Here is a 72,089-nt window from a genome sequence, read left to right as displayed (position 1 = left end):
ATTTGAAAACATGAAACAGGTGCCATCGAAAGCAACCTTGCAAGAAACAGGTGCAATCAAGGAGAAATAGCGCAAGGGCTAGAAACAGCTTTGCAGCAATAATCTATCCAAACGGGAAGTCTCCTCTAAATTCTTTCCTTCATTTTTACTCATTTTCTTAAAAACAAAAAAAAAGAATAAGATAAGAAGAAAATTCAAAAAACAAATGGTAGCTTAGGACCCCCAATCTCTACTTTTACGCTTTTCCAACATAGGGTCTCCACTCCCTAGTTGAGTTTTTTTTTGGACATAGGGTCTCCACTCCCTAGTCGCCTTTTGCCAACATAGGATCTCCACTCCCTAGTTGAGATTACTTTAGTCATAGGGTCTCCACTCCCTAGTCGCCTTTTGCCAACATAGGGTCTCCACTCCCTAGTTGAGTTTGTTTTAGACATATGGTCTCCACTCCCTAGTCGCCTTTAGCCAACATAGGGTCTCCACTCCCTAGCTGAGTTTATTTTTACATGTAGGGTCTCCACTCCCTAGTCGCCTTTTGCCAACATAGGATCTCCACTTCCTAGTTGAGATTATTTTAGACATAGGGTCTCCACTCCCTAGTCGCCTTTTGCCAACATAGGGTATCAACTTCCTAGTTGAGATTTTAGACTTAGGGTCTCCACTCCATAGTCACCTTTTGCCAACATAGGGTTTTCACTCCCTAGTTGAGATTATTTTAGACATAGGGTCTCCACTCCCTAGTTGAGATCATTTTAGACATAGAGTCTCCACTCCCTAGTCGCCTTTTGCCAACATAGGGTCTCCATTCCCTAGTTAAGATCATTTTAGACATAGGGTCTCCACACCCTAGTCGCCTTTCGTCAACATAGGGTCACCACTCCCTAGTTGAGATTACTTTAGACATAGGGTCTCCACTCCCTAGTTGCCTTTTGCCAACATAGGGCCTCCATGCCAACATAGGGGCTCCACTCCCTAGTTGAGATTTTAGACATAGGGTCTCCACTCCCTAGTTGCCTTTTGCCAACATAGGGTCTCCACTCTCTAGTTGAGATTATTTTAGACATAGAGTCTCCACTCCCTAGTCCCCTTTTTGCCAACATAGGGTCTCCACTCCCTAGTTGAGTTTGTTTTAGACATAGGGTTTCTACTCCTTAGTTGCCTTTTGCCAACATAGGGTCTCCAATCCCTAGTTAACTTTTAGTATAGATATAGGGCTCCACTCCCCAATCCCTTTTTCTCAAGGATACACAATCTTGATTTTATTGCTTTCAATAAAGAAGTAGTTTAGAATTTTGTTACAATAACTCACGAAGTTTTTCTAGTGAAAACTAGGACAGAAAAATTTTGTTCGTTTATTTGTTTTGGTGTCTGATCAGGTTTTACCTCGAGGCACAAGGTTCGAGACAACCAAAGAATGAGTCTCAATCCAGAATAAAGAAAAAGAAGAAAAAGGAAAAGAAGTGAACTCAAAGTGCAGAAGCAGAGAAAAATGTGGACTGCTCAAGATATGATTGAAGTCATAAGCTTCGCATATCCCGCCTTGATCCAAAAGCTGAAAAATGAATCAGCGTTTGCAGCTAATGAGCATCAAGATTCAGATCGGAGTCTGCAGGAAATACCAGTCAAGACTCAAGATCGAGCTTTAGCAGATTTATAGATAGGAATCTTGTAACTCGTAGTTGATAGGATTAGCTAGTTGAGCTTTTTATTTTTTTCATTTTGGTATAATAAGGAGCTCAACAAGCATAAACAGCAGTGAAATCACAGCTTCCCGATAGTCCCAGCTATCAGAACTTCCAGAACTACACTGACATGATTCCTTTATAGCCAGGGATATGTAGGCTATCTCCGAAGCAAGGTTCGGTCAGATTTTTTCAAAAGATGCTTCTCATGGAGTTTCCCAAAACGGGCAAAAATTACTCGTAATTGCTCATTTTATCTTTGCCCAAAAATCCTTCGTGTTTCCGAGCAAAGAGGGGCATCTGTGAGCACGTGATTTTTTTCCTATATGAAATATTCCTATAAAATCCCAAGAAAATAGATTTTTCTTAATTATTTGCCATTTTTAGGAATTTTGAATTTTTATTAATTGTTTGCATTTATGTGCACGTTTGATGTTATTAAGAAAAAAATGCCAAAAAATACCATGCATTGCATTTAGATTTATTTATACATTTTAGGATTAATTAATTAATTATTTGCTTTATTAAAAATAAAAATTACAAAAATGGCCCATTTCTACATTTTCCCTTTTTTTTAAAGTTATTGATTTTTCTCTTTTAATTTAGGATTAAGTAGCTTTTATAATTTTGGTAATTAGATAATTATTTTAATTTCACACTTTTGGATAATTTAGGATTTAATTATAGGATTTATTAATTAAAAGAAAAGGAGAAAATTTGAAATAAAAGGAATAATTGGAAAAGAATTAAAATTGGGTCATCTTTAAACACCCAATTCGGCCCAAAATTTCCCCATATACACAATTAATTCCCCTCAGCCCAAACACTCCCCTCTCTACAGCCCCAGCCCAAAACCGGATCAAACCCAACAAACTAACCTACCCGACCCGGATCCCCTCTGATTAAAACAGGCATAAGCTAGACCTAAAGGAGGAGACCCCTATACAGACACAAGAACGGCGCATCCCCTAGAGCTTCTTCTTCTCCATCTTCATTTCAAAACCCACAGAGAGGCTTGGACAAAATTAGAAGACCTTCCCCCACCTCAAGAACAGAGGGCGTCGTTCCTAGCATCTTCTTCCTCATTCTAGCGAAAACCAGAGGCCCCTCCTTCTTCTTCTTCTTTTTTTCGCTCACTCACACCAGAGATGAAAAAACATCTCCTTTTGTAGAAACCCCAGCTTTCTTCCTCCTCACCTCTCACGCACGGCTTACACACGAAAATAGCTAACCATAGAGCTGTTGAAAGCTTTGAAGCCGCTGATTTTTGTTGTTTTAGTAGCTGAGCTCCACCTTCTAATTTCCAGACCTTTATTTGGTCATTTCTTTTGTTTCTTTGCTTTAGATATGTAAATCCTATGCTTATTCTCTTATTTTGAATCATGGGTGAATTTTTTGTTGAATATATGCTGGTTCTCACACTGATTAAGTGTTGTTTGCTAAAGTTTAAGTTCTGTTGCTCTTCTCTTGTTCTTGGTTGGTGTTTTGATGTTGAATATGTTTTTCTCCGCTGCGATTTTGAGTTGGTTGATAGGCTATTGATGAATTTGAATAATTTAAGAAAGTCTTTCTTTATTTATGAATCTAGGATGGTGGATTAAATGTCATCTAGATTTGCTTGTGTTGAAAGTCCTGAATGAAATACTTTAAGCACCACTGAAGCCATTGAGTCAATCATCATTTTATAATGACATGAGAATTAATTAATTACACTGCTATAGCCTTATTTCTGATATCAGTAGCTTGAATCAAATCTGACAGTGCCATTTATTTTGTTTCATTATCATAATAGTAGACTTGAAATAGTGTTGACTTAAGTGCATAGTTTTAATAGTAATAGATTATGAGTGCTAAAACTAATAGAAGCTCATCGCTCGATTATTTACTCCTATGTGTTGAGCTATAACATTGTCGTCCAGTTATTGAACAATATAGTTGATTTTTTTGTAAAAAATATAAGGCATGTGAGTTGGTAAAGATTCCATAAAGCATTTGAATAACTAAGTCAGGGTACGGTCTTCTAGATTTGCAATCCTCAAATGTAAACGTATTAACTGGCACTAGTAATTCTCTTATCGATTGGCTTTGGATCCATCTCAGATATTATATGAGTCATACATACTTATTTGTCATAACCAAATGACTTTACATGACTAAGGAACATGAACAATTTTGAACAATGTAGCTTGTTTTAGACGCGATTAATAAATAAACCATTGTGACTATGGGTACGGTTACCGTGACATAGTTACGACGCCTAATTCCAAAATTCGAGTGCATTTCATGTGACCCGATCATAACAACTTCGAATAATAAAACCCTCTGAAATAAACTGAGGCGTGTCATGCCAAACAAAATTTATAATCCATGGCCCTCATAAGATTAGATTCAAGAACTAACATTTATAAAAAATGTTTGAGGTATGCCATAAATAAATTAAATCCTCCATGGCCCTCACAAATGTTGTTGTTAAAAATTTAATCTTCGTAGTTGCTTTAGGCACGTTCTTTAAATTGACTTTCTTTTAATTATCAAATCCGGGTGTGCATTTCATGTGACCCGATTCTAATTTCCAACAATGTTAAATAGAGTGTATCGCGAACCGCGGGTGCATTTCATGTGACCCGATTCTAATTTTCAACAATGTTAAATAGAGTGTATCGCGAACCGCGGGTGCATTTCATGTGGCGTGGTTCAAGGCATGTTTTAAATAACGTTGGATCTTCCTAAAAGCGTTTTAAAATAATCAAAAACGATAGATAAACTAAAAATGCACAATAGGTTAAAAATGTAATAAATCGGATAGTAGCCCAATTTTAATAGTTTAAGTGACCGTGCTAGAATCATGGAACCCGGGAATGCCTAACACTTTCTTCCGGGCTAAAAGAATTCCTTATCAAGAATTTCTGGTTCACAGACTTTAAAAACTAAAATTTTCTCGATATGGGATTTTAAAATAAACCGGTGACTTGGGACACTAAATAAATTATCCCAAGTGGCAACTCTGATTAAATAAAATAATCTCATATCGAATAATATCACTTTAATTAGAAAAACTCCCTTATATCCCCTCTCGGGTGGTAAAAAGGAGGTGTGACACCAAACAACACGCAAGTCCAAAAATATCATACGGACTTGCTCGTGTGATCAAACCATCAAAATAACATCAATAACCATGAATTTAGCACCAAAATCAAAGAAAAATCTGATGAACTCTTAAGTTCCATTTTTAACAACCGATGTTCCGATTCACGTCATATCAAGTCCGTTTCTTTTCAAATTTTACAGGCTCAACTTAAATACCATATAAGACCTGTACCGGGCTCCAGAACCAAAATACGGGCCTGATACAATCAAATTCCAATACATTCAAGTTTCCAAAAACTCTTAAAATTTCAATTAAACAATTTTCTTCAAAAATTCATTTCTCGGGCTTGGGACATCGGAATTCGATTCCGGGCATACGCCCAAGTCCTATATTTTCCTAGGGACCCTCCGGAACCATCAAATCACGGGTCCGGGTCCATTTACCCAAAATATTGATCGAAATCAACTTAAATTCATTTTAAAAGCATAATTTATCATTTTTCACAGATTTTCACATAATGGCTTTCCGGATACACGCATGGGCTGCCCACGCAAATCGAGGTAAGACAAAAAGGAGGTTATAAGGCCTCGGATCACAGAATTTACTAATAAAACAAGTGGTGACCTTTTGGGTCATCACACTCTCCCACTCGCTCAAGAATCTCAAAAGGTCCGATATACCTAGGGCTCAACTTGCCTTTCTTTTCGAACCTCATCACACCCTTCATGGGTGATACCCAGAGCAACACTCTCTCTCCGACCATGAATGCAACATCACGAACTCTACGATCAGCATAGCTCTTCTTCCTGGACTGAGCTGTGCGAAGTTGATCCTGGATAATCTTTTCCTTATTTGATCCTGGATAATCTTTACCTTATCTAAGGCATCCTGTACCAAATCTGTACCCAATAACCGAGCCTCCCCCGGCTCGAACCATCCAATTGGCGATCGACACCGTCTACCGTATAATGCCTCATAAGGAGCCATCTAAATGCTCGACTGCTAATTGTTGTTGTAGGAAAACTCCGCAAGTAGCAGAACTTATCCCAAGAACCTTCGAAGTCTATAACACAAGCGCGGAGCATATCCTCCAATATCTGAATAGTGCGCTCGGACTGTCTGTGCATCTGAGGATGAAATGTTATGCTCAGCTCAACCTGCGTGCCTAACTCATTCTGTATTGCCCTCTAGAAGTGCGAGGTGAATTGCGTACCTCGATCAGAAATGATAAACACGGACACACTGTGAAGACGAACGATCTCGCGGATATAAATCTCTACCAACCGCTCTGAAGAATAAGTAATTGCAATAAGAATGAAATGCGCTGACTTAGTCAGCCTGTCTACAACGACCTAAAGTGCATCGAACTTCCTCTGAGTTTGTGGGAGTCTAACAATGAAATCCATATTAATACGCTCCCACTTCCTCTCAGGAATCTCTAACTTCTGAAGAAAACCACCAGGTCTCTGATGCTCACACTTTACCTGCTGACAATTTAGACACCGAGCTACATGTGCAACTATATCTTTCTTCATCCACCTCCACCAATAATGATGTCGCAGGTCCTGATACATCTTGGTGGCGCCTGGATGAATAGATACCGGGAACTATGGGCCTTCTCAAGAATCAACTCACGAAGTCCATCCAAATTAGGCACACAAACATGACCCTGCATCCTCAAAACTTCATCATCTCCAACAGTAACCTGCTTGGCACCACCGTGTCACACTGTGTCCCTAAGGACAAGCAAATGAGGGTCATTATACTGCCGATCTCTGATGTGCTCAAACAAGGAATACTGAATGACTGTACAAGCTAGAACACGGCTGGGCTCAGAAACATCCAACCTCACAAACTGATTGGCCAAGGCCTGAACATCTAATTCAAGCAGTCTCTCATCGACTGGAATGTATGCAAGGCTGCCTATACTCGCTGACTTTGTACTCAAAGCATCGTCCACCATATTGTCCTTCCCGAGATGATACAGGATGGTGATATCATAGTCTTTCAACAGCTCCAACCACCTCTTCTGCCTCAAATTGAGCTCCTTTTTGTTGAACAAATACTGCAAGAGCCGATGATCTGTGAATACCTCGCATGGCATGCCGCAAAAGATAGTGCCTCCAAATCTTCAGCAGATGAACGATTGTTGCCAGCTCAAGGTCATGAACAGGGTAATTCTTCTCGTGAACCTTCAGGTGCCGTGAAGCATAAGCAATTACCTTGCCATCTTGCATCAATACTGTACCCAGTCCAATACGAGATGCATCACAATATACCGTATAAGATCCTGAACCTGTGGGCAACACCAACAACGATCAACCTGGTCAACGGGGCTGCCATAGATGAGAACCCCTCTACAAACCGACGGTAATAACCCGCTAAACCCAAGAAACTCCGAATCTCCATGGCTGAAGTGGGCCTAGGCCAGTTCTGAACTGCCTCAGTCTTCTTAGGGTCTACTAGAATGCCCTCTGCTGATACAACATGACCCAATAAAGCGACTGAATCCAACCAAAACTCGCACTTTGAAAACTTAGCGTATAACTGGTTGTCTCTCAGAGTCTGAAGTACGATCCGAAGATGTTTCTCTTTCTCCTCTCGATTGCGTGAGTAGATCAAGATATCATCAATAAACACAATCACAAAAGAATCCAAATAAGGCTTGAACACCAGTTCATCAAATCCATAAATGTCGCTGGAGCATTTATCACAAATGACATCACCAGAAACTCATAATGCCCATATCGAGTCCGAAAAGCTGTCTTAGGGACATCGGATGCCTAATCCTCAACTGATGGTAGTCAGACCTCAAATCGATCTTTGAAAATACCTTGGCACCTTGAAGTTGATCAAATAAGCCATCAATCCTCGGTAATGGATACGTGTTCTTGATGGTGACTTTGTTCAACTGTCGGTAGTCTATGCACATTCTCATTGATCTATCTTTCTTCTTCACAAACAACATGGGCGCACCCCAGGGAGAGACACTAGGTCTAATGAAGCCCTTATCAAGCAAATCTTGCAACTACTCCTTCAATTCTTTCAACTCTAGCGGGGCCATATGGTATGGCGGAATAGAAATGGGCTGAGTGCTCGGAACTAAGTCAATACAAAAGTCAATGTCCCTATCAGGTGGCATCCCCGGCAGGTCTACAGGAAATACCTTTGGAAGCTCTAGGACAACTGGTACAGAATCCATGGAAGGAACCTCCGCACTAGAATTGCGGACATAAGCCAAATAAGCTAGATACCTCTTCTCGACCATACGTCGAGCCTTCATATAAGAGATAACCCTGCTGGTAGAATGGCTAAGAGTCCCTCTGCACTCTAATCGAGGCAACCCTGGCAAAGCTAAGGTCACTGTCTTGGCGTGACAATCCAATATAGCGTGATAAGGTGACAGCCAATCCATGCCCAAGATAACATCAAAAACTACCATATCGAGAAGTAGGAGGTCTACACTAGTCTCATGACTCCCAATGGTAACAACACATGAACGATAAACGCGATCTACCACAATAGCATCCCCTACAGTTGTGGACACATACATAGGAGCACTCAAAGAATCACAAGGCACAACCAAATATGAAGACTAATAAGATGACACATAAGAATAAGTAGAACCCTTATCAAATATAACTGAAACATCTCTACTGCAAACTGAAATCGTACATGTGATGACGGCATCAGAAGACTCAGCCTCATGCCTAGTTGGAAAAGCATAGCATCAGGGCTAGGCCCCACCACTTTGAACTACATCTCTAGGATGGCCCCTAGCTGGCTAGCCTCCACCTCTAACGGCCTGACCACCACCTCTGGCTGCCTGACCCCTACCTCTAGCTGGCTGAGCAGGCAGTTAAGCACCCGGTGCCGGGACCATGGCATGAGAACCCTGATGCTGAGAACTGCTCGATGCATGAGGGTAAAATCTAGCAATGTGCCTCAGATCACCACAAGTATAATAGTATCTCGATTGTTGTGACCGTTGCCCTTGAAACTGACCCTGTCGACTGGAATAGCCACCCTGAAAACTCTAGAGCGGAGGTGCACTAATAGGAGCTGGTGGTGCACTGTAGGCTAGCTGGTCGGAGTCATGCATATGAGGGCCATGACCACCTGAGGCATCGTCGGATGCCTGGAGTGCTGAATGAAATGGCCTGGGAGGATGGCCTCTACCAAAAGTACCCCGTCCTCCAGATGAGGCTCCACTACATCCACCGGAGTGATGAGACCTCTTGTCTGACCCCTGACCACTCCCCTGAGCTAGAACCATCCCGATTCGCCTGGCAAAATTGGCAGCCGTCTGAAAAAGAAATCTCACTCCCAGTCTCTTTGGCCAAATGCAACCTGATAGGCTGCGCAAGATCCTCAATAAACCTCCTCACCCTATCTCTCTCTCTCTCTCTCTCTCTCTCTCTATTTATATAAAGCAGAAGGATAGCATGTCGGTCTAGGTCTACAAAACGAGTCTCATACTGAGTGATGATGATACTGCCCTACTGAAGACGCTTGGACTACTTGCGATAATCCTCTCTCAGTGTGACGTGAAGGAACTTCTCAAGAAATATCTGAGAGAACATGTCTCAAGTAAAAGCAAGTGACACAGCTAGTATGGTCAATATAAAATCATTCAACCATCTCTTAGCGGAACCCGTTATCTGAAACACAACAAAATCGACCCCATTGGCCTCCACTATCCCCATGTTCCGCAGCACCTCATGGCAGCGGTCAAGATAATCCTGTGGGTCCTCAGAAGGTGCACCACTGTAGTGAACTGGAAAGAGCTTGGTGCACTTGTCCAGCCTCAATAAGCTCTCAAAAGACATAGTTGATCCACCATCGGCCTATGCCGCAACAACCGGTTGTACCACCCCAACTGGCTGAGCTACTGGAGTCTGATACTGGGGAGCCATCTACTTCGGGGTGTGAGTAGTAGGAGTCTGTGCTCCTCCTCCATCCTGAGAGACGGTTGGTGTCATGGGAAAAGTGTCAGCCTGGGCGACACTCTCCATAAGGCCCACCAAACGAACCAAAGCATCCTGAGGCACTAGGGTGGCGATGAACCCCTCCGAGACCTAAGTTGGTCCTACTGGAATAGTCTTGGCTGGAACCTCCTCATCAAACTCCACCTGAGGCTCCATTACTGGTGCTATTGCTCGAGCTCTGGGCTAAGTCCTGCCCCTGCCTCGGTCTCTGGCACGGCCTCGGCCTCCACCTCAACCTCTGCCCCTCATAGGACCTCCCACTGGGGGGCTCTGGCTGATTCTCAGCTAAAGATGCAGTACGTATTCTCGCCATCTGCGAGAGAACAAGAGTAGAAGAGTTCAATTAGCAATAAGAGAACAAAATCGCATGATAGAGAAGAATAGAAGTGAAATTTGTTCCTAAACTTCGTAGCCTATGGAAGATAAATACATACGTCTCTGTACCTATCCTCCAGACTCTACTAAGCATACTCATGAATTTTTAGACCTAGGAAACCTAGTACTTTGATACCAACTTGTCACGACCCGAAATTCCCACCGTCAGGACAGTGATGGCGCCTAACATTTCACTTGCTAGGTAAGCCAATGTTAGAGGATTCTTAATGCCATCTTTAGCCAATTTCAATAACAAGAACAATTAAGCTAAACAAAATCTAAAACTGGTTTGCATAATAAAAATAAAAACCATAATATCTGATACATTTAGGATCTGGAGTCACAACTCACGAGCTATTATGATTTACTACAAGCAAAGTTTGAAAGGAAATATATTGTTCTGAAGGAAAAGAAACAGTAAAATAACTAGACTAGGAAGAGACTCCAGGGTCTGCGGACGTCAGCAGATCTACCTTGGGTCTCCTGTCAAGCAGTCCAGTTTCTAACCTCACGATCAGCTAAAGTCGGTACCAAAATCTGCACAAGACGTTTAGAGTGTAGTATGAGTACAACCGATCCCACGTACTCGTAAGTGTCGAGCCTAACCTCGACGAAGTAGTGATGAGGCTATGACAAGATATCTACATAATAAACTTGTGCAGATAACAATATATGTACAAAGTAACAACAAATAAGAGCTCGACAAGTAATATCGAGAGGGGGGCATGCTGAGTGAGATACAAGACAAGAGAATCACAGTAGAAATGATAACCAAACTATCAATATGCCTTGAACCAGTGAAAACAATTAAACACAATAAAGGAAAGTGCACGGCATCACCCTTCGTGCTTTTACTCTCAAACTCACAGTATAAATCAATAGAAACGGCACGGCATCACCCTTCGTGCATTCTCATAATATGGCACGGCATCACCCTTTGTGCATTCTCATAACACCCTTCGTTCATTAACACTCACAATATGACACAGCATTACCCTTCGTTCATTAACACTCACAATACGACACAGCATCACCCTTCGTCCATTAACACTCACAATATGGCATGGCATCACCCTTCGTGTATTAACACTCTCTCTTACCTTATAGCAATGAACAATTAACAACGGGGAAATAGAATATCAAGAACAAGTCTTACTTCAACATTGATTCCACAATACCAACCTCAACTTTGAAATCAATACTCAATTATCACCAAAAATCCGTAAACATGATAAAAACGATCAATTTAACATTATCTAGTCTAAACATGGATGATATGATCAAAGAAAACAATAATTACGAGAAATCAAACCCCAGTCGCACGCTTTAACCCGACAACAACGCATAAGTACTCGTCACCTCACATATATGTTGTACCCAACATCTAAACACGTAATAAATAGACAAAAAGTCCTATTCCCTCAAGTCAAGGTTAACCATGACACTTACCTCGCTCCAACGACCAAACTCAAAGCTCAACCACGGATTTTCCTTTCAAACAAGCCTCCGAACTAATAAAATCTAGGAAATTACCAACCAAACGATTCAAATTGAGCCTTAGGAACTCCTCACAATTGCAAAGGATTCAATGTAGGTCATTATTGAAAAATTCAACAAAAGTCAACACCCGGGCACGCTTGGTCCTAACCCGAAATTCGGCCCAAAATCCGATTACCCATTCACCCCCGAGCCAGGTTATATAATTTTTTTTGGAATATGACCTCAATTTGAGGTCTAAATTTACAATTTACAAAAATCCCTAATTCTACCCAAAACCCCCCAATTTCCACCATGAAAACACAAGATTTTTGGTTGAAATCTAAGGAAATATAGTAGAAGATTGAAAGAAACTAGTTTAGAATCACTTATCAATGATTTGGGGAAGAAAAATTCTTTGGGAAATCGCCTCTAGGGTTCTTGAGTTTAAACATTTGAAGAATGAACCGAAAATTCTGGTCTAAGTCAAGTTTTGATCAGTTGCAGGTGTTGCATTTGCGACCTGGGATTCACAAATGCGAAGAACCTATCGCAAATGTGATGGTCTTTGCATCCTTGCTTTCATCGCATTTGCAATGAATAGTTCACAAATGCGAACTCTGATCCTTCTGCAAATGCGACTCATTGATCGCTTTTGCAATCACAGCTTGCCTAGCCCCACTTCGCAAATGCGAAGATTTGTTCGCAATTGCGAACTCTGGTCTCCCTAGTTACTCTTCGCAAATGCGATGAGTAGATCGCAAATGCGAGTCCATCAGTGGCTGCAAATGCGAAGATTGACCTTGCAATTGCGAGGTCTGAGGCCTATAACAAAATCTGAACACACCAGAAGTTTTCTAAGTCCAAATTTCACTCCGTAGCCTATCCGAAACTCACCTGAGCCCTCGGGGCTCTAAACCAAAAGTGCACACACATCTAAAAATATCATACGAACTTGTTCGCACGATCAAATCGCCGAAATAACACCTAGGACTACAAATTGAACACCAAATCAAATGAAATTTTTAAGGAAACTTTAAAACTTCTATTTTCACAACCAGATGTCTGAATCACGTCAAACCAACTCCGTTTCTCACCAAATTTCACAGACAAGTCATAAATATGGTATTGGACCTATACCGAGTTCCGAAACCAAAATACGGACCCGATATCCAAAAAGTCAAACATTGGTCAAACATTTGAAAATCATTAAGCTTTTAACTTTTAAAATTCGATAAAGTTCGATAACTCGGTCTAGGGACTTCCGAATTCGATTTCGGGCATAATACGCCCAAGTCCCAAATCACGATACGGACCCGCCGGGACTGTCAAAATACGAATCTGGATCCATTTACTCAAAATATTGATCGAAGTCAACTCAAAAGGACTTCTAGGCAAATTTTTCATATTTTTATCGATTTTATACATAAAAGCTTTTCGGAAATACGTCCGGACTGCACAGGCAAATCGAGGATGGATAAAATGAGGTGTTTAAAGCTTCGAAGAGCAAAATTGAGTTCTAAAATATAAGATAACCTATCAGGTCATCACATAAATATTAAAATTTCATAAGTAATCAAGATATATTCAATAATTATTCATATAAAAAATATTACAAACTTAATAGTAAATAATATTGAATTTATTTCATTCGTAACAATTTGTTTGTTAACTTCCATATTTTGCCTAAATTTCCCGGCATCGTCTCTTTTGTAACGTCAACTGATTATTTTATGATTCATATCTAATATTTGATAATTAACTACTAATGCATTAAATCCATAATTGAGTACTCTATCCGAGTTTGTTAAGGAGAGCACATAGTTTTTATTCTATACAGCGGAATCTTAAAGAGCACTAAAGTAACACTACTCTAAATGGCCATAAACAAAGTCAACTACCATAAGCTAAAATTTATTATCGGTTTTACTACGCTAAAGAGCACTACATAACAGTTAGGGCATAACATAATATTAAAGGGTACTAAACAACAATAAAGTCACATATTAATATATGTACAACAATAAAATCACATATAACAATAATTATTCATAAATTAACAATATATATATTTACTAATTTTTTAGCACATAAATAAACTATTCCGGATAAAAAATAAAAACATTAATTAAATCACAAAACGATCACAACAAAAACATACAACACAGTAAATAACAAATAATAAGCATTTTATATAGAAAGAATTACAAGAAAATACACATGACTTCACACCATAACAAAAAATGACCCATATTTTTAAGTTTTACCCAACCTAGCCCATATTGTACATATTTTGAAAGGACTAGCAAATTCAGAATCTGTGTTTTTATAGCAGTTGCTTCTAAAAGCTATGGAGTTAAATATGTGTTCTCACAATCATTGCTTTCACTTTTTCTCTTCTTCTCACATCTTCTACATACACTTCAAGGGGTCGTCCGCTATTGCTGCTTCTTACCCTGTGTCACATGGTTGCAATGTAAGAAAATTAAATTGTAGAAGTCCACCATTGAAGGTCATCCAAATCTTTGTTTTCGAAAATAGAATTTTTTTAGTTTGTTAGTTGTTTGAATTATGTATTGTTCCAATTGATTGAAAATATCAAAAGGAGTTCAATATTTAAATTTGAAGTAATTTGGAGTAGATTTGAGCAAGATTTGAGTTAAATTTTAGAAAAGACGCAAGGAAGAAGACGATGTCAGTTTTTTGTATAATTATGTATAATCTTGTATAATAGTATATATGAGTGTATAAACATGTCTTATATACTTTTATACACCTTTATACAAACGTCTGTAGACAAACTTCTTTCACGATTTTCAGTTGCAATTCTTGTTCAAAACGAGGCCAAATCTCTATTAAATGACTTCAAATTTTATATACAACCTCCTTATACTATTTCTAACAAGTTTAAATAACACCCACTCTAAATTTCTCACAAAATTAAATTCGAATTTTAAACCCACATATTTAAGAATATTAAAAATCTAATTTTTACTATCCAAATAGATTTGGTTTGTTGAACTAATATTTGAGTGATAGTTACTTATTCGAAAATTAACTTAAAAGTTTGAGCAATCTTTTTAAAAAATTAAATAGTAATTTCTAGAATCTATTAGAGTTGGATATTGAATCTTAGCCTATTATTTTTGGGCTAGTTGGTTGTAAATTGAAATATTGGCTATAAAATTAAAAATTAGGGAGACCACTTGTTCTTATGTGAAATTTTTTCTTTTATATATATGAGTTCTACCAAAAAGTAAGTCGGAATACCTCGATTTAAAGTTTTTTGAAATATGAAAATTTGATGATTTGGAAGCCGAAACGAGCAATAGATGAGATCCACTATACGATAACGCTTTGGATACGGTGCTAGCATGCTAAAATACGGAGAAGACACAATTTTCGGGGGACGGATGGACTCTTATAGAGTTTTTGGTTACAAAATGGGGGAAGGGTGGGGGACCCTTTTTTGACCTTCTGCTTCTGTGTGGTCGAGGAAGGAGACGAGACTGATATTTTATATAGGTATAGTGCATATATTGGATGCGCTATACCTACCTGTCTTTTCAACTTCTGGTATAGCGCATCCTGCATATGCGCTATATGTATATTTTGCCTGCAATTAAAAATTCAAATTTAGCGCATGTAAAACATGCCTATACCTTAATGGACAAACGTGTCGTTAAAGTATAGCGCATTAAAAATATACATTACATATAAAATGGTTCTCAATTATTTTTCGCCTATTTTTGTAGTTTGAGTCCAAACAGATAATAATTTCGTTCCGGACTCCATACCAACCTCCCTCAATTTTTTTTAACTACTCACCTATATTTTGGGGAGGTATATTATCTCATTGAACTATTTTTAATCCTTTATAGAATTACTATATCCTTTTTGTTGAGTTGGGGAAGCAACAAAAACATTCAATTTTCATCTATTTTCTCTCTCTCCTCACCTTTTCACTTTTAATGGCAAAATATAAAAATGGTCGTCGTCTGAGCTGAATCTAATTGCATTCGCTAGTCAAAAAAATATATTTTTATATAATACACATATATACAAAAAATATATATATTGTCCGCTATTATATTTGGAAGCGACTAAAAATATACATTTCTCACTTTTTAATCGGCCGCACTTGGCAAAGAAAACACCATTTTCGACCAAGTTTCAAGCCCAAATCAACATACTTTCTCTTTCAATTCCTCACTTTTTTCTTTTCTTTTTCTTTCATCCTCTTTTCAGCCCACCCTTTTCATCCATTCCAATAGTGAGAAGTTCCAGCAAAAACTTACATAACCCGCCTCTAAACTTTATAACCATTTTTTAGATGGAGGAACAAAAAAGGTGAAAATAAAAAATCAAACAAATTAACACGTGTAGTCCAGAAAACATGACAAGTTGAGGGGATCAATATCATCCCTTATCAAAATGTAAGCTGCCCTTTCGTCCTTTTCTTTCCATCAATATTTTAACAAGACGAAATGACCTCCTGGCTACTTAAACTTGTATCGATTTGTAAAGCCGAGATATGAATTTATATTTTTCTCATTTGAATACTTTAACTTGACAGAATGAATATTAATAAACACTTTCTGTTGAATGTGTTCATCAATCCCTCTGACATGAATGTCATGTCACATGTTTGGTATTTATTATATGACATGTGGATTTGTGGGTCCTATACTATTAGAAGAAAAAAAATAGTCTTTAAAATTTTTAATTTTTTTTTGTAACGACCCGACCGGTTGTTTTGAGCTTTGGCCCATTCTTCGGAGGTTTGAGGCCATGAACAACTTCACTTCAGGTATTATGACATGTATGCATCATCGGAATTGGACTTCGGGAAGTTCAGAGTTGATTTGGAAAGAAAATTCTCATTTTAGAAGCCTTAAATTGAAAGAATTAGATAAGATCAGATTTGTGAGTAAACGACCTCGGAATCAGGATTCGAAGGTTCCAGGAGGTTTTTATGATGATTTCGGACTTGGGCGTATGTTCGGGTCGGATTTTGGATAACCCGGGAATATTTTGGCGCCTATTGTGGAAGTTAGCATTTTGGAAGAAATTTCATAAGTTTGGGTCGAAGCGCATTTCAGTGTTATCGATGTCCGTTTGGGATTCCGAATCTGGGAATAGCTTCGTATGGTGATTCTGGAGTTGGGAGCGCGATCGGAAGTTAATTCGGAGGTCCGTAGGTCATTTTGAAGTCATTTGGCTACAGACAGAAATTTGAAGGTTTTTGAGAAGTTTGACCGGAAGTGAACTTTTTGATATCGGGGTCAGATTCCGATTCTGGAAGTTGGATTAGGTCTGTAGTATCAAATATGACTTTTGTACAAACTTTGGGGTCAATCGGACGTAATTTGATAGGTTTAAACATCAAAAATTGAAGTTTGAAATTCTAAAGTTCATAAAGCTTGGATTGGAGGTCGATTCATGATTTTAGCATTGTTTGATATGATTTGAGGCCTCGAGCAAGTCTGTAATGTGTTTTGGGACTGGTTTGTATGATTGGTTGGGTTATCGAGGGCCTCGAGTGGATTCCGGGTGGTTAACGGATCGAAAATGGAATTTTTGGAAGGCTGAACTTGCTAGTTGTTGTCATAACCGCACCTGCAAAGAATTGGGCCGCAGGTGCAGAGCCGCAGAAGCGGCCAGAAGAGCCGCAGATGCGGTTTTGGATTGGAAGTGAAGGGACCGCGGATGCGGTCGTTTTTCCGCAGATGCGGGACCGTACCTGCGATGGAGAAGACGCAGAAGCAGAAAAGGGGCAGCCTGGGAAGGACCGCAGATGCGGTAGTGGGGCCGCACCTACAGAACCGCAGAAACGGTCGAGGGACCACAAGTGCGGAAAGTGCTGGAGGCAGAGAGGTATTTTAAAAATCGGGATTTGGCCATTTTCTCTCATATTTTCTTGTCTTGGGTGATTTTTGGGAGTGCTTCAAGCGGGATTTTTCATCATCAACGGTAAGGTAAGCTAATCCCATCCATCTTGAGTTAAATACATTGATTATGTATGGATTTTAGCATGTAAATTGGTAGAAATTTGGGGTTTTGGTAGAAAGACCTAGAAATTTATATTCTTGGAATTTGACCATGATTTTGGGTATGGAATTGAGAGTAAATTATATATTTGAGTTCGTTGAATTATGGGTAAGCTTAATCTTCGAAAATTTTCGGAATTCGGGCACATGGGCTCGAGGGCAATTTTGTCAACTTTTCGATCGGGGTTAGGAATAGTTATAAATTAGATTGTAATGATTAATTGAGCGTATATTAATGGATTTGCATAATTATTGACTAGTTTTGGAGCGTTGTGCATCAATTTGAGTCATCGGAAGAGTGTGGAATGTCGGTTATGGATCTTCGGAGCGAGGTGAGTCTCCTTTCTAACCTTGTAAGAGGGAATTATCCCCATAGGTGAGTTAATTGGTTATGTGCTCCTATTTGTGGGGGGTACGTACGCACGAGGTGACGAGAGTCCGTGCGTAGCTACTATTATGCTATTGTCTGGGTAGTTTAAGACCCAAGAGCATGTTATAATTGGATTATTTGTGAACTTATTGACATCTTGAATTGCTTAAATCACATTGGATTAGTAAATTAATTTCTAAACTGATTAAACTTCATTTTTCTTAAATGGTTAAAAGAGGATTGGCTTTCTTTGGAAAATTTCTCCGTGTGGACTTCTTGGTTGTCAGTCTGGATGTGTTTATTTTGGAGCGGGCCGAACGCCTCGCCAGATTAAATAGATGCATCTATGGTTCGCGCCATTCGACCCTCGGTAGTGCACAGTTTAAATATTATTGGATCGGGCTGTTCGACCTCGGCATGATTTGCGCATGCTTGTATTGCTTGCCTTGAAACTCATTGAAGTCGTTGTTGCCTTCTCCCCGGCTTACAAAATTATGTTTAAATGATGAAGAGAAATTTGGAAATTTTCTATAAAAGAAAGAATTGCTTACTTGCTTCATTCCATTGAATTATAATCATGTTTATAAAAATCCTAGATTTACTATATTATCGATATAACATTATTGGACCACTAGTAAGTGTCGAAGTCGACCTCTCGTCTCTACTTCTTCGAGATTAGACAGGATACTCATTGGGTACATGTTGTTTTCGTACCGATACTACACTTGCTGTGCATTTTTGTTGCATAGGTTTATACGTGGCTAGTGGCTTAGTGGCATAGCGGCTTTGGTTGTTACGGAGACTTAGGCGAGCTGCTTCCTCGAGGCGTCCCGAAGCCAGTACATTCTCTTTCAGTGTATTGTAATTACTTTCTGTCCAATTTGCATTACGGATAGTTGTTGTGCTTTATTCGATTCCTTAGTAATTGCGCATGCACTTGTGATACTGGGTTCTGGGATGATCACGGGATTTTATTTTAGTAGTTAAATTTTGTAAAGACATCCACATTTATTTAGTGGAGATTATTAATTATTATTTATTTGTTTAAAGGAAATTATTTCAAAATAATTAGATAAAATGAGAATTTATTAATACTTCCGCGGTGGCTTGCCTGACAGTGGTGTCCGGCGCCATCACGACCCTTAGTGGATTTTGGGTCGTGACAACATGGTATCAGAGCACTAGGTTCCCTTAGGTGTCACGAGTCATGAGCAAGTCTAGTAGAGTCTCGCGGATCGGTACGGAGACGTCTGTACTTATCCTCGGGAGGCTACAAGGCTGTTAGGAGTACTTCCCTTCTTGATTCCTTATCGTGCGATTTGATTCCTTGAGGCTTAGGCCTTTGTTTCCTTCCTACTCAATCTTACGCGACGCGAATCGCTTGTTGTAAATCGAGAATTTAAGAATCATAATGGTACTACGAATGTGGTGCGGGTGTTTCTCCCTGCGTGGTTATTTGAGTTATTATCGTCGTCTGGTGGAAGGATATTCTATTGTTCCTGCTCAGTAGCGGTACTTCTGAGAGCTCTGAGGATAGGCACAAGTTGCCATGATGCTTATGAACGATTATTCTGCCGTATTGATATGATGGTAGGATGTTTGCCTACGTGTCGAGGCAGTGAATGACTTGAAGGGAGGTTTACTCAGTGCATGATCTAGAGATTCGGTATTTTATTCTCGAAAAGGGAAAGGCAATCGGGCTGAGAATGTCCAGGTTTGGGTTGATGGGGTAACAAGGTTTGGTAATTGCGGGCGTGGTGGAGTTTTCTTCTATAATAAGGTGTCGTTGTCCTTATTGAATGTACTAAATTCGCCAGTGTTATGATCTTCTACATTCACCTTTGGAGCAGGATATTGCGAGACAATATTGAAGAATCGACGGTCAGAGATCACGGGGTGCGGTGTTTTAGGATTGAATCGGTGTTTCTGATGTTGATGGCTCAAGAAAGATGATCTTCGGAAAGGTTTAGAGTTAGTAGTGACTTGTGGGTTCAAGTTCTACGAAGGTAGATTTTATTTGAGGCAACAATTGAGTAGCAAAGTATGAGGAAGGACATGTGGGAAGTGTCAGGCGGCGGCTAAAATTTCTGGAAGGCCAGGTATAAGAAGCGCGGGTTGAGTAGTTGATTAAAGAAGCGAGTTTTCCCAAAGTGGGAGAGTGGCAAAGTTGCATATGGGCTTGGTGGTAGGATGACTACGCACTGTACGGAGAGTTCAGAACGACTTGGGGATTTTAGTGATTGGTGATTGGGGTCAATGGAGTTAATCTGAAGTATGGGATATTATGCGGAAGAAGATTTGATATAACGGGAAGGAGCTGCTTGAAATGAAGAAGGATACCGCATAACTTCGAATCAGAAGGTTGTTACCGCACATTTAAGTGATGTCCACAAGGGATGAATGGACTTGTGCAGCTAGAGAGTGAGCTCAGACTCAGGATGGGTTATTGACGTCTTAGTGGTTGTACTCCGTGCTACATCGTTGGAAGATGTCGGGAAGTGATTTCCACAGGTGGGCTATTCCCTATGAGCAGGCTAGCGGTCGCATGGTTGACGAAGTTTCTACAAAGAATTATATGGGTTATTCAGCATAGAGATCGGTCGTGCAAATGTGGTTGATGATTCATAGTATAAAAAGGGGGTTTTTACAGAAAGATTCCGAGAATTTTGGCGGTTGATTGCGTAAGGTTATGTCAACAAGAGATAAAGAATTCTGGTGAGTTCTAGAGTTGTGTAATAGTGGCTTCAAGCTAAGTGGAAGAGTCCCACCGCCTAAGATTGGGTTGCATGGTTAACTACTTGCGAGGTTTCCAGTTATTAGCACATCGATGGGTTATTTCAGCTACGGGAAAAGACCATAAGTGGTGATTTGAGCAAGGAATGGTTAAAGGTGTACTATGGTTGGCCTTATTGGCTTATGTTTAGACTTGGGGAAGGATTCAGGATTTATGCCTTGTATAAATACGGGTTTCAAGGGAAGTGATTATGCCGGGTGCTTCGTCGAGAGGGTCTTCGTGTGTTATTAGATTCATGGAGTTGATTATATTTGGGGCCAAGTCAGAGCGAGCGGCTATCAGCAACGGTCCTAGTGAATTCAAAGGTTAAAGTGTGATGCCTAATGATTTCGAGCCTATAGGTACGGCTAAGAATCAAGCTTGGTAACAGCTTACGAGAAGAGGCCCAGAATGATCTATGATGTGTTGGCTTGCAGTGTAGCACTTGGAAGGTATGAAATGGTTCGTGGAATTTGAGACAGCATGGTCTCGTGATTCAAGGTCACTCGGGACGAGTGTGGATGGAGTGTGTTATGTGTTGAATGGAGTTATTATTATTACTAAGGCAATCAGGGTAAATCGAAGGAAGATAGATTGGTTAGCTACAGTTGAGTTGGCATATTGGTGGTAGAGATCAGTTCCTTCGGTGTGATCAAGTTATGCATGTGAATTGTGGCGGTACGTGTGAGGCTTGTCGGCCGCCTTAATTGATGTTATTCAGAAGCATTCTACGGTTATGGCCTGTTATGTGTAGGCGAATCCCGGAAGGGCTATGGTGGCTTAGACTACTACTTAGAGATTTGCATATTCTACGGCTATGAGAGTTCGCCTGTATGCTACTATGGTTCTTCTGAAGTGAGTTAACTGAAAAAGTTTTTATATGAGGAGGTGTTAACCTATTAGTGGTTCCGGAGTTATGATAAAAAGCGTGTTCTATTGTATAGTGGCATGTTAGGTGCGGCGAGTAGTATGGAATTTGAAGTGAGGATCAAAGTTGCAGTTCGGTGTTGACAAGGATGTCACGAGCTCGGATGAGCAGGAAAGGAGTTTCGATGTTTAAGGTAAGTTGGTATTGTCTTCAGCATCACCTGAGCTTGGTGTTTCGCGGAAAAGGCCTTGCATCCTGGTTAAGGATTCTTGATCGCTTTTCAGCGTTGGTGCGGCCGGTGTTTTGGATGTATGGACCTGTTGTTTGCTATGGTAGGTTGTGGGAGCGTGTCCCATAGGAAGATTGTATAAGTGTGGCATGTAGTCACTTGATTGATTAAAGATTTAAACCAAGTATGAAGATTTTGGTGGTATCATTAATTTGAGAACTTATGCCTGGAGGGCACTCGGTTTATTGAGTTGTGGACTATAGAGGGTTTCTCCAGTTATGACGGTTGATCGTGTGTGTTACAAAAAAAAGGGTTATTATGGACCCATGAAAGGTCATTAGCCTAGTTGGTGCAATCAGAAATTGACTTGAGGCCTGTGGATGGATTTAATGTGAATATGGGCTCTATATCAGGTCAGATGTCTTCAATTCAGCAATGTGCTGCTTATGGGAGAGTAGTCAGGGTGTTATTTCATCGTCAACTATTCCATGCAATGATGCATTGCACCGTGTGAGTTGAGAGACGGCTTGGTAAATTGATTATGTGTCAAATTTCCGCATTGAGATGATGTTATTCGAGCAAAATGGCTCTTGAGATTCAAATCGTATATCGCACCTCAGTTGTGCTTGAGTTTTGTAGCTTATAGCGCGATATGTCCCCTCAGGGATGGTATTAGGCACTTAGCATGCCCGTGACCGAATTTCGGTATTTTATTGTAATGAGCAATTTAGCTCGATGTGCACCTCCTTATGTGAGTTCTACGTGTGGATCGGGTGGCACACCGCCATGGTTGTGTTGTGTGGATCGGGTGGCACGCCGCCATGGTTACGCTGTTTGGATCGGGTTGCGCACCGCAAAAGTGTGATGTTCAGTAAAGTTCCCCATATCTGTTTTTATGTGTTTTGTTTCCTATTTTTGGAGGAAAGCTCGTATTAGCTGTGATCCCGCATCGCATGTATGATTCATGAGCGGGGTGACTGTTTAGTATGTTTCGCGCGTCGCATGTATGATTCGCGAGTGAGGTAATCAGATTTCCTTTTCGGAGTTCGTTTTTCTTTCGTACCGCATTCGAATTAGTAGCCTATTGGCACATTGTGGCATCATATGAGACTTTGGATCATGTCCGGTGTGTCTTGTAGCCGGAGCAGTTTGTACTGGGTGAGACAAAATCATTGGATTTAGGATCAGTGCAATCTGATTATGTAAAGTACATTAAGAAGTTAAGACCAGTATTCGGTTCAGAATGAGGTGAGGGTTCTTGTCAGAAGTATAAACCCGATAATTTGTTGATTCGGTAGTTGGTTATGAATTTCTATGCCTATATTCCGTCGTGGCGGTATTGTAAGAGTTAGAGTAAGAACTGTGTATATCCTGAGGTGCGTTGTGAGCATCAGATTCGTGGAATTTCGACTACTATGCCCAGAGACTGTTATTATGGTCCTGTGAGTAAAATGGTACAAGGGGTGAATTTAGCTAAGGTATGCAGTCATGTTCTGGTACATCGTGTAGTGATTTATACAGTGTTCTTGTATTAGGAGCAGGCCTGGTAAAGAATTTCGAGTGTTGAAACTGGGCTCTAAGGCTCATTTGTTTGAATAAAAGAGAATATCTTTAGATTTGCTCGAGCCAATGTGCTTAACTGAGTTGTGGTGGCACGGGTAGGTGCACAAGGTGCTTAACTGCGATTTCAGACGACTCTGGCATGGTTCTTAGCACGTTCGAGGACGAACGTATGTTTAAGTGGGAGAGAATGTAATGACCCGACCGGTCGTTTTGAGCTTTGGCCTATTATTCGGCGATTTGAGGCCATGAACAGCTTTACTTCAGGTATTATGACTTGTACGCATCGTCGGAATTGGACTTCGGGAAGTTCAGAGTTGATTTGGAAAGAAAATTCTCATTTTAGAAGCCTTAAATTGAAAGAATTAGCTAAGATCAAATTTGTGAGTAAACGACCTCGGAATCAGGATTCGAAGGTTCCAGTAGGTTCGTATAATGATTTCGGACTTGGGCGTATGTCCGGGTCGGGTTTTGGATAACCCGGGAACATTTTGGCGCCTATTGTGGAAGTTAGCATTTTGGAAAAAATTTCATAAGTTTGGGTCGAAGCGCATTTCAGTGTTATCGATGTCTGTTTGGGATTCCAAGTCTGGGAATAACTCCGTATGGTGATTCTGGAGTTGGAAGCACGATCGGAAGTGAATTCGGAGGTTCGTAGGTCATTTTGAAGTCATTTGGCTAAAGACAGAAATTTGAAGGTTTTTGAGAAGTTTGACCGGAAGTGAACTTTTTGATATCGGGGTCAGATTCCGATTCTGGAAGTTGGAGTAGGTCTGTAGTATCAAATATGACTTTTGTACAAAATTTGGGATCAATCGGACGTAATTTGATAGGTTTAAAAATCGAAAGTTGAAGTTTGAAATTCTAAAGTTCATAAAGCTTGGATTGGAGGTCGATTCATGATTTTACCGTTGTTTGATATGATTTGAGGCCTCGAGCAAGTCCGCAATGTGTTTTGGGATTGGTTGGTATGATTGGTTGGGGTCTCGAGGGCCTCGGGTGGATTCTGGGTGGTTAACGGATCGAAAATGGAATTTCTTGAAGGCTGAACTTGCTGGTTGCTGCCATAACCGCACCTGCGAGAATTGGGCCGCAGGTGCGGAGCTGCAAAAGCGGCCAGAAGAGCCACAGATGCAGTTTTGGATTGGAAGTGAAGGGACCGCAGATGCAGTCGTTTTTCCGCAGATGCGGGACCGCACCTGCGGTAGAGAAGACGCAGAAGCGGAAAAGGGGTAGCCTGGGAAGGATAGATGCAGTAGTGGGGCCGCACCTGCAGAACCGCAGAAGCGGTCGAGGAACCGCAGGTGCGGAAAGTGCTGGAGGCAGAGAGGTGTTTTAAAAATCGGGATTTGGGCGATTTTTGGGAGAGCTTCAAGCGGTATTTTTCATCATCAACGATAAGGTAAGCTAATCCCATCCATCTTGAGTTAAATACATCGATTATGTAAGGATTTTAGCATATAAATTGGTAGAAATTTGGGGGTTTGGTAGAAAAACCTAGAAATTTATATTCTTGGAATTTGACCACTATTTTGGGTATGGAATTGAGAGTAAATTATATATTTGAGTTCGTGAAATTATGGGTAAGCTTAATCTTTGAAAATTTTCGGAATCCGGGCACGTGGGCCCGAGGGCAATTTTGTCTACTTTTCGATCGGGGTTAGGAATTGTTATAAATTGGATTGTAATGATTAATTGAGCGTATATTAATGGATTTGCATAATTATTGACTAGTTTTGGAGCATTGTGCATCAATTTGAGTCTTCGGAAGAGTGTGGAATGTCGGTTATGGATCTTCAGAGCAAGGTGAGTCTCCTTTCTAACCTTGTAAGAGGGAATTGTCTCCATAGGTGAGTTAAATTGTTATGTGCTCCTATTTGTGGGGCTACGTACGCACGAGGTGACGAGAGTCTGTGCGTAGCTACTATTATGCTATTGTCCGGGTAGTTTAGGACCAAAGAGCATGTTATACTTGGATTATTTGTGAACTTATTGACAGCTTGAATTGCTTAAATTACATTGAATTAGTAAGTGAATTTCTAAACTGATTAAACTTCATTTTTCTTAAATGGTTAAAAGAGGATTGGCTTTCTTTAGAAAATTTCTCCGTGTGGACTTCTTGGTTGTCAGTCTGGATGTGTTTATTTTGGAGCGGGCCGAATGCCTCGGCAGATTAAATAGATGGATCTATGGTTCGCGTCGTTCGACCCTCGACAATGCACAGTTTAAATATTGTTGGATCGGGCCGTTCGACCTCGGCATGATTTGAGCATGCTTGTATTGCTTGCCTTGAAACTCATTGAAGTCGTTGTTGCCTTCTCCCCGACTTATAAAATTATGTTTAAATGATGAAGAGAAATTTGGAAATTTTCTATAAAAGAAAGAATTGCTTACTTGCTTCATTCTATTGAATCATGTTTATAAAAATCCCAGATTTACTATATTATCGATATAACATTATTGGATCACTAGTACGTGTCGAAGTCGACCTCTCGTCTCTACTTCTTCGAGATTAGACGGGATACTCATTGGGTACATGTTGTTTTCGTACTCATACTACACTTGCTATGCATTTTTGTTGCATAGGTTCATATGTAGCTAGTGGCTTAGTGGCATAGCGGCTTTGGTTGATACAGAGACTTAGGCGAGCTGTATTCCTCGAGGCGACCTGCAACTAGTACAGTCTCTCTCAGTGTATTGTAATTACTTTCTGTCCCATTTGCATTCCGGACAGTTGTTGTGCTTTATTCAATTCCTTAGTAATTGCTTATGCACTTGTGACACCTAGTTCTGGGATGATCACGGGATTTTATTTCAGTAGTTTAATTTTGTAAAGACATCCTTATTTATTCAGTGGAGATTATTAATTATTATTTATTTGTTTAAAGGAAATTATTTCAAAATAATTAGATAAAATGAGAATTTATTAATACTTCCGTGGTGGCTTGCCTGACAGTGGTGTCTGGCGCCATCAAGACCCTTAGTGGATTTTGGGTCGTGACACTTTTTCTTTCTCTTTTTTCTCCACCATACACAGTCAATAGTCCACCAACAACTCCAAACCTCAACCATTTTCAACCACCATCATCTTCTTCCTCCTATATGAAAGCTTCATCCAAACAACAATATAGCCTACTGCTCTTTTCTGCTTTGATAGCATGTGTATATAGCATGTGTTATATACACACTATTCACAAGGTAGCAATGGATGACAACTTTAGAGTACGGGCGGACAAGGTTGTCAGCTCGCTGATTTTGGCGGCGACAGCGACGACGCCATACTCCAATTTGAGTTCTCTCTGGTGTTTAACCGATGACGAGATTCATAAAAAGGTAATGGGACAGGGATAGTCCTTCCCGGGAACTACTCGACTTTGATTCTAAATCCTGCCCTCCTCATATTGACGGCTTTTTCGCTAAGCCCCACATGCAAACCCTAGATTTCCCCAAAATAGCTCCAGTCCGATCTAGAAGAGCTCAGTGATGGCCTAGAAAAACCAGATGATGATGATACCGATGAATGGGATATCTGGTCTTGCATTTCTTTTTCCAGTAAATCAACGCATAACAATTTGGACTATTTTTAGATTTGTGCTTGCCATCCTTGTGCAGGAGCCATTTAGTGAATGAGGAAGAGGAAGGGAAAAAGAAACGGGGAAGAAGAGGGAAAGCAGGATAGAAAATGAAAAAAAATTACAGGATGGAGGAGTTACTTGGGAAGATGAGAGAGGTGGGAGGGGAGGGGAAAAGAGAAGGGGAGAGAGAAAGTTCTTTTTTTCTTTTTTTTTTTATTTTTTTTACTTTCTTATTTATATTTTATTCGATTTCTAATATTGTTTTAATAAAAATAAAACTATTCATGCGCCTTGGCAGCGTGATTTGCACACAATTTAGCCATGTCAGCTGTGTCACTTCCACATAGGCGTGGTCAATGGTCAAATGTGTTTATTAGTATTCATTTGTCAAGTTGAAGTGTTCAAATGGGAAAAATATAAGTTTATGTATCGGCTTTACAAACCGATACAAGTTTAAGTGGTCAGAAAGTCATTACGCCTTTTAACAACGATAGTTGAAAGTTATCTATGCTTAAGAAATTTAGGATTGACTTTAATTACTAGAGTTAAAGCCCGTTTAGACATAAGAATTTTTGCCACTTTTTTTCAAAACATTTTCACTTTTTTTTCAAAATCGGTGTTTGGTCATAAAACTTCCAATTTTCACTTGAAGATGAATTTTGAAATTTAAAAAACTCCAAAAAGTAGTTTTTCAAAATTTTCACTCATAAAACTTCAAAAACAACCCAAAATTATATTCATGTCTAAACACAACTCTAATTTTCAAATACCATTTTCACTTTTTGTTTTGGAATTTTACAATTCTTATGTCGAAACGGCCACTAATCTAAGGTCATACACTTATTTTTGTTATTGTGCATTAGTCATCCAGTTAAATCATTTTGAATGATATCGCTTATTCAGTTCGTATAAGAACACTAGCGGACCAAAACTTTCCTAGTATGTGTATGTGAATTAGTTAAAATTTTGAGAAATATGGAAAAAGAGGAAGCTGAAACAGCAGCCCAACACATAACACCCAAACCACCAGACATCACTACCACAACCACAAACACTAACACCACAACTACAAGCATTCAAACTTCTTTCAAAGAAAAACTACTGGCAGCAGAATACATGATGCATATCGATATGCTAGAAAATGAACATGCAAGATAAGAACAAAATAGAACAGAGGATCCCATGCTCTTATCATCAAATGAATTGCATGAAGGCATAAGAACAATCCAACTATCAGAGGAGGACAAAAATAGAATGTATCTACCATGGAAACACTCCCTGATCATTAAGCTGCTAGGTAAACTAATACACCACCAATATCTAAAAAAGAAAATACAAGAAATGTGGAAACCATCAGAAAATTTTCCACTGATAGATCTAGGCTCCGACTACTTCATTGTCAAATTTAGCAAGGAAGAAAATATGACCAGTGCCCTCCAAAATTGCCCATGGTTTATCAATGGGCTTCTTTATATCCATCAAAAAATGGGACCAAACTTTATAGCAAGCAATGCCACCTAGGAAAGGTCAGTCATTTGGATACGACTTCCCTAATTGCCTGTTGAGTTCTACGATGCCATTATACTAAGGAAAATAGGTAACACCATAGGGAAACTTCTGAAGATTGATGCTTGTACAAGTGCAACACTTCGAGGAAGATATGCACGCCTCTGAATTGAGATGCAATTGAAGAACCAGTTCAACCTTGCATACAGATAGGCAGCACATCCTCTACAAAGCCTGTGGAAGACTAGGACATACAACCCAGCACTGTTCTCACACCACACTTATACCAACATCTCCAAATGTAGAGCACAACATGGCAACTCCCATCACCTCCACAAACCAGTGGCAAACGGTGGCGTTTCACAAGAAGAGCAAAACACAGCCAAGCATACCACGACCAAGAGCAACAAGGAGCAGTAAAGCACAGCCAGTACCACATCATCTAGACAACCAAAGCGGATACAAAGGTATTAACGTCAAAAGTTTTGAAGCGGATACAGATAAGTACCTCAACACTCAAAAGCTCTCCTATAGATCTAAAGAAACTGATGAATCCCAACCCCCTAATAACACCCCAATATACTCTCCCAAAAAACGAACAATCACGAACTCAACTAGGAAAATGAACCCTACTATTTCTAACCAACCCAGGATTCTCAGTAATAAATTTGAAACCCTTCAGGAATTAGAGGAATACGAAGGGATGGACATCACCACAGACATTCCTATGAAACTACAAAACTCTTCCTCTTCCTCACACAAAGACCCTTCGATATAAACAAGAAACAAGGCCACAGCTTAAATGCCACGTGTCCAAAATGTAGCTTCCACCAATAACCATGCTCAACACTTGCATGGAAAGTTGCTGCCAAATCTAGAAGCAAATGACAGCTACAACTTAGACGCTAATCACTCCCTGCATGCACTCAACACTCAATCTCCAAGTGACAAGTCAGATTCCATGCAATACACATGCAAACACTTGTCAGTAGACATTGTCCAAATGGACACACCTATGGACACGTCTAACCAAACAAACATTATATACTCTCACACGCCTAATCCAACCAATCACACTCAACTTGAATCTACAACAAAAGATACACAATCATTCCCCCTATCTTTATAGTAGCCATTCGAAAAATTAAAAATAAATACTTCATAACAACAAATGCCAAATCTACTATTACCCTTAAACAAAAGTTCACGTCTGGCACTAATAACTCACAAAGTGCCTAGGAACTCATTTCAAGCTCCCACAATGATATTCAACAATCCAAACAACCCCATGCACATTCCAAACCTAGTCTATGCAACCCAACCACAGCACCCGGACCACCAACCTACCTCATGGATCGAACAGGGTCTCCAAGGCCAAGCTCTCTTCTTCTCCATGTTGATAGAGGGACAGGAAGTCATAGTGATTATCCAAAATCCAAACTTCCTAGCACAAGTAGTGGTGGAGGGGATGATAATGGCCATGGACAATTATATGAACCATATGTGGATGGCAAACATTCTTGACCCCCTAGCCCCAACAGTAGCCCCTGCTCTTTACCACACAATGCACAACCATTGGAACCTTCCATAGTACTTCAACCCCCTCCTGAACATGAACCAAATGTTCGAACTACCCTTTTTTCCATCACATGAGGTGACAGAAATGAACCCTATATTTTTCCCTTGGACACCTCAACAAGCCCAGCCCCATTCCTATGTGGCCCCTCCGATGGAACAAGATCCAAATCTGGACCAGGAAGTGCAAGAAGCAGAAGAAGTTGTGACCCCCACCCTCTGAGAAGAAGCTCATTCATAGAAATCTCAACCATAAGAGATATAGCCCTTATGTTATTCCCGGAGATGGAGACAAGAAATACATACTACAATGTCCAGTGTCACTTCAAAGGTGCTCAATAGAGATAACTCCATCGATCAACACTACAACAGTAAAGTATGCAATGCTACTGAACCCCACTTTAAGGGGCAGCCTCTTCATGAAGGGAAATAACCATGCACCTATTCTCCAAAATCACTCTCCTATCATGAATACACCTACCAGTATAATCATTTGGAACGTAAGAGGCGCAAACAATGCAGACTTCAGACGCAACTTTAGGGAACTCATTAATAACCACAACCCATGCATGGTGGCCTTACTGGAAACAAAAATGGACAACCATGTAACTCTTAGGGCATATTTCAATTTCTCGGACTCAATAGAAATACCAGTTGTTGGCAGAGCTAGTGGTATGGTCATTATGTGGGTAGACACAATGGTAGCAGTGGAGCGCATTAGACAGACTGATCAGGAACTTCATGCTCTAATCCAGGTATTACCAGATCATAACCCTTGGCTCTTTAGTTCAATTTATGCTAGTAACTATTTATCAAATAGGTTAGAGGTATGGAATAGCCAAAAGAATATTTTTGATAATTTCAAAGGACCTTGGCTAATAGGTGGTGACTTTAACGATGTCTTAAATCAAAATGAGAAATGGGGAGGCATGAATATTAATAAGAATAGATCCTCTAGATTTGGGTCTTGTATAAACTACTGCAACTTAATTGACCTAGGATTCAAAGGTTGCCGGTACACGTGGTCTAACCACAGAAATAGGAGGCAAGGTCTTATACTAGAAAGACTTGATCGATGCCTTGTAAACGAATCTTGGCTGGAATAATACCCCGCAGTGTTAGTTACTCACCTCCCTAAGACAACTCAGACCATAATCCTTTACTGCTCAAACTTACTAATACTAGGAAAATTTCAAATAAGCCATTTAGACTCGAAAAATATTGGCTAAGCCACCTAGAGTTTAGTAAAGTCGTTGAGAAAAGCTAGGATAATAGAAACCTCAAATGATGCCCAAATTTATTTCAAAAATAATGTCAGTCAATGGAGTGCTCAAAATTTTGGTAATATCTTTGCTAATAAAAAAAAGGTTACTGGCTAGAATTAAGGGAATCCAAAACTCGGTAAGCTATTCCTATAGCACTTTCCTTAAAAATTTAGAGCACACACTAATTAATGAGTATAACAACATCCTTCGACTGGAGGAAGATCATTGGAAGATTAGATCACGCATGAATTGGCTCAATGAGGGCGATGCAAATACTAAATTCTTTCACATATCTATCCTAAATAGGTGAAGGCGTAACAGTATCTCCTTTTTTAAAGATAATACGGATAATTGGATTATGGATCACTAAAAAATTATTGAACACACACACCAATATTTCAAAGATATATTCACTACCAGTATTACATTATTGGAGTGGAATACTATTAAAAGTGACCACACAAATTTCTCAAATATAGATCTCTCTTCCTTAGATAGGCCACTAGCCACCCATGAAATCATTTCTGTAGTATATTCCTTCAAGCCATACAAAGCCCTAGGATCGGATGGGATGCACGCAATATTCTATCAACATCACTGGAACATTGTGGGATCCTCTGTCATACGATTATGCAAAGAAATCTCCTCCCTTTCTAGAATCCCTGAGGAAATAAATCAAACCTTACTATGCCTCATTCCCAAATTCAAACATGCAAAATAACCTTAATAATTTCCGACCAATAGGTCTCTGCAACACCACATACAAAATAATCACCAAAATAATTGTTAACAGGATCAAACCCTTCATTTCTGAATTAATCAGCCCATGACATGCCAGCTTCTTAAAAGGTAGGCGAGCATGTGATAATGTCATCATTATACAAGAAGTTATAAACCAGTTCAAAAAAAGAAAAGGGATGAATGGTCAACTAATTATTAAAATCGACCTTGAAAAAGCCTTTGACAGGCTAGAATGGTCGTTTGTCTACAAGGCCCTTGTTTTCTTCAAATTCCCACCAAAAATCACATCTCTGATCATGAACCGTATAACCACAAGTAAAATAGCAATCTTAGTAAATGATGCTCAAAAAAACTTCTTTGAACCCTCGAGGGGGATCAGACAAGGGGACCCCCTATCCCTCTATCTGTTCATTTTAACCATGGAATTACTCTCAATTTACATACATCACCAAGTGGACCTTACCCTGTGGAACCCCATTAAAATTGGACCAAAAGGACCTCATATATCACATATCTTTTACGCAGATGACTTGACATTCATGGGCCAAGCAAATAGAAAAACTATCAATACAATTCACCACTCCTTAGCAACCTTTTGTTCCCAATCAGGCCACAAAATTAACAACACCAAATCCAAAATTCTCTTCTCCAGTAACTTCCCAACTGCCATAAAAGACTATGCAATAGATATTTTTAACGTTAACCCAACCAGCCAATTTGGAAAGTACTTGGGTTTCCCAATTACCAATAACAAGTCCAAACCATCTGATTTCCAATTTATAATTGACAATATGAGAAACAAGCTCTCTAACTGGAAAACAAATTTTCTCACTCTTGCGGGACGAGAAACCCTTGCAAAAGCTGCCCTCAATGCTATCCCTAACCATAATATGCAGTACATATCCCTCCCAAAAAAGGTACTTCACCAAATTGATAAAATCCAGCGTAATTTTATATGGGGGACAACCACAACTAAAAAAAAGATACACTACGTTTCGTGGGATGTTGTAACCCTTCCAAAAGAATTAGGTGGCCTAGGGATACCCAAGGCATGGCACAAAAACCAGGCCATTCTAGCGGGACTTGCATGGAGACTATTTGCCAATCCATCAATAATGTGGGCAGATACTCTAAATCAAAAAAATAGCAATAAGCCTAATATCAAGACCACCTCCTTCATTTGGAAAAATGTACTAAAGGGATGGGAAACCATCAACAAAGGATTGGCTTGGGATATTGGCAAAGGTAAATCCATAAACTTCTACTATGGTTGCTGGACCCCAAACAAAACAAACATCCGCTCAATCATTCAGGGTCCTCTTAACAAAAATGATAGTAACTTGACCCTTGACCAGGTCTGGCTAAACAATCAGTGGAACTGGTCCAAAATATCATTCGAGCTACCCAGAAACATTACTACAGACATCATCCCCATCCCCTTTTCACAAAACCCCCTTGCAGTAGACACACCCATTTGGATGCTCAATATAAATGGCACCTTCACAACCCACTCAGTTTACAAATTACTTCACCAATACATCCAAAAGACCACTGACTATGATTGGATCTGGAAACTGCATACCCTAAACAAAATCAAATTTTTCCTGTGGCAATGCTTTAAAGATAGGCTACCCACTAACTCCTACCTTCACCAAATTGATGTCTCAATTGACAATACATGCTTGATTTGTAAGATGGTGGAAGAAACCATAACTCATATCTTCATGGAATGTACTATAGCACGCTCATTTTGGGACAGCACAGGCATTGACATCAACACCATCCCCCACAACAAACACTGACTTTTAGCTATCAAAGATCTTCAAGTACCGGTTAATCACAACTTCATTACTTGGGAGGATGTTTTTCCTTTTGCAATATGGCACCTTTGGCTAAATAGAAATAACAACTGCTTCCACAATTACTCAAACAACTTAAATTATCATATGGTTAACACACGAGCCATTGAGTTTAAATTACTAGCCTCCAATTACAAATGCACAACACACAAAATTTCGGTACACATTAAATGACACCCACCACCACCCCACAACTACAAATTAAACATAGATGCTTCCGTGAGTAACCAAAATACGGGAGCCATTGGGGGTATAATAAGAAATAGTCGCGGAGACATGATTGTAGGATTTACTAACAAAATCAAAGCCTACAACTCTACTCATGCAGAATTACAAGCACTTCATGGATGTTTAAAATTGGCACATGACAAAGGACTAGCACCACTGGAGAATGACAGTGACTCAACGGACATAATCCAGCTGCTTCAACACAATATCTCTCCTGCTTATACTAATATTATCTTGAAATGCAGGTACTTGTTGAAGAAATTGGGGAATCCAGTGGTCCGGCACAACTTCCGTGAAGACAACAAAGTAGCGCACTTTTTGTGTAAATTGGGCTCCAAGCAACAACACCTAAGCTCTACTACAACTATTTTGCACTCACCTCCGGATACAGTAAAGAGGGTGATCCAGAATGACAAAAACGAAGCATCTATTACTAGACTAGTATCTAGCTCTATATGTAATACACTAGCAGTGCTTGGAAATCTTAGTATTATCCGTACTATTACTAATAGTGACGTAATGCCTCCGTAACTGTTATTAATGAAATTTTCCTTTTTCCAAAAAAAAAAAAATCGTATAAGAACTAACACGGGATAGAATGAGCCTTTAATCTTCTTATAAACAACTTATACTTGTCACATTAAAATAATGAAGACTTTCGAGCATTTGGGCCAATTTTAAGGAATAATTGCAAGTCTTCACTATTTCCTAGTAATAGTCGTCTCATCTAATACTATGTAAAATGAATATAAAAACAATTATTTATGTTAAATATTGATAATGTAAAAGACCTTTTTTTTTAAATTAAAGATTATCAATATAAATTAACATATTGTAGTAACAAGCTAGTTACCGTTAATAATTTTTACATTGTCATGCATAGAATATAAAACTCAAAAAACAATGAAGCAACCATGTCAAAAAGTTACACTGTGATATTTCTGCTCAACAATTTCTCTCAGACAAATTAAAAGAGTAAACGAGTAGTCGTTGGGGTGGAAATTCTAGCATGAACATTGTCTTATGTATCTATAGCTTTTAAGGTCAAATATATATGACTCTGTTCACATATTGATATTACTGGCTGGTACGATATGGTGCACAAAAAGGCTCCTTTAATTCAAAGTCCAATACTTTAGTCTTCGAGTATACATTTATTTTGTGGAGAACAGTCATCAAATAATAAAGGCAGAATAAATTGATCGGTCTCTTTTATTTAATATATATATATATATATTACGATGTAATAATGCGTACCTCGTGTTAACTGACCAGAGAAAAAGAGAAGGAATATAAGTATTTTCTTTTAAAATTAAAAAAAAAAAAAAAAAAAAAAACAGAGGGACGCAGTGCCTCTCATGGTGTGTCGTGATCCTAGTCAACCAAGAAAACAGTTTTTTATACAATGTTTATTGTCTTAACCAAGAATTATCTTTCTACTATCAAAATGGTCTTTGAATTTCTCTTTTTATTCAACTCTTAGAGTCTTAGGTCTCTTCAATGAAGGCGAATTTTTGATGTAGTTTATTTCTAAATGATTCATCTTTGCGAGGTTACATCAGCAATCAGACGTCACTCTTTTCCCTTTTCTTTTCTTTGTTACTGATGGGATGGCGACATAATTGTTACCCATTAATTTGAGAGGTCGTTTGTTCTGATGACCCAAAAGGTCATTATTTGTGTTGCAATGAAATTCTACATTTCGAGTTCTTAAAAACCTCCCCTAATACCATCTCGATTTACTTGCACAGTCCGGACGCGTAGCCGGAAAGCTTAAATGTGAAAATCTGTGAAAAATGATAAGTTTTGACTGTAAAATAAATAAATTTTGACTTCAGTCAACGTTTTGAGTAAACGGACCCGGAGCCGTGATTTGACGGTCCCGTAGGGTCCATAGGAAAATATGGGACTTGGGCGTATGCCCGGAATCGAATTCCGAGGTCCCAAGCCCGAGAAATGAATTTTTAAAGGAAATTGTTTTCTGAAATTGTTTACATAAATTTGAAATTAAATTTTCTTAGAACATGATGGTATCAGGCCCGTATTTTTGGATTCGGCGCCCGGTACAGGTCTTATATATGATTTAAGACGTTTCTGTAGAATTTGGTGAAAAACGGATGTCATTTGACGTGATTCGGACTTAAATTGCAAAATTTATGTTTAAAGAAGTTTTGAGAAATATCATTGATCTCGAGGTTTAATTTGATGTTTATGATGTTATTTTGGTGATTTGATTACACGAATAAGTCCGTAGGATGTTTTTGAGGTTTTGTGTGCACTTGGTTTGGAGTTCCAAGGGCATGGGTGAGTTTCGGGTAGGTTCGGGATGTTTTAGACTTAAAATCAGAAGTTGCAGGTCTCTGAACCCGCCAGTGCGGTCCACACAAAAACGTGTGCGACCGCGGAAGGGGGCTAGTGCGGTCCGCGGTCGGTTTCGTGCGGTGCGCGGTGGAGGCCTGTGCGGCCACAGTTCATTTCGTGCGGTCCGCACAGGACACTAGACCGCAGTACCCTCATGAAGGCCTGTGCGGTCGCAGTCCATTTTATGCGGTCCGTACAGAGGGTCTGAGAGGGGTATAAATTGACGAGATTTTCAGTTATTTTGCATTTTTCAAAAACCCCAAAAACATAAGATACGATTTTTCAAACAACCTTTCTTCTCCAAATCAATTGTAAGTCATTTTTTAACTAGTTTTCTTCAATCATTAATATCTTTTAACATGATTTCAACTTCATATCAATGATTTTCATGGGGGAAATTGGGTGTTTTGGGTAGAACCTAGGTTTTTCAAAAATTGGGGATTTGGACCTCGATTTGAGGTCTGATTTCAAAACAAATTACATATTTGAGCTCGTGGGGGAATGGGTAATCGGGTTTTGATTCGAACCTCGGGTTTTGAACATGTGGGTCCGGGGGCGATTTTAACTTTTTGGGTAAAACTTTGGAAAACTCATTTTCATGCATTCAAATTGATTCATTTAGCGTTTATTGATGTAATTAAGTAACTTGTGGCTAGATACGAGCGAATTGGCGGAGGAATCAAGAGGTAAAGCTATAATTGAAACTTGAGTTGTGTTCGAGGCATCGAGGTAAGTGTTTGGTCTAACCTTAGCTTGAGGGATTAGGAGTTGTGTCTTATTTGCTACATATTAATTATGGAGTACGACGTATAGGCATGGTGACGAGTATCTATACGTTAGTGTCAAGCATGCCCGTGAGTCTTGTATTATAATTGTTATGACTCAGTTGAGATTTATTGCGCTTCATATGTTATTATCACCATTGTTCCCTTGCCGATATGTTTGTTTGATATTAATGATCCCTTGCCAGGATGTTTATTTTGATAGTATTGTTCCCTTGCGGGGATGTTTGTTTGATATTATTGTTCCCTTATCGGGATGTTGTTGAAATATCACTGTTCCCTTGCCAGGAAGTTGTTATATTGCTCTTGTACCCTTTTCGGGATTCCTTGTGATTATTGTTGGCTTATAAATGGGAGCGGGTGGTACGCCTACCACAAGATATAATGAAATGGGAGAGGGTGGTACGCCTACCACAAGATATAATGAAATGGGAGTGAGTGGTATGCCTACCACGAGATAAATGAAATGGGAGCGGGTGGCACGCCTGCCAGGAGATACAGGACATGGGATCGGGTTGCACGCCTGCAACAAGACGTGAAAAGAAAGTGAAATCTGCCTTTTTTTTCCTTATTCTTGTTAGTGGTTTGATTTTGATTCCTTTATAGTTCTCTTGATATTTTGTTTTACCTGCTATTCCCCGAAGCATGTTTCCCCCTCCCATCCTTACTTGTTTATTCCTACTTTACTTTCTGCTGTATATCATATAACTGCACAAGTTTATCTGGAGTCTGGTCCTAGCCTCATCACTACCTCGCCGGGGTTAGGCCAGGCACTTACTAGCATATGGGGTCGGTTGTGCTGATGCTATACTCTGCACTTATGTGCAGATACCAGAGCAGCATTGGGTCAGCAGCAGTAGCTTGGGACCCAGCCTTCAGTCCACCGAAATTCCGAGGTAGTCCTGCAGGCGTTCGCAGGCCCGGCGTCTCTTTTATCAGTTATTTTGTTTTGTTACCATTGTATCCGAGACAGACAGTGTTCCTTGTTTCAAACGTTTGTATGTAGTAATCATATATAGTCCGTGAATGTTGTGACACCAATTTCTGGATTGAGGCATATGTTGAATTCCGTATTATTTTGGCTTATTTTGTTTAAGTCTTCCGCTTAATCTCATATTCCGCTATTATTTACATGTTTATCACCTGGTAATGCAAGTTGTTAAAAGGATTAAAACAAAGGAGTAAAGAATTTTCTAAATTTCATGGCTTGCCTTGCTTCTACGAATAGGCGCCATCATGACTCCCGAGGGCGAAAAATTCGGGTCATGACAAGTTGGTATCAGAACTCTAGGTTATATATATCTCACAATTCACGGACATGCTCAGTAGAGTCTGAGGGATCGGTACGGAGAAGTCTGTATTTATCCTTCAGAGGGTATAGAGTTAGGAAAAACTTCACATTCGTTCCTTCTTGTCGTGCGGTTTGTTTCCCAATGCTAATTGAATTTCCACTCTGTTCTTTTGCAGATGGCGAGAACACGCACTTTCTCATCCACTGAGCAGCAGACCGAGCCCCCAGTAGCAGTTCCCACGAGGGGCAGAGGGCGAGGTTGAGGCCGTGCTAGAGGTCGAGGTAGGGGCAGAGCTTAGCCGCGAGCAACATCACCATTGGCGGAGCCTCAGGTTGGCTTTGATGACGAGGTTCCAGCCCCAGCAGTTCCGGTGGGCCCAACTCAAGTCTCAGAGGGGTTTATTGCTACCCTAGTTCTTCAGGATGCTCTGGTCCGTCTAGTGGGCCTCATGGAGAGTGTCACCCGAGCAGGCTTGCTTCCTGTAGCACCAGCCGTCTCAGGCTGGAGGGGGAACCCAGACTCCTGCTACTCGCACTCCGGAGTAGGTAGCTCCCCAGATTCAGACTCCAGCGGTTCAGCCAGCTGGAGCAATTTAGCCGGGTGTGGTAGCTCAAACCGGTGATGGAGCAGCTATGTCTGCCGATGCTTTGTGGAGGTTGGATAGGTTCACCAAGCTTTTCACTACTACTTTCAGTGGTGCATCTACTGAGGATCCCCAGGATTATCTAGATAGCTGCCACGAGGTTCTCAGGAATATGGGGATAGTTGAGACCAATGGGGTCGATTTTGCTACTTTTCGCTTATCTAGATCCACCAAGACTTGGTGGAGAGATTATTGCTTAGCTAGACCAGCCGGATCGCCAGCCTTGACTTGGGAGCAGTTTACGCAACTATTTCTGGAGAAGTTTCTCCTCATCACTCAGAGAGAGGCCTATTAGAGGCAGTTTGAGTGCCTTCAGCAGGGTTCTATGACTGTTACCCAGTATGAGACCAGATTTATCGACTTGGCTCGCCATGCCCTTGTCATCCTTCCTACCGAGAGAGAGAGGGTGAGGAGGTTTATTGATGGTCTTATTCAGCCGATTCGTCTTCAGATGGCTAGGGAGGCTGGGAGTGAGATTACTTTTCAGGAGGCGGCCAATGTAGCCAGGAGAGTGGAGATAGTTCTGTCATAGGGAGGTGGTCATGGGTCGGATAAGAGGCCCCGTCATTCAGGCAGATTCAGTGGTACCTCGTCTGGAGGTAGAGATTCATATGGTAGAGGCCATCCCCCTAGGCCTTTCTAGTCAGCACTTCAGGTTTCTCACGGTGCTTCAGGTAGTCGTGGTCCTCAGATACAGTATTCTGATCAACAGTTCTACAGTGCACTACCAGCATCTATCAATGCACCACCGCTTCAGAGTTTCCAAGGTCGTCAGCCCCAGTAGCTGAGGGCTTGTTTTACTTGTGGCGACACGAGGCACATTGCTAGGTATTTCCCTCGAGCTTCGAGCAATTCTCCGCATCAGGGTTCCCGTGCTATGGTTCAGGAACCAGGTGTTCCACAGGCCAACCAGCCAGCTAGAGGTGGGGGTAGAGGTGCCAGAGGTGGAGGCCAGCCAGCTGCAGGCCATCCGAGAGATGTAGTTCAGGGTGGTGGGGCCCAGTACCAATATTATGCTCTCCCAGCCAGGCCCGAGGCTGAGTCTTTAGATGCAGTTATTACAGGTACAGTTCTGGTTTGTGATAGAGATGCTTCAGTGTTGTTTGATCCACGGTCTACATACTTGTATGTGTTATCTTATTTTGCATCATATTTGATCATGCCTAGTGATTCATTGAGTGTTCCTGTTTATGTGTCTACACCGGTAGGTGATTCTATTGTGGTCGATCGAGTCCATCGTTCTTGTGTTATGGTGATTAAGGGTTTTGAGACTCATGTAGAGTTGTTGCTTTTAGACATGGTCGATTTTGATTTTATATTGGGGATGGATTGGTTATCACCTTACCACGCTATCTTGGACTGTCATGCCAAGACTGTGACCTTAGCTTTACTAGGTATGCCTCGTTTAGAGTGGAGAGAGACTCCTAGTCATTCTACCCACAGTGTTATCTCGCATGTGAATGCTCGGCGTATGGTCGTGAAGGGGTGTTTGACCTATTTGGCATATGTTCGTGATTCCAGTGCTGAGGTTTCATCTATTGATTCTGTGCCCGTCGTTTGTGAGTTCCCTGAGATATTCCCTTCAGACCTGCCGGGTATGCCACTCGACAATGATATTGATTTTTGCATTGATTTAGCTCCGGACACTCAGCCCATTTCTATCCCGCCGTATCGTATGGCCCCGCCTGAGTTGAAAGGGTTGAAGGAACAGTTGCAAGACTTTCTTGGGAAGGGTTTCATTAGACCCAGTGTTTCGTTTTGGGGTGCGCCGATGTTGTTTGTTAAGAAGAAGGATGAGACGATGAGGATGTGTATTGATTACCAACAGTTGAACAAGGTTACGATCAAGAATAAGTATCCATTACCGATGATTGATGATTTGTTTGATCAGCTTTAGGGTGCCAAGGTATTTTCAAAGATTGACTTGAGATCTGGCTACCATCAGTTAAGGATTAGGGCATATGTCCCTAAGACAACTTTCCGCACTCGGTACGGGCATTATAAGTTCTTAGCAGCCTTTATGGATTTGATGAACAGAGTGTTCAGGCCTTATTTGGATTCATTCGTGATAGTCTTCATTGATGATATTTTGATATATTCCCGCAGCCGGGAGGAGCACAAGCAACATCTTAGAGTGGTTCTTCAGACCTTGAGGGATAGTCAGTTATATGCTAAGTTCTCAAAGTGTGAGTTCTGGTTGAATTCAGTTGCATTTTTGAGTCATGTTGTATCAGTAGAGGGTATTCAGGTTGATCCGAAGAAGATTGAGGCAGTCAAGAACTGGCCTAGACTAGCATCAGCTATAGAGATTCGGAGTTTCTTGGGATTGGCAGGCTACTATCGTTGGTTCGTGGAAGGGTTTTCATCTATCACAACCCCGATGACCAGGTTGACCCAGAAGGGTTCCCAGTTCAGATGGTTGGACGAGTGTGAGGCGAGCTTTCAGAAGCTCAAGACAGCTTTGACTACGGCACCGGTGTTGGTTTTGCCCACAGGTTCAGGGCTACTATCTGGTTCATGATTTGGAGTTGGCAGCCATTGTTCACGCATTGAAGATTTGGAGGCATTATTTGTATGGCGTGGCATGTGAGGTGTTCACATATCGCAAGAGTCTTCAGTTGTTCAACCAAAATGAGTTGAATTTGAGGCAGAGGAGGTGGTTGGAGTTATTGAAGGATTATGATATCACTATCTTATATCACCCGGGAAATGCCAATGTGATAGCCGATGCCTTAAGTAGGAAGTCAACCAGCATGGGCAGTCTTGCTTATATTCCGGTCGTTGAGAGACTGCTTACATTGGATGCTCAAGCTTTGGCCAATCAGTTCGTGAGGTTGGATGTTTCTGAGCCCAGTCGTGTGTTAGCTTGCACGGTTGCTCGTTCTTCTTTATTGGAGCGTATCTGTGATCGGCAATACGATGATACCCATTTGTGTGTCCTTAGAGACACGGTGCAACACGGAGGTGCCAAGCAGGTTACCTTAGGTGATGATGGAGTTCTGAGATTGCAGGGTCGAGTTTGTATGCCTAATGTAGATGGGCTCTGAGAGTTGATTTTAGAGGAGGCCCATAGCTCCCGGTACTCTATTCATTCGGGCACCGCGAAGATGTATCAGGATTTGCGGCAGCATTATTGGTGGCATAGAATGAAAAAGGATATCGTTGCATATGTGGCTCGGTGTATGAATTGTTAGCAGGTTAAGTATGAACATTAGAGGCCTGGTGGATTGTTTCAGAGGATTGAGCTTCCCGAGTGGAAGTGGGAGCGGATTACTATGGATTTCATTGTTGGACTCCCGCAGACTCGGAGGTAGTAACCGCGGTATGGGTCATTGTTGATAGGCTGACCAAGTCAGCGCATTTCATTCCTGTGGCAGTCTCCTATTCATCCGAGAGGCTATCTGAGATCTATATCCGGGAGATTGTTCGACTTCATGGTGTGCCTGTGTCTATCATTTCGGACCGAGGTACGCAGTTTACCTTGCGTTTATGGAGAGCAGTTCAGCGAGAGTTGGTCACGCGGGTTGAGTTGAGCACAGCATTTCATCCTCAGACGGATGGGCAGTCCTAGCGGACTATTCAGATTTTGGAGGATATGCTCCGAGCTTGTGTCATTGACTTTGGAGGATCGTGGGATCAGTTCTTGCCTTTAGCAGAGTTTGCCTACAACAACAGCTATCAGTCGAGTATCCAGATGGCTCCTCATGAGGTTTAATATGATAGGCAGTGTCAATCTCCGATTGGATGGTTTCAGCCGGGAGAGGCTCAGTTGTTGGGTACGGATCTGGTTCAGGAGGCCTTGGACAAGGTCAGGATTATTAAGGATAGGCTTCGTACAGCTCAGTCCAAGCAAAAGAGTTGTGTAGACCGCAAGGTTCGAGATGTGACTTTTATGGTCGGTGAGCGGGTATTGCTCCGAGTGTCGTCTATGAAGGGCGTGATGCGATTTGGGAAGAAGGGCAAGCTTATCCCTAGGTTCATTGGCCCGTTTGAGATTCTTGATCGAGTGGGAGAGGTGGCTTATAGACTTGCTTTGTCGCCGAGCTTATTAGCCGTGCATCCAGTGTCTCATGTGTCCATCCTTCGGAAGTATCACGACGATCCATCCCACGTGTTAGATTTCAGCACTGTCCAGTTGGACAAGGATTTATCTTATGAGGAAGAGCCGGTGGCTATTCTAGACCGGCAGGTTCGTCAGTTGAGAACGAAGAGTTTTCTTTCTGTTCGTATTCAGTGGAGAGGTCAGCCTCTTGAGGCATCAACCTAGGAGTCCGAGTTCGATATGCGAAGCCGTTATCCCCATATTTTCCTCGACTCAGGTACTTCCTTCTTCTGTCCGTTCGAGGACGAACGGTTGTTTTAGAGGTGGAGAATGTGATGACCAAAAAGGTCATCACTTGTGTTGCAATAAAATTCTACGTTCTGAGGCCTTAAAAACCTCCCTTAGCACCACCTCGATTTGCATGCGCAATCCGGGCGCATAGCCGGAAAGCTTAAATGTGAAAATCTGTGAAAAAAGATAATTTTTGACTTGTAAAATGAATAAATTTGACTTCAGTCAACGTTTTGGGTAAAAAAAACTCAGACCTGTGATTTGACGGTCCCGAAGGGTCCGTAGAAAAATATGGGACTTGAGCGTATGCCCGAAATCGAATTTCGAGGTCCCAAGCCCGAGAAATAAATTTTTGAAATTGTTTAAAGAAATTTGAAATGAAATTTGCTTAGAACATGATGGTATCGGGCCCGTATTTTTGGTTCCGGTGCCCGGTACATGTCTTATATATGATTTAAGACGTTTCTGTGGAATTTGGTGAAAAACAGATGTCATTTGACGTGATTCGGCCTTAAATTGCAAAATTGATGTTTAAAGAAGTTTTGAGAAATTTCATTGATCTTGAGGTTTAATTTGATGTTCATGATGTTATTTTGGTGATTTGATTACACGAATAAGTCCGTAGGATATTTTTGAGGTTTTGTGTGCACTTGGTTTGGAGTTCCGAGGGCTCGGGTGAATTTTGGGTAGGTTCGGGATGTTTTAGACTTAAAACCAGAAGTTGCAGGTCTCTGAACCTGCCAGTGCGGTCCGCGCAAAAACGTGTGCGACTGCTGAAGGGGGCCAGTGCGGTCCGCGGTCGGTTTCGTGGGGTGCGTGGTGGAGGCCTGTGCAGCAGCAGTCCATTTCGTGCGGTCCGCACAGGGTACTGGACCGCAATACCCTCAGGAAGGCCTGTGCGGCCGCAACCCATTTTGTCCGGTCCGCACAAGGGGTCTGAGAGGGGTATAAATAGACGAGATTTTCAGTTATTTTGCATTTTCCAAAAACCCCAAAAATATAAGAGGCGATTTTCCAAACAACCTTTCTACTCCTAATCAATTGTAAGTCATTTTTTAACTAGTTTTCTTCAATCATTAACATCTTTTAACATGATTTCAACTTCAAATCAATGATTTTCATGGGGAAAATTGGGTGTTTTTGGTAGAACCTAGGTTTTTCAAAAATTGGGGATTTGGACCTCGATTTGAGGTCTGATTTCAAAACAAATTACATATTTGAGCTCGTGGGGGAATGTGTAATCGGGTTTTGGTTCGAACCTCAGGTTTTGAACATGTGGGTCCGGGGGCAATTTTAACTTTTTGGGTAAAACTTTGGAAAACTCATTTTCATGCATTCAAATTGATTCATTTAGCGTTTATTGATGTAATTAAGTAACTTGTGGCTAGATACGAGTGAATTGGCGGAGGAATCAAGGGGTAAAGCTATAATTGAAACTTGAGTTGTGTTCGAGGCATCGAGGTAAGTGTTTGGTCTAACCTTAGCTTGAGGGATTAGGAGTTGTATCTTATTTGCTACATGTTAATTGTGGAGTACGACGTATAGGCATGGTGACGAGTATCTATACGTTGGTGTCAAGCATGCCCAAGAGCCTTGTATTATAATTGTTATGACTCCATTGTGATTTATTGCGCTTCATATGTTATTATCACCATTGTTCCCTTGCCGGAATGTCTGTTTGATATTAATGATCCCTCACCAGGATGTTTGTTTTGATAGTATTGTTCCCTTGCCGGGATGTTTGTTTGATATTATTGTTCCATTGTCGGGATGTTGTTGAAATATCATTGTTCCCTTGCCGGGAAGTTGTTATATTGCTCTTGTACCCTTGTCGAGATGCCTTGTGATTATTGTTGGCTTGTAAATGGGAGCGAGTGGTACGCCTACCACAAGATATAATGAAATGGGAGCGGGTGGTACGCTTACCACAAGATATAATGAAATGGAGCGGGTGGTACGCCTACCACAAGATATAATAAAATGGGAGCGGGTGGTACGCCTACCACGAGATAAATGAAATGGGAGTGGGTGGCACTCCTGCCACAAGATATAGGACATGAGATCGGGTTGCACGCCTGCAACAAGACGTGAAAAGAAAGTGAAATCTGCCTTTGTTTTCCTTATTCTTGTTAGTGGTTGGATTTTGATTCCTTTATAGTTCTCTTGATATTTTATTTTACCTGCTATTCCCCGAAGTATGTTTCCCCCTCTCATCCTTACTTGTTTATTCCTGCTTTACTTTCCGCTGTATATCATATAACTGCACAGGTTTATCTGGAGTCTGGTCCTAGCCTCGTCACTACCTCGTCGGGGTTAGGCCAGGCACTTACCAGCATATGGGGTCGGTTGTGCTGATGCTACACTCTGCACTTATGTGCAGATACCGGAGCAGCATTGGGTCAGCAGCAGTAGCTTGGGAGCTAGCCTTCAGTCCACCGAGATTCCGAGGTAGTCCTGCAGGCGTTCGCAGGCCCGGCGTCTCTTCTATCAGTTATTTTGTTCTGTTATCATTGTATCCGAGACATACATCATTCCTTCTTTCAAACATTTGTATGTAGTAATCATATATAGTCCGTAAATGTTGTGACACCAGTTTCTAGGTAGAGGCATATGTTGAATTCCGTATTATTCTGGCTTATTTTGTTTAAGTCTTCCGCTTAATCTCATATTCCGCTATTATTTATATGTTTATCACCTGGTAATGCAAGTTGTTAAAAGGATTAAAACAAAGGAGTAAAGAATAATCTAAATTTCATGGCTTGCCTAGCTTCTACAAGTAGGCTCCATCACGACTTCCGAGGGTAAAAAATCTGGGTCATGACATTTGTTTGATGGATTAGAAAAATAATTGCATGATAGAATTTCCCATAAAATTATTCAACGTTTGATAGGAATGGCTTGAACAGTTCACGTGTAATAAATATTCTATTTGGTTGACGATATTGATAGACTGTTTGACTAAGTTGCAAAAACTAATTTATTTTGAGAAATATTTCTTTTTAAAGTATTTTTTTTTATAAAGTACTTTTGGTGAGAAGCAGTTTGTATGTGGCTAATTATTTTGAAAACTATTTTTGACCATCAATTAATATTTGGCCAAACTTTTAAAATCTGCTTCTAAATGCATTTTTCTCAAAAGTGTTTTTCAAAAAAATGACTTTGGAGAAAAATTATTTTTTCTGCTTCTTCAAAACTGCTTATGCTTCTCCTCAAAAACACTTTTTCTTTTCTTTCAAAAGTTTGGCCAAACACTTCAACTTTGAAAAAAAAAAATTTTGAAAAAAAATGCTTCCAGGATTGGAAAAACTTAGGCAAACAGGCCATAAGTAAGAGTAATATTTTCATTAGCTTAAGCACGATCTGTATGTGTTTATGTAGGTGCGAGCATTTAAATTTTATCGAATTTAAATCGCCAAAATAATATGGACTATATTTTAAATATATTAGTCCAACTAAATATTATAGGCTAATATAATTGAATTAATTATATAAGTCTAATATATATGGGTTAGATAAATAAATTTAAATTTATTGGGCTAGCCCAGATTATCAGGCTACAAGTGATAAGCCCACTTTATTGAGCCCAAGATGTCATCTTCCTAGAGGCCCAATTTGGTGCGACGTGTCAAATGACGTGGCACGCCAAGTCAAACAGAAGAGTCAATAGGATTGTGCCACGTGTCAAAATTACAAGGCATGCCAAGTCAAATTAAAGGTCCAATGAAACCGTGCCACGTGTGCAAGTGACATTCTGGCCAATAAAATATGGCATTTTCACACTTCAATTTGATTGGTCGAAAAGAATTTGTTCTTATCATAACCCTTCCCTCCCACAACTATAAGTATGGGTCTTCATAACCCAGAAAAGACACCAGAAGTTATAACAAGAAGCAAGAAAGAGCTCGTGGATCAAACGTTGCAAATTCCTCCACAAGTTTCAAGCTCCAAGCAATCAAGTCCAAGATCAAGCAATCAAGTTCAAGCTCAAAAACGAAGAACAAATCAAGGTCAAGCTCAAGCTATCAAGCTCAAGCTCAAGAACAAGACCATCGTTCGTGGCAACAAATATAGATTCAAGATCAAGCTCAAGGGTCCTTGAATTTATTTACTATCGGAAAGAAGAATCAGAGGATTCTTAGAGATTGTACACTCATATTATTTAAAATCAAATACTACGATTGTTACAATAATTTTGATTTTGATTTTATTTTTTCGACATAAATTTATTATCTACAGTAGGTAAGAAAAGATGTACATTCATAAAAGCTGCGAATTCTGTTGAACCTAGTAATAACTTGACAAAGATCTTGTATACGTCGGTTAAGAAATGTATATAAATATTCTATTGAAACCAATAACTCAAATGATCAATGAAATTCTAATACCTTAAAGTTTAAATTTTAGATCCGCATCAATATACAAGATAGAATGTAAAATAAGTATATAGTGATAGATTTTTTTTTTTTTAGCGCTATATATAAATAGCCAAGCATGCAAAAGTGACAAACTACCAAGAAAGATGGAGCGGGAGGGGTAAGCACGGATAGACATGGGATCCTGGATTGCTCGATTTTCCAGCGATATCTTCATCAATCTTGCGTGCAGAACTCATTGCTTTATTCCATGGATAAGAATTGTCATTTACACATAATCTATTTTTATCAATTGTGGAAATAGATTCTCATGTATTGAAAGATCTTATCCCAATACCTCTCACATTGTATTCACATATATTGAATGATTGCAAATTCCTACTTGATGCTATAAGCTAACTGCTAGTGGCAGAGTCACATGCATTCGAGGGGTGTCGGATATTCCTTTACCATCAAATTATATTGTGTAGCTAGATATTTTTTTCTCTATGTAATACATATATATATTATATATTAATTTTCTTTGACTTCTTTATAAATTTATTTCTTTATATTTTGTTCCCCTTAATAAAAATCCTAAATAGATGGCCCACTTCTACTTGTCGAGAGGCAAATAAGGTGTTGAACATTCATAGCTATTGGAAAACTTGCGATTCACATTGCTTAGTTGGGGACAATATTGTGATAGCTTTTGGGGACAATATTGTGTTTTTGGATTAACCTCTTCCTTATGCTTTCTCTCAATTTCGTAAACATTATTTGGGAACAAAAATTGCGGAATAACCTTAATTTTCGTATTTAATATATTTATACCCATTTTATTTATGGCTTATGGCATAGTCAGTTTGGATACAAGCAAGAAACTAAACTGAAGGAACTTCTACCCTTTGTTAAGTACAATTTGAGGTAGTCCTGGCAGGTTATTGTGCCACGCGACCAACTCTGGAACCAAGGGCGGCTCAAAAACATTGGAGGCCTAAAGCCAAATTTTTTAAGGGGGCTTACACTTAAAAAAATTCATATAGTGTTAGCTTGATTCATACTTTATAGTTGATATATGTGAATTTTGATAAATAATAAAAGAAAATATATTCCTATGACATAAAAGTATAAAAATAAATATTTTAAATTTTAAAAAATAATAGATAGTTAGAATAATAGAACCTGATTCTAGAAGTCGATAACTTAATTATCAGAATAAAAATCGATTATTGCTGCAATGCTTGAAAGAATGGGAAAAAACTATGTATTCAATGTCTCTCGTTGTTAAAAACTCATCCGCAACCGAAAGTTTACACCTAACTAAACAACTATCAAGTGTCAACATATGTCTTACGTTCATTGACTTGTTATAAACATCCGGTACAAACAAATTTTTATGTCTTTGATCTCTAATTTTTTTAGATTAAACATTTTAGTAAGAAGAAAAAAAGAGAATACAAAATACAAGTTTTATTATGAGAAAGAAAAAAAAAGAATATTAATATTAGAATGCAAATTAACTATTAGTCTCCATAATCACATTGGCTAAATATGCCACTATTTTATTTTATTTTTACAAAAAACTTATACTCTTTTATCATGAATATTCAATATGTTTTGGAAAAAAACTACCATATAATTATCCTTTTATTAATATAAGAAATGGGGCCCAAAATATTTGGGGGCTTAAAGCCATTGCTTCATTAGCTTTACCCTCTAGCCGGCGCTGTCTGGAACCAATAGACTGTTGGATTTTAGTTTCTTTTTCCTTTAGCTTTCTATTATTTTTTCCTGATGGGTTTTCAATGTCTTTGCCTTATATTTTGATGATCTAACAAACTTACTGTCAAGAACCAGATAGGGAACCTGCCACACTTGGTACACATTATAAATGAACGGATTCCAGCCTGGACTCCAGCTAATGTGAACTGCTGCTAGTGTAGAAAATGGAGAAACAAGACAAGGACCTGATCCCTTGTGTTTCCTTAACAGCAGTACGAAAGTCAACTGTGCATAGCTGGAAAGTGACTGCCACAAAAACAGTGCACAAAGTGCAGCACTTTTGCAGTCACTTGCCATTGACCTACCAAGTGCTTACATCATTCAAGTGATGTCATCAAGGGTGTATTAACAAGAGCATTACAACAAAACATCACTTGAACACTTGAGAATCACTTCAAGCATTCAAGCCTTCTGCAAACACTGAACTCAATTCTCAAGAGCTTGAAGAACAAAGTTAAATGCTACTACAAACTAGTTCCTACATCCAGTATTTTATTGTCCTTAGTCGAGTTGTAACTTTGTGATTATTCTTATTGTAATTCCTAAATTGCTTAGCTAGAAGTGTTGCTTAGGAACCCCCTTGTAAAACCATAAACTTTCTGAGTTTGTGTTGTGACTACAGTTAGTCATAAGTTAAAGTCTTTGTAACTAGTGAGTGACAAAGTGGCTTGTGATAAGTGTATCACAAGTTAGTTGAGTTGAAGTCTTTGTAATAGAGTCATGAAAAAATGGCTTATAATAGAGTGTTTACAAGTTAGTGAAGTTGAAAGCCTACAAGTGTAGGTCATTATTTTTGTCCCCTTGAGTGGGATTTTTCCACATAAAAATCTCGTGTCTCATTTACTTACTGCTTCATTAGTATTCTCAGTGGAAACTCATAGAGGACCAGGTACTCTTTAGTTTGGTGAACTCATATAAACTAACAATTGGTATTAGAGCGGATTCCTCCTATCAGGCTAACACCTAGGAAGGATCTGTATGGCTACTCCACCAAATTTCGAAGAAGGTCAATCTACGTACATACTACCCAGGTTTAATGAGCAATACTATGGGTGGTGGAAGACAAGAATGCATGATTTTATCATGGCTGAGGATTCTGAGTTGTGGTATGTCATATGTGATGGTTCTTACATCACAACAAAGGTACTTGCAGAACTTCCATTACCAATGCCAAAAACCAGAAAAGAATACACCGACGCAGACAGGAAAGCTGTGGAGAAAAATTTTCGTGCCAAAAAGATTTTGGTATGCAGAATAGGACCTGATGAATACAATAGAATTTCTGCTTGTGAAACTGCAAATGAGATATGGGAAGCTCTACAAACAACACATGGGGGAATCACTCAAGTAAAGCAATCTAAGATTGATATGCTCACTACCGAGTATGAACTCTTTAGAATGAAGGACGATGAATCTATTCAAGATATGCACACAAGATTCACTTCCATCATAAATGAGTTACACTCACTTGGTGAAACAATTCCTAGGAACAAGCTAGTGAGGAAAATTTTCAGTATCCTGCCCAGTTCTTGGGAAAGCAAGGTGAATGCTATTACTGAAGCAAAGGACCTGCAGAAGCTGACCATAGACGAGCTGGTTGGAAATCTGAAGGCCTACAAGATGAAGAGGAAGATAGACAGTGAAAGAAGAGAACCAAAGAAAAAAAATAACCTGGTACTCAAAGTTGATAGCAGTGACTCGAGTGAGGAAGATAGTGACATGGCTTACTTAACCAAAAGATTTCAGAAAATGGTCAGGAGAAATGGAGGAATACTGAAAAGGGGAAGCTCTAGCAAACCAAAGAACTATGATCTCTACCATAAGTGCAGAAAGCCTGGGCACTTCATCAAAGACTGTCATCTCCTGAAGCAAGAGTACTCCGAGTACAACCTTGAGAAAGCAGCTAAGAGGAAATCGGTTCCTGACAAGGACTTCAAGAGGAAGAGATCTGTTGACAATGTGGTGAAACAGGCTCTTGCAGCATGGGGAGACTCCTCTAGTGAGTCTGAAGATGAAACTGATGCAGGTGACAGCTCTATGATGGCAGTTGAAAGTGAGGAAAATGAATATGATTCAATATTTACTTTGATGGCCCAATCAGACGTTGACAACAGTGAGGTAAATTTTAGGGATGTTCAGAGAAATCTGAAATCCTAATCTCTTAAAAAACTCATGTCTTTAGCTAGTGTATTGATTGATGCCAATCATAGTCTCATGGAGGATAAGGATACCTTGACCTTAGAGCTAGGAGAAGCTGAACAAACTAGAGATGATATAGTAGTATGTGTTGTTGATCTGAAGGAAACCATTTGTGAGCTGGCAAAAGAAAAATTTGTCTTAACCAAAAAAATTGCTAACATAGAACATGAAAGAGATGACATAGTGGTTGTAGTTGTTGACCATAAGGAAACTATTGAAAACTTCAGAAAAGAAAGAGAAGCCTTGATGAAAAGAGTGATTGAGATTGAGGAAGAAAGAGATGATCTCTTGGTAGTGATTGCAGACCTAAGGGAAACAATAGAGGGACTAGGGACTAAGTCAAAACCTGAAAATTCTGGAAAAGAAAAAGAGGTAGTAAGTGAGGAACACATTAGGCTTGAAAACGAGTTGAAGGCTGTGAGAACTAGTCTGTGTGTTGAATCTGAGAAAAACAAACATCTCCAGACTGAACTGGAAAAAATAAAAAATGATCTTGAAAAGTCCCTAAAGTGGACCTGGTCCTCAGAAGCTATCACTGTCATGTACGTTAATAATGGTGGAAATAGGCAGGGAATAGGGTTCCAAAGGGAAAAAACTCCTTACAACCCCCATAGCAAGTACGTTACTGTACCAAATAACTGGTTGTGTACCCACTGTGGCAACAATGGGCATTTCAAGGAAAATTGCCAAGCCAAGGTCCAGTCCTTTTAGAAAAACAAAGTGTTTGCTGAAAATGTAACTACTAAAAAGGGACCAGGTTCCACCCACAAAAAGCGCATATTACTTGTATGGACTAAGAGAGTTCTTATTCATCCTCTTGCCTACTACAAGGGACCCAAACTTGCTTGGGTTCCTAAAACTAACTCTTGATCTCCTTGTGCAGGAAACAATGAAAGGAAGCAATCAAAAATGGTTTATGGATAGTGTATATTCAAAGCACATGACTGGAATACCATGGACTTTCTTTCACTAAAAGCCCTGTAAGGAGGGAGTGTATCCTTTGGCAATGGAAAAAAGGGGTACATTCTTGGAGTTGGAAAAGTCAGGAAATCACTCACTCACTCTATTGAGAATGTGTACTATGTCAATGGTCTTAAGTCGAGTCTCTTAAGTGTCTCTCAGATTTGTGATACAGGAAACAAGGTGGAGTTCTTGTCCAAGACATGTACAATTACTAATCTGATAACTGGTGAAGTGGTACTTATGGCCAAGAGACAAGAACATCTATGTTGCTGATTTCGAGTCCATACAACGTGGTGATCTGAGTTGTCTGAAAGCTATTAATGATGATGCTGAACTTTGGCACAGAAGACTGGGGCACGCAAGCTTCAATCTTCTGAACAAATTAACTCAGAAGGACCTGGTCCATGGTTTGCCCATGTCAAAGTTCAAAGTACAGAAAGTATGTGATGCTTGTGCTAGAGGAGAGCATGTGAAGTCCTATTTTAAGTCTAAAAAGGATGTAAGCACCTTAAAGCCACTCGATCTTCTGCATATAGATTTATGTGGCCCTATGAGAGTGAAAAGCAGGGGAGGAAAAAGATAAATATTTGTGATAGTGGATGACTACTCCAAATTCACATGGACTCTGTTTCTTTGAACTAAATATGAATCCTTTGAGATGTTTGTGGCTTTTATGAAGAAAATCCAGGTGAAGATGGAGTCTAGAGTCGCATGTATTAGATCAGATCATGGAATAGAATTTGACAATGCCAAATTTGATGAGTTCTGCAATGAAATAGCATTACTCACAACTTCTCAGCTCCAAGAACTTCCCAACAAAATAGAGTAGTGTAAAGGAAGAATAAAACTCTTGAAGAAATGGCGAGAACAATGCTGATCGACAGTGGGATTGCAAAGAACATCTAGGCTGAAGCTGTCAACACTGCCTGCTACTTGGTGAACAGGTGCATGATCAGATCTCTCCTGAACAAAACCCCCTATGAGTTGTTGAATGGAAGGAAACCCAAGCTGACTCACCTAAGAACATTTGGATGCAAATGCTATGTTCACAACAATGGAAAGGATCAGCTTGGTAAATTTGATGCCAAGAGTGATGAAGGAATATTTCTGGGTTATTCTTCTCAAAGCAAAGCTTACAAGATATACAACAAGCAGACTCAATGTGTTGAGAAAAATGTTTATGTTATCTTTGATGAGTCCTATCCTTCCTGTGAGAAAAATGCTAAAGATGATCAAGATGGAGAGCCCTTACTGGTTCCTGGTGCAGTCATTGACATGACAAATAGAAAGGCAGATATGATGAGCCAAGTGAAAGAGCCGAGTGGAGAAAATGCTGCCTCTTCTCTGTGTGAAAAATTTGCAAAACTCATGGGAAGTGAGTTTGAAATGAGCATGATGGGGGAGCTGAATTTCTTCTTAGGTCTTCAAGTGAAGTAGCCCACAAAGGGTACATTTATTTATCAGCAGAAATACATCAAGGAGCTCTTGAAGAGGTTTGATATGGAAGCATCAAAAGTGATAGACACTCCCATTGCAACGGTTACTCGACTGAACATGGATGAAACTAGATCTCTTATGAATCAAACTATGTATAGAGGCATTATTGGGTCTCTTCTCTATCTCACTGCCAGCAGACCCGATATTGTCTTTAGTGTGGGGTTTTGTGCAAGGTTTCAATCAAATCCCAAGGAATCTTATTTGAAGGTTTCCAAAAGAATTTTGAGATACCTTAAGGGTACACAGGACCTGATCCTGTATTAGCCCTCAGGTGACAGTTTTAATCTCATTGGGTATGCTGATACTGACTATGCAGGTTATCTTGTGGACAGGAAAAGTACTTCTGGAACGGCTCATTTTTTAGGATCATGTCTCATATCTTGGGGCACAAGGAAGAAAAACTCAGTGGCTCTTTCAACAGCTGACACAGAATATGTAGCTACAACATCCTGGTTTGCTCAACTTCTATGGATTAAGCAACAACTGGAGGATTTTGGGGTGTTTACTGAGTGTGTGCCTCTTCTATGTGATAACACCAGTGCACTCAACATGGCCAAGAATTCAGTTCAACACAAAAGAACCAAGCACATTGATGTGAGACATCATTTTCTGAGGGACAATGTAGAGAAAGGGCTGATCTGTATGAAGTTCTACAACATAGAAGACCAAATTGCCGATATCTTCACCAAAGCATTGAGTAGGGAACATTTTGAAAGAAACAGGGTGAAGCTGGGGCTATTGAAGCCCAATTGAGAACCTAATTCCTCATCAATTGGCTATGAAAATCCTTCAGGTAAAACTAGCTAAAGTATTTTCTGGCCAAGTCTAACTCACTTCAATATCGTTGCAGGTAAATACGCATGATGAGTATAGAAGCTGTAGATGCATTGCATGGATGATAAAAGAGGATTGATATTTTCAGTAAAAGGTCAAGAACCTGGTTCATGTACTAAAGGATAGTAGTTCTGTGCATTCTTTAATACACATCTTGAAAACGTACAAATATCAACTACAATGTCATCCACCTTTTCAAACCCTGTTGTCACGTCCCTTCACTTCAAATCGTTCCATCTCCCTCTGAATAGTGCATTTCTCCAAGCACAACCGTCGTTTCAGAACAAGTTCCTATCTTTCTCTTCATAATTATCCACTCTCATTAAAACCCTTCTCCTTTCTTCACAAACCACAGTCCTCCATTAGAACTTCTCCAAAGAACTTTCTCTCTATCTCTTCGATGGCTGACACAAACTCAAAAATCCATGCCTCAGTCGTCCCTAATACTAAAAAACCCATTGAGTCATTCGTCCCCAATGAGTCTTCTGTAACCACTCATGTTCATATCTCTGAAATCACTCCTAACCCAGATTCCCCGTCTCCCTCCAGTTCTAAGTTGACTATCCCAGAAAACCCAAAAATTGTTCACCCTTCTTCTCTATCTTCTGAGTTTCCCATTGATCAAGGAAAAAGTGGAGAACATGATAAAAGTCCTGAGGTCGTAGAGGTTTCCGCCATTATTTCTTCAGATTTTGTGTTGGCCATGGAGCCTATTGAGGAAGAAAATGTCGCGACCATCTTGTGGTATCTACTGATGGTGTCTTACATGAGATAATTCTTAGAGGAACGAGATACAGGGTATAGAGGAAAAATGAGCCATGGTGGCTGTTGAGGGCTCTACACTAGCAGAAACTACTAGGCCCTCTCGTAAGAAATCTAACCCCTCTTCGTAAGAGACAGGTCAGAGTTCTCACTCCCAAGCCAGTTCTGCTCCTGCATTTGCTGCTATGCCCTTGGACATTCAAGTCCTTAAGATGAGGTCTAGTGATGAGGAGGATCTAGACAACATTGCTCTTGATGCTTTCATAGTCAAGCGAAAGGTAGTGTCCACTCCTGAGTCTTTTACTAAGCGACCTACTACCAGGTTGCAAGAAAAGGTAGCCTATGACTCTACCCTTCAAAAGAGCAGAAAAAGCAGTAAGACGAAAAGAAGGAGACTGGTGAAAGACAATATTATAGTGTGTGATAAGGTTGTTCCAGTGGTGGAGGTTGAGGAGGAAACAACTGAGGAACCTAGTTCCCTATTGAGAAGGTCCCAGAAAATGAAGGAATCTGCTTCCATAGAGAATGTTACAACCCCCAATTCAAAGTTCAAGATTGTTGTGAGTGAGCTCTCCGTTTCTGATGATGATGTCTTAGTCAAGTCTAAGGGAAAGGTAAAATCAAGTGGTGTGAGGTCTGGCAAACGAAAGTCTGAAACCGTTAAGGAACCTAGTTCTGTGAAAAAGCTGAGAAGTGAAACTAGTTCTGCTTCAGAACGAATAAGGCACCAAAAGGTCCTACTAGGTCGCACTTTTGACCCAGCAATTTCTGATATGGCTAGTATGCGTCAAGTTCTTGCAATGGTTGAGTTTCAACGATGAGGGCATCTGTTCTAAATGGATGCACCCAAAGTGTATGAGGATGAGGTTCAAAGCTTTTATGCCATCCTCTTTCCCGTTGATACCAACCATATCTGTGCCTTGGTGAACGATGTGGACATTGTGTTTGACGTGAGTCTGCTTGTGGATATTCTAAAGGTTCCTACGGATGGTATGTCTAGTGTGAAAGATGCGTGTCAGTATAATTTTTGGAATGCTGTGGTAAAGGATAAGGCGAACCAAAAGGAGGACCAAATTCACAAGAAGCATTACTCCTTGTTTATCAGTTGCTCTTCGAGTTGGTGAACAAAGTTTTGTTGCCTCATGCTGAGAGGAGGTCCATGACCTCTAAGTTTGACCTGTTTCTAATGGAGAAACTAGATGGCTTTAACCCTATCAACCTGCCTGCTATCATGATCGAACACATGCAAAAAGTAGCAACCTTCAAGGATAGTAATCATGTTCTTCATGGGTTTCTGCTTACGCAAGTGTTTAAGTTTTTCAAGGTGCCGCTGGGGAAAGGCAAGGTAGGAACCAAGAAGCAGACCTTCTCCCAAACAACGTTGGAAGAATGTGAGTGCATAGAGAAGAATGGGGGGGTTAGGCAGTACATCAACCATCTCACAGCTCATTAATGCTCAAAATAGTACAACTGAGGAGATTCGAAGGTTGAAGGCTAGGAATGCTATCCTGGAAGGTCAGCAGGCCCAAGGGGATCCGGAGTCAAATAAGGAAGTGGCTCGTTTGACAAAAGAGAATACTTATCTCAGGGCACAAGTGGAGAACCTGAAAGCAAAACTGTTCAATGAGCAAAAGTTAGTCAATGCTCGAATAGACCTAGTTCTCCAAACTTTTGCTGCAGCTTCCAAGCCCTCTACTCCTAGTGCCCCCTAAGTATCCCTTCAATGGCCAGTTTCTGGATTGTTTTTTTATGACTTGGCAAATATTTTTTGTTTCTTTTGTTTTGATGTGGTTGGGATGTATCAGTACTGCTCCCGTTTTCAACAGTCCAATTTTGCCTTTGCTTTTTAAGCAAAGGCATATGTTTTATATATAAAATCTATCCTCTTTTATTATTTCATTGCTTGTATTCTCTGTTTCTCTTCTCTATCATGTTGTGTGCACATATGTGGCATGAGTTAGCCAGGCTAGACTTCTTTATGTTGTTTGCCTGCTTGTGTATTTCTAATGATGCCAAAAGAGGAAAGTATAATTGAAACAGGGAACTGATTAAGGGGGAAGCATAAAGTCAGGGGGAACTTCTGAAGTTCCTGTTACTTCATCCGGTTATCTCTGCTCTAAATACATGTTATCAATGTCTAAGTTTGTCATCATCAAAAAAGGATAAATTGATGGGTTTTCAATGTATTTGCCTTATGTTTTGATGATCTAACAAACATACTATCAAGAACCAGATAGGGAACCTGCCACCCTTGGTACACATTACAAATGAACGGATTCCAACCTGGACTCCAGCTAATGTGAACTACTACTAGTGTAGAAAATGGAGAAACAAGACAAGGACCTGATCCCTTGTGTTTCCCTGACAGCAGTACGAAAGTCAACTGTGCACAGCTGGAAAGTGATTGCCACAGAAACAGTGCACAAAGTGCAGCACTTTTGCAGTCACTTGCCTTTGACCTACCAAGTGCTTACATCATTCAAGTGATGTCATCAAGGGTGTATTAACAAGAGCATTATAACAAAACATCACTTGAACACTTGAGAATCACTTCAAGCATTCAAGCCTTCTGCAAACACTGAACTCAATTCTCAAGAGCTTGAAGAACAAAGTTAAACGCTACTACGGACCAGTTCCTAAATCTAGTATTTTGTTGTCCTTAGTTGAGTTGTAACTTTGTGATTGTTCTTATTGTAATTCCAAAATTGCTTAGCTATAAGCGTTTCTTAGGAACCCCCTTGTAAAACCATAAACTTTCTGAGTTTGTGTTGTGACTAGAGTTAGTCATAAGTTAAAGTCTTTGTAGCTAGTGAGTGACAAAGTGACTTGTGATAAGTGTATCACAAGTTAGTTGAGTTGAAGTCTTTGTAATAGAGTCATTACAAAGTGGCTTGTAATAGAGTGTTTACAAGTTAGTGAAGTTGAAAGCATACAAGTGTAGGTCGTGGTTTTTGTCCCCTTGAGTGGGATTTTTCCACGTAAAAATCTCGTATCTCATTTACTTATTGCTTCATTAGTATTCTCACTGGAAACTCATAGAGAACTAGATACTCTTGGTGGACTCATATAAACTAACATTTCCCATTCTTGAAAGCTCAGCTGGAGGCTGGAGCCACCACCCAAGGACGGAACTAACAGAAAATAAAGATAGTTACTAACTTACTACGTCTATTGGAGGAGTATCAGAAATATGCTATAACCATATATTGAAGCAACAGGAAGGATTTGAAACATTCTTTTAACTTTTACTACGACTAGCTAACCAACTATACTTCATATTTATAGAGCAAGTAGTAGGACTTAGAAGTTTGTCTAATCCCCATTTTTCTTGTTGGCTCTGTTTAAAAAAAGGCAAAAAAGTGCTAGACGCGAGACATATATGGGTGCTAATAAGTTATAACATCTCTCAAAAACTCATATGTTTCGGCATCCCAAAGTTCATCAAACCAGAATGAACTCATATCGAACTGGTCGATTGAGTCAAAGCTGGAACAACATTCGGAAATGCTATGAGAGTACTCAAACTGATCATGAAGTTGTTGGCAGTTGGAATTATAAGTACCATCATCTGGGTTGCTCTCCAATATAACCGGCCTAATTTCCATGTCAATATTTGGTTGATCGACAATGTTGTAGTATATTTGAGATAAATTCACAGAAACGTCCATCATTTGATTTTCTTCAAATGTAATAATACTGCTGCTGTCTGATGAAGAAACTTCAGGTGATCGTTTGTCGCCATTTGTCCTCTCATTTCCTTTGGTTTTCTTCACTACCCTTTTATTGCTTTTTGCCCTAGTACTCTTCAACGGGGCATCATTTTTCACTCCCAAATGCTTCTTTAAGTGTGTGTGGAAGAAGTTCTTAACTTCGTTATCAGCTCTTCCTGGCAATCTTGCAGCAATTTCTGACCATCTAGAGATAATACACAAGGAGTACTTCTATTACATAGTATTCTTTTCCGTTAATTAAAATTTCAAATCTTTCAACAAACAAAAAAAGAACTCAAAATTAGAACTTGGTCTCACCTATTCCCAAGTTCCTGATAGGTTTTGATGACTGTTCCTCTTTCTTCAATGCTAAAGGGTCCTCTCTTAACATCAGGGCGGAGATAATTCATCCATCTAAGTCTACAACTTTTCCCCGTTCTTGAAAGTCCTGCAATTATGTATAACCAAGTTCACGAGACTAATTAACTAAGTACAACATATTAATGAAATTACACAATGAATTAACGGTTACAAGTAGATTAATTAATTAGTGCATGCGTACGTAGAAATCAAAAAATGGATTATCAGAACATATTGGAAATTACTTGGAGTGAATCAAACCTGCAAATTTGGGCATATGGCTCCAATTCCAAATGCCATATCTCATGATATAAGATTTCAGTTTTTGGTCTTCCTCAGGAGACCATGCTCCCTTCTTTATCTCCTCCATGTTTGTACTCTCCTGCTGCTGTTGTGGTACACTTGACATGATTGTTGAGAAGTTCAAGTGATCGCCTGCTTCTTTACTATTTGTATGGTTTTTGCTTTGTAAGCCTGAGTTTATATATTTCCCACCAACTGTATATATGAAATTCTTTAATAAAAGCCTTCTTTCCAAGAAAGCTATAGCTATAGGGACTCGCTGCAGTCTTCACTACATTGGTTTAGTAATTTGTCCCCTAGTGCTTTTCGTCTTATTCCTTTTTAGGTTTAATTTTATAAGTATTAATTCTTTGATGGAGCTGGAGTTGAATTTTTCTAAAGATTGGCAGTAGGGAAGAGCTGTTAAGATGAGGGAGGGAGTTATAGAGTGGGAACAGGAAAATGAATTCTTGCTTTCCCACATCACTTGTCAAAAGAATACTCCCCACTCGTTATGGGCGGCTAGCTTCTGATCACCTTAAGTGACTACGATTTTATTTGGTCACATTCTTAAATCAAAAGCAGTATAAATTCTCACTGATTAAGTATAATGGACTTAAATGACTTCTGAATGATCAATTGTTGGAAATTAGCTACCATGGAAGTGAAAGCAATAATTAATTTTTTCTCCTAAAACTAATTAAAATATATTTGAGGATACTGGATACTGCTATTTATTTTCTTAGTTATGTCACAAAAATTAAATGAAAAGGAAAATAATGAAGTGTATTTCCAAAATTCACAAGATACAACTAGCAGTGGTTAGTTCAATAATAAGTCCATATATGGGTGTGTGGTCAAACTTAAATGCTGGGCTAGATTTAGTCTAAACTAGTTAATTAAAGAAGTCCATGGTGCTCAGGTTATATTATTTTATGCGTGGAAGTTAAAAATTCACACGGTTTTGTAGAAAACTTATAAGAAATTCTTATATCTAAATGATCTAATCCTTTTGCTTCTGTTTTTTAATTTATCCTCTTGCATTAGATATTCTAAATTTCTGTTGGCACGTAGAAACAACCAGTAAGAAGCTTGTCAAATAAAAAAAAATAAAAATAAAAAGTTAAAGAAAAGGAAGGATCCAACTCCAAACGAGGAAAATGCAGAGTTTGAGAGTGACAAGAGCTAATGTCAGGTTTCTTACTTATGCCTCGAAAAAATATGGAGTAGTAACCAAAGAATTGAAAGTCAACAAATTAATAAAGAAAAACCTAAAAAGAACTAAACAAGGAATGTATTATTCTGAGTTCTGAGGTCCAGCTAATATTCTTAAAATAGAATATCGTGGTGCTGCAATCACTCGCAATCATTGTTAATTATAAAGGGACCGCAAACAACACGGTCTTTTTCATTTTTTAAGATCATATAGCACGAGCTATATTGAACACAACCTTAGTCACTTGTCTCCTCTTAATTTGGGATTTGACCAAATTGCAAGTATTAGTAAATTCATGAAAAAATCCATTAGAGGGTTAAAGAAAATGATTGGACCATCACTACTAGAAAACCCGTCCAAAGCGTAACTACCGAAGTCGGTCGTAAAAAAAAATCGATCGAAATCGGTCGAAAATTATCATACTATATTATAAGTGTGAAAACTTTTAGGTGAAGTTAATTTATAAATTTATCCATAAAAAATTGAATGACAATTTTACCCTTCAATCAAACATTATTCAAGTAACTTATTTGTACAAAGATGTAAAATTACATTCCAATAAAAACAACAAAAAGTGAAAAGTTAAATTAAAAACAGATTAATGTGGGACATTAAAATGGCCAGGTTTACCAAGGCTTTTGGTTTTCCCGAAATAATGTATCTAAGCTTAGAGTAATCATGATAATATTGCTAAAAATGTGAATTTTAATGCAAATATAGAACCTATTGTTCAATTCCATCATTTATGATGGTCTACTTGGCCAACAACGGTTATTTGGTTCATGGAATTAATAGCAATGTGAAGAGTCAATAAATTTTGTATTGCAAATAGTTCACCAAGAAGCTTCAACCAATCTACTTCCGTTCCCTCGGAGAATTGAGAATCATATTCCTAAACAATTGCTTGCAATCTATATATAAATATAATGTTGGGAATGAAAAAGGTGATGTGGCACTCTCTAAAGCCAAGGAGCTTATTTATCTATTTTCTCCTTTTTGGGGGTTTTTTCTATTTTTCCCAGCCATTTGAAGTAATGAATTCGTTTAGTAATTAATCTAATCTAATAACTGAAAAATCATCAATTAATTGTATGGAAATTAAAACGGTAATCACCTTAAATGCCTTTTGTAACCGACACTACATTTATCATCCACACTCAAATACAATCCTTATTAATATTTGAATTGCTGAATTTTGGAGGATGAGTCATTGCTTTCCTGCAAATAACTATTTTTTTTTGTTGCATTAGACACTCCAATGCGGTCACAACTTGCCTTGTATGTGAAACCAAGTGATTCTATTGTGGAATTTGCTCTGGTAAAAGCCTTCTATCATGAATTCATATTAGCGATGCAAGAGCAATATGCAACACATAACATGTTGCAGTGACGTTTTCGATAAGAAGGTAGTAGGAAAGGATCTTAACCAAGATACAGTTCAAATTGTAATTATCATTAATATATATATATATATATATATATATATATATATATATATATATATATAAGTATAAGTTTTCTTCTATAACTATTAATTCTAGCAGTTTTCATCTCAACAACTTTTTTGCCTCTTTCTTTTTTCCCATCTCGTGCAGCAGATCTTTTTTTTTTTTTTTTGGCTTATAACACCAGATCGACATAGTAGGCTATTGAGATGGTAAGGCTTTAAGTTGTGATGGGATATTATTATTTGAAATTAGTTTGAGAGGTACTAATTATCTACATATATGAAGATTTCGTTACTGGCCATATCTTATAAGAATAAAAGAATTGGTGAGTACTTCATTTAGACGATTTGATTAATAAAGGTGTTTACCTTCATTTCTTTTGATTTACTTAAGATGTAGATTTAGTTGTTTATAACATAGGAAAGTAACTACATAATTAAATGTTTATATGATATACAAATTGTTTGTATACATTTTGTGCCTGTAGATCCTCTCCACGTAAGATTTGAAGGAAAATCGCAAGTAATTAACTTATCCTTTTGACGTAAGTAATTCCATAATTTCTTTTGAATTTTTTTGCGGTGGAAAAACCTTAAAAATAAAAAATAAAAGATGATGCAATTGTAGATTGGTAGATAAGTAATTACTGGGATTCTTCTTTGCTTCTTGTACCCAATGAAAGCATGTTGACATGTATATAGTCCAATATTTTCAGATATATGTCGAAAAACCTTAGCTTGGCAGGGATTAGACCCACAAATAAAATAATTGTGTCCATTCTTCCAGTTGCTTACAATACATAGTGGTGCAATAGGCTTCTGAAGTTTTATAAATTCATATTATAGTTGAAAATTATAAAAATAAAGAATTCACTTTTCATTCAAAATTCTTTAGCTGATTATTTCTTTATGTAAGTATTATACAAAAAATTATGGTTGGTAAATTTACTTTAGTAGATTATCTATTGATGAGCAAATATTTTAGCTATAATTTGAACTTTTGATGGCTTTTTTATTTTTTGGATAATTGTTGCAAAGTATTTTTGCTGTTTATGTTACTCTCATCTTTGCGTTCCTCTACTGTACATATTCACGAGACAAGGATTGTACCAAGTTACAACAGGCTGAAGAAACATGCAATTCTTCATTTGTTGAATGGCTAAACCTTGCTTGAAAATGAAGAGAAAAGATTTCTTTCAGTAAGTTGAAGAAACAAACTCGTGTTTTGCGAACTTCTTCAACTTCTTGCAGAGTATTGACAATATATTTTAATTAAATGTTGAATTAACAACAACATTTTGATTTCTTCTACTCAAAGATGTGAAATTAAATGGCTTTGCTTATGAATTTGAGTGGAACTTACAAGAGATATTGGTGATTATGCACTATCTTGTAGCTTGTATTAATTAAAAAAAAAATTTAAAAATTTAACTCAATCTGAATACCTGTTATTTGCACATTGCGTGATTTGCATGCGGTTCACATTTCTACCGTGTAGTGTTCCTTTCCTTATGCCAAGAAAAGAAACATTTTCCTAGCGTTGAGATTATTCATATCACAAATAGTATGGCCTGATTTTACGTTACACTGTTGGATATTTCTTAGGGATGAAACTTTGAGAATTATAAAAAGTGAGAAGAGGCATGTGTATTCCTAAAATTACTTTTCTCATCCATACAACATTTGTATACAGAGAGGAAACACTTATACCAAAATAATTATATATCATTCATTATTCAGAGAAGTCTATATTTATTAGAGTTTAATAATTTTAGTATTAGATTATTTACGTTATACACATGTATTAAACAATGAGTTTATTGAAATTCTTTTTCGCGCGGTCAAATTTACTAGTTTAATAGATAATCTTGAGATCAAAGAGTACATGGCAAACAAGATTTTTCTTTTATCTCAGATGATTTGTTGTAACACTCCGTATTTACATTTGGCTATATTAGTCATTAGCATACAAATAAAAAAGATATTTGGGCTAAAAGCCCAATGTAACTAATCTAATAAGAAGGAAAAAAGAAAAAAGAAAAAAAAAACCAAATACATGAGAGAAACGTCTGCCGCACAAAGAGCTTATCCCGAAACCAGAACTATAAACAAAGGTCCCAAATACATCAAAAATTGACACACTGAAGTTTAAAAGATGGGGATATTCACTGGAATTGACACGTGAAGGATAGAACAAGGATTCATAAAGTATATTTTTGGTGTTGAAATCTTCTTGCGTGAAACAGAAAAGCAAAGACAGTTTGTTGAAGCTATTTTTCAATTCGTATGGTAAACTTTCTTACTTACAGTTTGCTTAAGCTTATCATCTCGGTGTACATAATTTTATTAGGCACTAAAAGAAGTATTGTCAACAGTGATCCTTTATGGTTTAGGCTTATACACATATTAGGCATCATCTAGTTAAGTAATATGGTCGCAAAAGTCAACGAAAATATTTCTGACAAAGCAAATAGTGGTCCCACGGCAAAAAAATAAAAATTTCGACTAATTTCGATCGGAAATTGGTCAATATTTGACCAAGACCTGGTCATACTTGTATATAATCTACAAAAATAACAGTTACATGTGTTATAGTAAGATCTAGTCGAATATATATATATATATATATATATATATATTTGTTGTTGTTGTTACTACAACTAGACCGGACTTACAAGAATTTTGTGCACGTGAGTGTATTATATATATATAATTTACATATAAAAGGTCTATTGATCATGATGATGGTGCTACACCCTCGCTTCCTTCCACTCCACACTTGCATCCCTCTGCTGCTGCTAGCCGGCAGCAATCTTCTAGGCACACATCTATTCCACCACATCCATCTACTCATCAGACTACCCACCATACGCCCTCCCACCAGTACTATTACCATTCTCCGCCATAGGGCTATACCCCGCTTCCTCCATATGATCCTACATGTAGTTACATGAGTCTATCGAGTCAGCAGTCATAGAGCCATGTGGTACGCCCGTGTGATGACCAAAAAGGTCATCACTTGTTTTAAAACAAAACTTTCATGTTCTAAGGCCTTGAAAACCTCATTTAGAGTCACCTCGATTTACGTGCGCAGTAGGGACGCGTAACCGAAAAGCTTAAATATGAAATTTTGTGAAAAATAATAAGTTTTGACTGTAAAATGAATAAATTTGACTTTGCTCAATATTTTGGGTAAACGGACCCAGATCCATGGGACTTGGGCGTATGCCCGGAATCGAATTCCGAGGTCCCGAGTTCGAGAAATAAATTTTTAAAGTAAATTATTTTCTGAAAATTTTTAAGGAAATTTGAAATGAAGTTTGATTAGAAAGAAATGGTATCGGGCCCATATTTTGATTTCGGTGCCCGGTACAGGTCTTATATATTTTCAGATATATGTCGAAAAACCTTAGCTTGGCAGGGATTAGACCCACAAATAAAATAATTGTGTCCATTCTTCCAGTTGCTTACAATACATAGTGGTGCAATAGGCTTCTGAAGTTTTATAAATTCATATTATAGTTGAAAATTATAAAAATAAAGAATTCACTTTTCATTCAAAATTCTTTAGCTGATTATTTCTTTATGTAAGTATTATACAAAAAATTATGGTTAGTAAATTTACTTTAGTAGATTATCTATTGATGAGCAAATATTTTAGCTATAATTTGAACTTTTGATGGCTTTTTTATTTTTTGGATAATTGTTGCAAAGTATTTTTGCTGTTTATGTTACTCTCATCTTTGCGTTCCTCTACTGTACATATTCACGAGACAAGGATTGTACCAAGTTACAACAGGCTGAAGAAACATGCAATTCTTCATTTGTTGAATGGCTAAACCTTGCTTGAAAATGAAGAGAAAAGATTTCTTTCAGTAAGTTGAAGAAACAAACTCGTGTTTTGCGAACTTCTTCAACTTCTTGCAGAGTATTGACAATATATTTTAATTAAATGTTGAATTAACAACAACATTTTGATTTCTTCTACTCAAAGATGTGAAATTAAATGGCTTTGCTTATGAATTTGAGTGGAACTTACAAGAGATATTGGTGATTATGCACTATCTTGTAGCTTGTATTAATTAAAAAAAAAATTTAAAAATTTAACTCAATCTGAATACCTGTTATTTGCACATTGCGTGATTTGCATGCGGTTCACATTTCTACCGTGTAGTGTTCCTTTCCTTATGCCAAGAAAAGAAACATTTTCCTAGCGTTGAGATTATTCATATCACAAATAGTATGGCCTGATTTTACGTTACACTGTTGGATATTTCTTAGGGATGAAACTTTGAGAATTATGAAAAGTGAGAAGAGGCATGTGTATTCCTAAAATTACTTTTCTCATCCATACAACATTTGTATACAGAGAGGAAACACTTATACCAAAATAATTATATATCATTCATTATTCAGAGAAGTCTATATTTATTAGAGTTTAATAATTTTAGTATTAGATTATTTACGTTATACACATGTATTAAACAATGAGTTTATTGAAATTCTTTTTCGCGCGGTCAAATTTACTAGTTTAATAGATAATCTTGAGATCAAAGAGTACATGGCAAACAAGATTTTTCTTTTATCTCAGATGATTTGTTGTAACACTCCGTATTTACATTTGGCTATATTAGTCATTAGCATACAAATAAAAAAGATATTTGGGCTAAAAGCCCAATGTAACTAATCTAATAAGAAGGAAAAAAGAAAAAAGAAAAAAAAAACCAAATACATGAGAGAAACGTCTGCCGCACAAAGAGCTTATCCCGAAACCAGAACTATAAACAAAGGTCCCAAATACATCAAAAATTGACACACTGAAGTTTAAAAGATGGGGATATTCACTGGAATTGACACGTGAAGGATAGAACAAGGATTCATAAAGTATATTTTTGGTGTTGAAATCTTCTTGCATGAAACAGAAAAGCAAAGACAGTTTGTTGAAGCTATTTTTCAATTCGTATGGTAAACTTTCTTACTTACAGTTTGCTTAAGCTTATCATCTCGGTGTACATAATTTTATTAGGCACTAAAAGAAGTATTGTCAACAGTGATCCTTTATGGTTTAGGCTTATACACATATTAGGCATCATCTAGTTAAGTAATATGGTCGCAAAAGTCAACGAAAATATTTCTGACAAAGCAAATAGTGGTCCCACGGCAAAAAAATAAAAATTTCGACTAATTTCGATCGGAAATTGGTCAATATTTGACCAAGACCTGGTCATACTTGTATATAATCTACAAAAATAACAGTTACATGTGTTATAGTAAGATCTAGTCGAATATATATATATATATATATATATATTTGTTGTTGTTGTTACTACAACTAGACCGGACTTACAAGAATTTTGTGCACGTGAGTGTATTATATATATATAATTTACATATAAAAGGTCTATTGATCATGATGATGGTGCTACACCCTCGCTTCCTTCCACTCCACACTTGCATCCCTCTGCTGCTGCTAGCCGGCAGCAATCTTCTAGGCACACATCTATTCCACCACATCCATCTACTCATCAGACTACCCACCATACGCCCTCCCACCAGTACTATTACCATTCTCCGCCATAGGGCTATACCCCGCTTCCTCCATATGATCCTACATGTAGTTACATGAGTCTATCGAGTCAGCAGTCATAGAGCCATGTGGTACGCCCGTGTGATGACCAAAAAGGTCATCACTTGTTTTAAAACAAAACTTTCATGTTCTAAGGCCTTGAAAACCTCATTTAGAGTCACCTCGATTTACGTGCGCAGTAGGGACGCGTAACCGAAAAGCTTAAATATGAAATTTTGTGAAAAATAATAAGTTTTGACTGTAAAATGAATAAATTTGACTTTGCTCAATATTTTGGGTAAACGGACCCAGATCCATGGGACTTGGGCGTATGCCCGGAATCGAATTCCGAGGTCCCGAGTTCGAGAAATAAATTTTTAAAGTAAATTATTTTCTGAAAATTTTTAAGGAAATTTGAAATGAAGTTTGATTAGAAAGAAATGGTATCGGGCCCATATTTTGATTTCGGTGCCCGGTACAGGTCTTATATATGGTTTAAGTCATTTCTAAATAGTTTGGTTGAAAACGGACGTCGTTTGACGTGATTCGGACCTAAATTGCTAAATTTGATACTTGATGAAGTTTGAGAAAAAGTTCTTGATTTTGAGGTTTGATTCATAGTTATTGAAGTTATTTTGGCGATTTGATCACACGGATAAGTTCGTATGATGTTGTTGAGTTAGTACGTGTGTTTGGTTAGGAGCCCCGAGGGCTCGAGTGTGTTTCGACAAGTTTTGAACTTAGGAAAAAGTTGCAGATTCAGAGAAGTTGCAGGTCTCTGAGCCAGGTCTCGCGGTCCGCGATGGAAATTTCGCGGCCTCGGTGGGCACTCCGCGACCGCGGTGAGCAAGGCCAAACCTCCGCGGCCGCGCTCGATTTCTTGCGGTCCGCAGTGAAGCTCCGCGGCCGCAGTCCTTTTTATGCGGTCCGCGGTGGAGCTCCGCGGTTGTAGTCCGTTTTATGCGGTCCGCAGTGGAGCTCCGCGGCCGCAGTACTTTTTATGCGGTCCACGGAGAGGGTCTGAGAGGAGTATATTTAAACGGACTTTTCAATTATTTTTCACTTTTTAAAACCCCAAAAACATAAGAGACGATTTTACAAATAACTTTTCTTCTCCAAATCAATTGTAAGTCATTTTTAACTACTTTTATTCAATCCTTAACATGATTTCAACTTCAAATCAATTACTTTCATGGGGGAAATTGGGTGTTTTGGGTAGAACCTAGGTTTTTCAAAAAATGGGGATTTAGACCTTGATTTGAGGTCCGATTTCAAAAAAAATTACATATTTGAGCTCGTGGGGGAATGGGTAATCGGGTTTAGGTCCGAATTTTGGGTTTGGACCAAGCGGGCCCTGGGTCGATTTTTGGCTTTTTGGGGAAATCTTTATAAAACCTATTTTCATGCATTAGAATTGATTCATTTAACATTTATTGATATCGTTAAGCAAATTGTGGCTAGATACAAGAGAGTTGGATGTGGAAACAAGAGGTAAAGCGGTAGTTGAGGCTTGAATTGTGTTCGTTGCATCGAGGTAAGTGTTTGGTCTAACCTTAGCTTGAGGGATTAGGAGTTGTGTCCTATTTGCTATTTGTTTCTTGTCGAGTACGACGCATAAGCATGGTGACGAGTATCTATACGTTGGTGTCAAGCATGACCGTGGGTCTTATATTGTGGTTTTCATGATTTCGTTGTATTATTCATGCCTTGGTGAAGATTCCTAGTTGTTGTATAGGGTTTGTGGAAAGAATTGTGACCTATGAACATTGAGGAGCGTTGGCTCAAGTTTTGTAGTGAAATTGTGAATGTACAAGTGACAATTGAACTTCTAGAGCATTGGCTCGAGTTGTGAAATGAGTTGTGAAAGAATAAGTGATAATCGAACCTTCTTGAGCATTGGCTCGAGTTGTGAAGTGAATTGTGAAGTAAAATTGAGAAAGAGTTATTAAATTGTTCCCTTGCCGGGATATTGTTGCTTTGTTAATTATCTCCTTTGCCGAGATGTTGAGATTATTGATGTTGTTCCCTTGCCGGGATTTAATTATTTAATTGTGTTCCCTTGCCTGGATTTCTATTATTATTATTTTGTTTATTCCCTTGCCCCTTTATTTGTGATTATTATTTGGGTGAGGAAGAGTATTAAAGCACGAAGGGTGATGTCGTGCATTGTTTGTTATTGTGAGGAAAGAGTGTAAAAGCAAGAAGGGTAATGCCATGTCGCACGACGTACCATTCCGTGCCGATTCTATTGACTATATATTGAGAAAAGAGAGTAAAAGCACGAAGGGTGATGTCGTGCACATTTTGATTATATGATTGTTTTGGTGAGGACGAGAGTAAAAGCACGAATGGTGATGTTGTGCACGTTTTTATTAAATAACTGCTTTGGTGAGGCTAAGAGTAAAAGCACGAAGGGTGATGACGTGCAATTGTTGATTTCTGTTTCTTTGTTGATATTCTAGTTATGTCGTTCTTTCCTTACTTGATGCCTATCTATTCAGAACTATTGTCTCCCCCACAGCATGTTTCCCCCTCCCACATTGACTGGTTATTTTTGTATTTCTTTTCTGCTATATATATATATAAACTGCACAGGTTTATTTGGAGTCCGGTCCTAGCCTCGTCACTACTTCGCCGAGGTTAGGCTAGACATTTACCAGCGCATGGAGTCGGTTGTGTTGATACTACACTCTGCACTGTGTGCAAATTCAGGAGCAGCTTTCGGACAGTAGTTGAAGTGCTTCCTTCAGTCCACCCGGAGACCCAAGGTAGACCTGCAGGCATCCGCAGGCCCTGGCGTCCCCCTCTATCCCTTTTTCTCTGTTTCATTTTCTTTCGTTTAGAAACAATATATTGTATATTCTTCAAACCTTGGTTGTAGTAACTGTTAGACAGTCTGTGACACCAGATTTTGGGCATTGAGGTTTTAAAAGTTGTAATAGACGCTGATTTCAGATATTTCATCGTTTCCTTCTGCTTAATTATTTAAGGCTCCGCTGTTTTCATGTTATCGTTTGTTTTTGTTAAAAAGAAGTAATTCGGTAATGAATTAGGTAGTTAAGGGTTGGATTGCCTAGCTCTCATTAGTAGGCGCCATCGCGACTCCCGAGGGTGGGAAATCCGAGTCGTGACAAGTTGGTATTAGAGCTCTAGGTTGCATAGGTCTCATAGTTCACAAACAAGCTTAGTAGAGACTGAGGGATCGGTACAGAGATGCCTGTATTTATCCCCTAAAGGCTACAGAGTTAGGAAAAACTTCACATTTATTCTTTCCTATCGTGCGGTTTTGTTTCTCAATGCTAACTGGACTTCTACTCTGTTCTTTCGCAGATGGCGAGGACACACACTTTCTCATCCTCCGCTTAGCAGCCCAAGCCCCCAGCAGCCGCTCCCACGAGAGGCATAGGGCGAGGCCGAGGCCAAGGCCGTGTTAGAGGCCAAGGTAGGGGTAGATCTCAGCCCGAGCAGTAGCCCCAGTGACGGAGCCTCAGGTTGATTTT

General features: G+C 39.1%; 3 protein-coding genes across 3 annotated transcripts; 2 read left to right on the top strand and 1 right to left on the bottom strand.

Moving 5' to 3' along the window:
* Window positions 1–34,253: 34,253 nt before the first annotated feature.
* Window positions 34,254–34,736, top strand: LOC138887852 (uncharacterized). The gene has a single exon (XM_070169643.1). The coding sequence runs from the start codon at window positions 34,254–34,256 to the stop codon at window positions 34,734–34,736; it is 483 nt and encodes a 160-aa protein (XP_070025744.1).
* Window positions 34,737–50,731: 15,995 nt separating this feature from the next.
* On the top strand, window positions 50,732–51,910 carry LOC138887851 (uncharacterized). The gene is made up of 2 exons (XM_070169642.1): window positions 50,732–51,135; window positions 51,241–51,910. Exons 1-2 carry the CDS (start codon window positions 50,732–50,734, stop codon window positions 51,908–51,910), a joined length of 1,074 nt encoding a protein of 357 aa, XP_070025743.1.
* Window positions 51,911–59,077: 7,167 nt separating this feature from the next.
* LOC104240608 (transcription factor MYB14-like) lies at window positions 59,078–60,510 on the bottom strand. Its single transcript, XM_009795474.2, has 3 exons — window positions 60,340–60,510; window positions 60,037–60,166; window positions 59,078–59,923 (listed from the first exon to the last, which is right to left on the bottom strand). Exons 1-3 carry the CDS (start codon window positions 60,485–60,487, stop codon window positions 59,395–59,397), a joined length of 807 nt encoding a protein of 268 aa, XP_009793776.1. The 5' UTR covers window positions 60,488–60,510; the 3' UTR covers window positions 59,078–59,394.
* Between the last annotated feature and the right edge of the window lie 11,579 nt (window positions 60,511–72,089).

Source organism: Nicotiana sylvestris, chromosome 3, assembly GCF_000393655.2.
Source record: "Nicotiana sylvestris chromosome 3, ASM39365v2, whole genome shotgun sequence".
In the NCBI taxonomy this organism is placed as follows: domain Eukaryota; kingdom Viridiplantae; phylum Streptophyta; class Magnoliopsida; order Solanales; family Solanaceae; genus Nicotiana; species Nicotiana sylvestris.
This window is presented reverse-complemented; position numbering and strand designations above follow the sequence as displayed.

What these genes read in the sequence shown, in the direction of transcription:
- LOC138887851 (XM_070169642.1), top strand. Translation starts at nt 50,732, where the DNA reads ATGGCTACTCCACCAAATTTCGAAGAAGGTCAATCTACGTACATACTA. An exon ending in ATTGATATGCTCACTACCGA is followed by an intron (nt 51,136 to 51,240) that starts GTATGAACTCTT and finishes AACAATTCCTAG; the next exon opens with GAACAAGCTAGTGAGGAAAA.
- LOC138887852 (XM_070169643.1), top strand. Translation starts at nt 34,254, where the DNA reads ATGATTGTAGGATTTACTAACAAAATCAAAGCCTACAACTCTACTCAT.
- LOC104240608 (XM_009795474.2), bottom strand. Translation starts at nt 60,487, where the DNA reads ATGTCAAGTGTACCACAACAGCAGCAGGAGAGTACAAACATGGAGGAG. An exon ending in CCATATGCCCAAATTTGCAG is followed by an intron (nt 60,167 to 60,339) that starts GTTTGATTCACT and finishes ACATAATTGCAG; the next exon opens with GACTTTCAAGAACGGGGAAA. An exon ending in TATCAGGAACTTGGGAATAG is followed by an intron (nt 59,924 to 60,036) that starts GTGAGACCAAGT and finishes TATTATCTCTAG; the next exon opens with ATGGTCAGAAATTGCTGCAA.